The sequence below is a fragment of the Macrosteles quadrilineatus genome, unplaced genomic scaffold (genome assembly GCF_028750875.1).
Source record: "Macrosteles quadrilineatus isolate MER2022 unplaced genomic scaffold, UCM_ALF_1.0 Scaffold_6__1_contigs__length_79288215, whole genome shotgun sequence".
NCBI lineage: Eukaryota > Metazoa > Arthropoda > Insecta > Hemiptera > Cicadellidae > Macrosteles > Macrosteles quadrilineatus.
The window spans coordinates 76,850,216-76,922,304 of NW_026542599.1; the positions used below are offsets into that span (position 1 = coordinate 76,850,216).

Here is a 72,089-nt window from a genome sequence, read left to right on the forward strand (position 1 = left end):
AAATTTTAATTAGCAAACGACGCTCGCTAAGTTTGTTCTAATTTACAAAGCAAATTACATTCCTGTCTGAGAAAATGTGATATGATTTCTTCGTAGCACAGTAATTAACATAGTTTTTGTAAGTATTATAATATGGCGTGGTTGTGATTTTGCATAATTATATATTTGGATAACTTGTCTTTTTTAATATTTCGATAATAATGGCTATAAATAAATAAATAACATAGTTTAATGGGGGTTTAAACAATAATGAGACGATCGAAACTCTAAAAGCCTAAAAATTAGAACTTTAAATATTCGATATCTGCAAACCACTTAACTACTGTTTTCTAATAAACGAGAAGATTGAGTTTTTTTATCAACCCTGTAGTAAATTATGGTTAAGGGTTATAGAAATTATTTTCGTGTTATGAGTGTGCTCAGTATTTTTCTCATAATTTTATCTAGTTCAATTGTGTGAATGTCTTATATTCTAAGCGTCAGTTTAAGTAGTTTATTTATATATTAAAACGTTAGACCTACCAGGAGAGTGGAATTATGAAAGAATAGGACTTGTAATTTTAAAACAGTGTTAAATAAATATAAATAAAATTCGATTTATATTTCAGTCGAATCATTATTTTTTATCAGAACTCGGCCAATATACAGTAGGTCTATTGTTTTCCATATACAAACTGGCCATTATCAATTGACTTCCTTTATTACATAAATAATCCGGTAAAATGTTAACTAGCTTGACTGCTACATAACATTTTAATAGCTTACTAACTATTATATCTACTTAATATGCCATTTCAAAGGTTAAAAATTAGGTTACATCATAATATGCTGGAAAAGAGTCTAAAAGAAATTACGAAAATAAAGAAAATGAAATACTGTATATTTTATGATGAAGTGATAAGATAAAATTAAAGATGAAATAAATATAAGTTTGAATAATAAATATAAAATTAATCATTCCATTTTACACAAGTATTACAAATTATAATACAATTGGCTTTATTCACTCGAGATAAAAGTTATTTAATTTACTTTAGTAGCAGTTAAAAGTTTTGTTAAGAAAGTTAGTCAAGTTGTTTGACTTAAGAGAAACATTAACGGAAAAGAGGATTTGAGAACACGTTTTAAGATTTGTCGTTATTGTTAGATGCGTATAAAGGTTTCAACAGATAGTTCGAAAACTAATTAATAAAGTTAATGTCAGCTGCATAATCAGTCTCTCATACCTTTTAAATACCCCCGTCGCAGCAAACCTGCATACTAAGCGAATTTCCATTTACCCGGCTTGATTTCTACTAAAATATTCCCTATACTTTTTCAGATTTATTTCCTATTTAAATAACATTAATTTTAGTGAGTAGTTAGGTTTGCTGCTACGGGGCAGATGTTGAGGTGTGTTTTTTCAATTGAAATATTGATAGCTTAGTATGAAATAAGCCAAATTGCCAAATTTGATTAAAATATATCCATAAACAAGCAAACTAGAACAGTTTATTTATTCTCCATAAGAATAACATGGGAATTTTAAATTTACAATTTATTTAATTTTCTCCGTAGTCAATGAACATTCAAAAAAACTTCAATATACTAAATTATTTGTTTTTTTAAGCTCTTCAAAATGGTCTAGAGAGAAATTTAGAAATTTAAAGTTTTTAGGGTCAAAAATGAGAAAAACCCATTTTTACCCCATAAAACCCCCCATAAACCCCTGATCCCATGGTCCGATTATGCTGGTTCGCGAACTCGTTCGAATAAATGTAGGTTTACACGTTTGTACCAAATTTCATCAAAATCGGATCAATTTTGCTCGAGTTATCGCGCTAACGGACACATATATAAATATATATCTATATATATAAAAGGCAAAGCCCTCACTGACTGACTGACTGACTGACTGACTGACTGACTCACTCACTCACTCATCACTAATTCTCCCACTTCCCATTGACCTAGGAGGCTGAAATTTGGTACACTGATTCTTTAGGCATTAAATAGGAAAACTAAGTAGTTTTTATTCTGATCGGACTCTCGGGCTCCGCCCCAGTGGCTCTGGAGTTTCCCATGTTAACCTTATGAGTACTCGTATTTAAATGGAATTAATTAATCTTAACAGCTGTTTCAATTAAACAAGTTGGTTCTGTTCTATGATATGCAATAGCATTAAAGTTACAAGGATTACCAACAGGGTGCAGCACTATAATTCTTTTTTATTTATGACAACAGCTAATTTCCAACCAAAAGGTGAGTGAGCGTAGCGAATGAACTTCAACCTGGAGGCGAGTTAGCGTAGCGAACGAGCTAACCTGAAGGCAAGTGAGCGCAGCGAACGAGCTCCAACCTAAAAGTGAGTGAGAGTAGCGAACGAACTTCAACCAGGACGTGATTGAACCATGCGAACGAGCTTATCTTGAAAATTAAGAAGTTAAACGGGGCAAAGCCCGCGGGTACAGCTAGTATATATATATATATATATATATATATAAATATATATATATATAAATATATATATATATAAATATATATATATATATGAATTTGAACGGATGGTGTTTTTGGCCTCTGGGGACCTCAAAACGAAAAAGTAAATCGGTCCCGTGTCTAGGTCTTACCATGAGACCTACGGTAATAGCTTATTCCCTATATGGGAAATTCGCTAAAAGAACAAATATCTTTATCCCTGCAACCGCACTAAATGACATAGTGTATAGCTACTTTACTTACATTATATTTACTTGCTATAAAAAATAATAGCCATACACTAATCATTTTATGCCAAATAAGTCCAATCTGTTACGGCCCATTGGTAACAAGTAAGGTGTTGACGTGGTGTCAAATAGCAGGTGTTATACATAAGTAACAGTGACTTAACATGTCAGGTGTCACCATTCCCATACTATCTGATCTTGTCGCTCTAATATATGACACCTGCCATTCTCATCACCAGGTAGTAATATGAGATGTATTATATATAGTGTGTGTGCCTACACTATCAACCTCTTAAGATGGATTATAGTAGATAAAGCGTTAGTCACTAAAAAAATGAAAGAAAATTAGAAATGCTATGAAGATACAAGGGCATGAAAATTACTCTGGTATTATACTTTTCTACATTATTTGGTACGTAATGGAACAAGCCCTGACATTAAGTAAGAAAACCTCTATGATAAATATGGGCATGATTTTTTAACCATGTATATTATTTGTAAATTTTAAACTGAAACAGGATTCTCTACACTCTTTTTAAACAGTTGCATTTTTTTTTAAATTTAGTTTACCACCATAAAAAATAGTTTTGTAAATATATTTCGTTCAAAAAATTCATACATTCAAACAGCCAATACATACTATTAATAACCTTTAGAGTAGGTGTGCTTAACATAACATTACAGCTACATAACACTCTACAAAGGAATAACAAAATTGTAAAATCAGTGTTTTCCAATTTTTAGCCTTGAAATGAAACCAAATTTTTTTTGAAATATAAAGCTGTATCCTTCTACGATTAATATAAAACATATTTTGATGAAAGAGTGTAGTTTTTGAAATCATAGTGAATAAAATCAGCAGGAGTTGATATGACTTCATTCAAAATTGTAATGGAATGCATTCAATGCTAATATCCTATGAACCCTTTTCCAACAGAAATGCATCGAGGAATTGTAAGCCATTTGCTTCAGCATGACAAAAACTAGTGTCTAAACATAAAAACCAAAATTAATTTATTTTAGAAACAGATTTTATGTGCAAAAGATATGTTAACCACTTTTAAGAAACCTTAAATACGATAATTTATTGTGAAAATAATTTTAAGTATCGTATACAAGAATTTAATAATTGCCATCAATATTGAAGATAAATCTGTCTTTAACAACGAATATGACAAAATCCAATTTATATTTTGCCAAGAAAAATACATGGATAAAGAAGTATTTCTTGTTCAGCGGTTATACATCTTTACCAAGTTCATCAATAAATGTTCGTTCCAATATATTTTATAGAGCGAGTTTTGTGTACATTTCAAATCTTCTAATTGGTCTAATTCACTATGTCATAAAGGTTATTTTATATTTATTTCCACAGAATTATACCGAGAGATATAATGCATATTTGATCAGATATTTCAAATACATAGATCGCACAATTGTTCCAATGCTAAATACATTTTCTATATTTATCTTATACACATACACTACAAAGAAACATGACATATGTCGCTACAGCAAATAAACACGAAGTATTCATGCGCTCACTCTAGCGGAACTGTTCCAACTCATATTTGTCACAACATAAACAGCTGGGACAATACAATGTACCTTGCAGAAGGTGAATATTTTACATGCCGCATTGGTCCACACTGCATTGGTTTAGAACTGTTATATTTGGAAATTCAATCAACAATTACTTGTAATGTAATATATTATATTATGTTAAATAAATATATAACACTTAACATACATAATAAACACTATAATATAGATATGTACATATATATATTGTATATATACATTATACACAACATATAATATAGGGTGATTACCGAGAAACGCATGTTTTTCAAATAACGAGTATTCAGGCAATTAAGATAAAAAGTTGTATTTACGAGTGGAAAAACACTGTACACAATATGCAATTTTAGAATAAAATTACTTACAATTTAGTTTAAAAAAATTACATCTCTGAGATGGTCGCCTTCTGCTTTGGTATGGAATTCCTTCTTCGAACATCCCCTACAAGAGTTATCACACGTTTTGGTGATGTCACTTGGCCTTCTCGCTCACCGGATCTTGCAGTTCCCGATTTCTTTCAATGGTTTTTTTTATCTAGAATTTACATAAACAAACCACAAACGATACAGGAACTTAAAGAAGCTATTCACCAGGAAGTCAACACCATTCCTAGAGATATGTAAGCAAAATCAGTAGCAAGTTTTAAGGAACACCTTCAACACTGTATCAAAGCAGAAGACCTTAGATATGTAATTTTTAAACACTAAATTGTAAGTAATTTTATTCTGAAATTGCATATTGTGTACACTGTTTTTCCACTCATAAATATATTTTTTGCTTTGAATTGCCTGAATACTAGTTATTTGAAAAACATACGTTTCTCGGTAATCACCCTATATAATACTGGCATATGATATGCTAATTATTAACTGACAAAAATATTAAAGGTAATTTTGAGGCGCTTCTTAGGAGATTTTCTAATGTTCGGTAATCATATGTTCGGTGCATTGCATAAACGAAATAAGAGTGATACACTTGGGCTGTATATATATAAATAACACTCTAGTATTCAAGAATGAATGTCACAGTTATAGGTAAACTTCAATATATTGCATTAACTTTGTTTTAATTTAATTACCTAACTATGTTTTCTTGCAACATGTGTAGTAAATCGAATATATTTTTCCCTTACTATTATTTATTGTTAACGTATGTTTTACAAAACAAGTAAATAAATCAGTCTTTCTCTTGTAACCGTTATACAAGTGTGTCAACTTTTTTCTCTCTAGAAATATTTTAAATTACAAAATATCCAGTACTCAACTAACCCCGCTGGTCCTGAACTATTTCTCTTGATCTTTTCTAATTTTACTCTCTTTTATCTGAACCTTTACCTTTTTTATCTAAATAGTATTTTCATTCAAACAAATCATCAGATCTTCCACTAAAACATTTTTTAATTAGGTTTTATAACAAACTTCAAAACTTCCAGCCAACTAAACATTTCCAGAGCCTGTATTTTCCTTGATTTTAATAATCTAAGTAAAATGCGTATGATTCTGAATGTTATATTTTTTTACTACTGTTAAACCTAAAATAATATTCTAAATAGTTTGTCAAAATCTTTATAAAACGACTGTATGGGTTCTTTGAAATGAACAGAGGAACTAAGTGATTTCAAATGGCTGCCATTTGCAGAAGGCATTAGCAGCCTCTTAACTACAATATGTAGTATATTCTGTAGTTCTTGGTAAAAATAAGATAGATTATACATGTAAGTTAGTAACAAAGTTAAAATAAATGTCCAATTTAAGAATAATAGGTACCGGGTGTCCGAAAAATAACTCCCTAGTTTTGATAAACGATTGTTTATTGTAGAGAATACATATTCTTATATCTAATACATGAAATTAAAGAGGGTTTACTCAAGTTTATTTTGACATTAGTACACCTCGATATGTGACCCATTTGTAGCTCTACAGATATCTAACCGGTATTCGATCTCTCTCCAAGTGTTAGTTAACATATCAGGTGTCACTGATTCTACTGCAGCTACGATTCTTTGACGAAGATGGTCAATGTTACGTATCTTTTCTGAATAAACCAAGTTCTTAACGTAACCCCACAGGAAAAAATCCAGTGGTGTTATGTCTGGGCTACGCTCGTTTCCCGGCAAGATGGATGGGGAGAGCTGGCCCGATCGCGTGGCCTCCAAGAAGCCCAGACATAACACCACTGGATTTTTTCCTGTGGGGTTACGTTAGGAACTTGGTTTATTCAGAAAAGATACGTGACATTGACCATCTTCGTCAAAGAATCGTAGCTGCAGTAGAATCAGTGACACCAGATATGTTAACTAACACTTGGAGAGAGATCGAATACCGGTTAGATATCTGTAGAGCTACAAATGGGTCACATATTGAGGTGTACTAATGTCAAAATAAACTTGAGTAAACCCTCTTTAATTTCATGTATTAGATATAAGAATATGTATTCTCTACAATAAACAATCGTTTATCAAAACCAGGGAGTTATTTTTCGGACACCCGGTATTTCAAACTTGAAAATTAAAATTAATAATAATCGAGATACATAGTGATGTATACAGAATGATCTTCATATTTTTGTTAAAACTTTTTCTTTATTGCATTGCATATCTTTGATTGGACCCCTTTTAGAAATTCTAGTTATTTTCTCTCCAACATCTTTTACTTTCATCATTACACTTACTTTTGATTTTGAAAATTTTAAGAAATACAGAGAAAATAAATTTATGCATTCATATCTACTGGTTCTGAAAAATACTTAACTCATTCTTTTAACACTAATTGTAAACCTACTTTGGCCTTAAAATAAAAACAGCTGCTTCATTGTTATCATCATATTTTATAATATTATACAACTCAAATAATGTAATCACTATCATATTGAGGTATAAAAAAGCCCTAAATGAAGATGATATCGTGTATTATGACAGTAAGGAACAGAACACAATATTTTTAATTCAACATTAAAAGAATTTAGATTTTGTTAATGCTGGATAGTTTGTCAATGTCATGTTGAAAATAAATCGTTATAATAGGGAAAATAATTCCCATAGGTTTAAGTGTTTATTTAGGAGGAGGATTGTTTAAATATTATAAGGGAGCTTACGGCACACTGGAGGGATTGTATTAGCAATAATTGTTTATATATTTTTTTAAAGCTATGCAGTAAGGACTTTTAACAAAAGATTGAATCATAATCTACTTCCTTTACTAGGAGTTATTTTAAGTGTAACTTCATTTCCATGTTAATTCCTTTTATTGATATGTTAATGTTATAGATGTGCTGGCTCTATTCCAAGAGGAGTTGGTTTCAAGTTCATATGTCATTTGTTGAACTAGCAATTACGTTTTCTAACAATAAGTCCTTAGATATATATACCAGCTACTTATTGTAATATGTCCATTCACTTACAAAGAACATAACAATCAGGTAGAAAGGAGAACCAAGACACAAAAAAATAATCCTAACAATTTTATCGTACAAAATAACAGTAGTACGGTCCCTTGGGTCAGTGTACTTGATCCCTGTTTCGGAAAGGTAAGTGCAGGCTTAAAATTACCTAAGGGCAAGCCGCACGCCACAATAATAAGGGACGACATCGGCCACGGCACGTATTGTGGGGGGGGGGGGATCGGTGGTGGCGGAGGGTGGAGGGTGGGCCTGGGTGGACCTGCGCATTAACACTTTTACCCTTTGCAGTTTGTGTGGGGAATCATCCGGTCCTACATTGATCTTCTCCAATATGCGGCCAAATGTAAGTATAACTTGGTCAAGGTCATGTAGATAGTCTCCTCTCTAGTGTTAAGTAGGGATTGATAATATATTACAACATTGGTAAGTTATTAAGTAGATACTGGCTTTCAGGAGATAACGTATGTTATAGTGTATTGAAGGAACATAAATATACATTAGATCGATTCTTAATGCAGGAGTACGTTAAATGGATGCAATGCTCTATTCAAGAAATTATATAGATTTGTAAATTGTAATATTGATTTAGTTTCTAGTGTAAATGCATGAAAAAGATGTGTAGAGTAAATTGAAATATGCTCAAAAATAAGCACAAAAATTAACTTGAAATTCACAAAAAATAACATAGGCTATAAGGGTTGCCATGGTAACAAAATAAGAACGAAATATAATCAGAAAATAAAAACAAAACAGCACGTGAACACGTCATGAAGATTCACGTTACGATTTTTAATACATTATTAACATACTAAAACATATAAACTATTATTAAATTAAATATCTTCGATAAGTGTATAAAAAAATGAACAATAAAATATGCCTCAAAACCAGAATTTAAATGAAACATGAAATCATAGTTGTAATGTTTATGAGTTATATACATTTTAAGATCGTATAAGAATAATGTCAAGGAAATTTCTGTCAAACACACCATTAACATAAGACATTTTAACTGGACCATGTTCTACAATAATTTGGATTGTCCTAGTTAAACCTAGTTATAGACCATAACATTATTTATGCATTGAACAATCATATCCAAAACGGCCTATATACCAATATTGCACGCAGAGGAAAATAATATGAGCTACCTCAGTTTACTCCAATACCTCAAATGTTGAGCTAAAGCTGACTTCGTTACATATAAACAGTCCAGTCACAGCCTTTACGTCATTCACTACTATCAATCACACGTTACTAGTTGTTTTTACAAGTCCTGTTTACTACTATAAATGTCAGAAATAAATATAAAATTTAGTAATAAACAATTCAGTTTTAATACTTCTCTGAATTTTTAATTTCAATGTTGTCAATTCTTTTTCATGACCTTGAGTATTTAACTTTTTAAGTATGAAATAAGGTTTGATTTCAGAAATTTAATTTTCCATGTTTAGTTCAAGCTCTTAACTCCCATAAAATTGTGACGTTTTAAAATTAAAATGAAAAACTGTTTACCATTTTTACTTTGAAAATGGCTTTCATATTTCATCCATTTTTTGTACCAAAATATACTTATACTTAAATCATTTTGATACGTAACTTTTAAGATCACTGATTGTCCATTACTATAGGCAATCATTAAAAAACACAGAATGAATAAAAAATAGATTTTGAATAGTTTAGTCAAGCATGATTTCTTTTCGATGTGATATTTAAACTTTTAAAACTTTTAAAATCCATACTATAAACTCACATTTTGCTAACATTTAAAATTATATAACCAAATAAATAGGTAATGTTACCAACTTATAAGATTTTCTTTTCTTATGCAGTTTACCATGGATAAAAACAAATTATATTAAAGCTAATACAAAAAAGATATTTAATGTGGATTGGTTATCCATAACTTATTTAGTCCATAGTTATATAGTCCAAGGGTAAGACTTTATTTTGTAAAAAGTTGTTTTAACAGAGCTATTTTTCAAAAAGTAAAATTAAATTAATAAGCTACATAAAATACATAACTAATTGATAGTTAAGAAGTGTAGGTTAAATCTAAATGAATAGAATAATACGTCTCCTGGACTAGTAGGACTAGGTTTACCTAAACTATTGTTTACCACAAAACAAACCTAAAAATATAACATTGAAAAGATAGGTAACAAACTTACCTGAAAGGAATAAACACAGAATCCATACTAGCCTGCAGGGTCAACCTTATAGACGAATGATTCCAATCGCATTTCAATTTCGCAAACCCTTCATTTTTTTATAAGGAAAAAGTATAATGCTGCTTTGATCTGACTAGGTAGACTTTCCTTGTATTAACCCGCAACCTGTTCTTGGATTCAGCGGCTTATACCCAATTACAAGTAGCATTAACCCACAAAACAAAAGAATTATTTTACATGCATAATAAATAATAAACATATACAAAGTCCTAAAGTTACTTAAGAAAACAAAAAACAAAACTAAGTAAACAAAGTTCCTAAAGAAATGACGTCAAGTATTTATATTCACAGTAACAGAATGAATAATAATAACCAAATAAAGAACATTAAATAATGTAAACAAAATATCTACAAAATGTATATTAGGAATACTTTTAATATATAACTAGCAACAAAAACAAAATAAATAATATCATTGATTTTTGGAACAAGACATCAACGAAGTCTAAGCAATGTAATATAATGATAATTATTCTTGGAATCTTCAAATATTTCAAACCCAATCTCCGGAACACACTATGCCGGTTAAAAAGTATATCCATAGAATAAAACACCATTCAATGGTATATCTATGCAATCTCTTGACAGAATTAAAAAGTCTTATGATTGTGTTGAGTAAGTGCAACACATCCCTAGCTAGGTTCGTTTTAGAGAAGAGCAAACGCGAACGTAAATTGTTTCTGGGCAACGTGAACTACACTTTAGTAGTTAATATAGTTAATTGTGCAACTAGTGCACTTTTGCACTCGCGTTTTACATTATATGACTGCTAAAGTAACTATTAGCCATTATAAACAATCAGTATTTCAAACACTATACAACACGTTTTTATGTTAGGTTAAATCCAAGCGGTAAACGAAAGGAAAAACGCTGCACCAGCTGATCGTAGTCATAGTATCTTTAAGTGTTGCCAACTTATTTTCAAGCTTAAACGTATTACGCACTAATAAAAGCACACTGTTTTGTTTTGTTCTGTTCCAACCGTAACCGCATTCCAATACTGGAGTGCGGCAAAAAATGAGTGCGGAAAAGTAAGTAAATGAAACAATTAGCTTCTTGGCATACTATAATCGGTGCAAGGAAGGCCACTTTGTCAGGTAACTGCAGGAAAAGGTTATTTATTCATCTATCCTATAGACATTCCTTAATAATATTCTTCTTTACTGTACTACAACAAGTTACATCACGCCATGTTTATACTGAGTCGCAGCCATTATTGCATCATTAGTTTAGAGGTGACTCACCCAGCTCAGGTCCCGGCGAGGTTGTTGTTATAATTATTAATATTCCCACCGGACCGGGTTTTAACATCAATCACTCTTTACCAGTACAATTCCCTTAGCTGAAATTGTGACAGTTACATTCCAAAAACATAAATGTTCTCAACTTGGTATTAAATTAGTGAATAATTTAATTATTTTTATTTCAATATATTATGTAGTTAACCTATAAATTACGTAGCCACAATGTTTCACCGCATTTTCATCGAATTGTCAAATACATGATATAAAACGTAAATATTTGAGAATTAGTATATATAATTCTTGCAGCAGCTCATACACTGACGAGGTTGTTAAGAACGGATATTAAAGTAGCTCTAGATTTAATTAAGATAATGATGCTGTTGCAGTCACTGTGACTTGGATATATGGTTGTGTCATAAATAGTTCTTATCTAACATCTTTTAAATTTGCATTGTAACATTTTGACTATCATTTTAGTGTATCTCAATATGCTTTGCTAAATTAGGTAATTTTAAATTCTGTCCACTTATTTAATTAGATACCTTCCCCACTGTTTAGTTCTCTTCTTGGAAGTGATTAAATTTAATTTGATTGCAAGAGTTGAAAATAAACCTTTAGAATGTATTTCTTGAGGCCATTTTCCAACACAATTGTGGGATAATCGGGTTATTTTATATGGCTATCAGAAAGGCCTGGATTTAAATTCAGCAAATATAATAACCTTGACCGTTGTTTAGATGTCTGAACCCATATTTAATAATGTTAAATAAAATATACCACCGAACTTGGTAGAATAGTATTTTTTCCATATAAACACTAATCGTATCCAAACTGTGATGTTTTTAATATATTTTCATAAAATAAAAAAATTAAATTAAATTTTTCAGCAAACCAAATGATTAATGTACCACGCACAATTTTGTTTCACAAAATCTTCTGTAAAGAATATTTTAAAATATTAAAGGTTTCCAGAATTATTAAACAAATGTTGAAAACCCCCTTATTTAACAACCCATTGACAAGCGAGGCAGTTTATTACATTTACAGAAATATAAGTGGTGATACCTGAATTGACAGGATCTACGAATTCTAGTAGATTTCCAAAAAATAAAAAAAAACTTTGTTTAGTACACTATAGGGGTGATATACCTAATATTTCCCAAGTAGATTATAACTACTATATTAATCATAGATGATTAATCGAATTAATAGATATAGTTGAATCGATCAAATAATCAAATGATGCCAACCTTTATGGTGACATAACAAACATAGAATTTCTAGTCCATTTTTCACCACCAATAATACCGGTTTTATATTACTCATACTGACCCATTTTGTGCATATCGTTTTTGTGCTATGTTGGTGTATGTCAATGCATTTTGTTAACATGCTCATACCCAGCTAAATTATTAGGAAAATTTTAGCTTTCAGTTAAAATAAAATAAATAAATACCCCAGCATTGTAAAACACAGAGAATTCTGTATGAGCTCGTGTAAACCATGTTATGCCAGCATAACACATAACATCACTAGGGAAAAGTTGAAAGCTCGCTCTCACGTTAAGCTGACTGAAGAGTCTGATTTTATGGCAGATTTTGTAGGTATTTGAAATTCTATGTGAATGTTTCAATTCTTTAAATTTAAATATAAGTAGTAAATTATTCTTCTAATGGTTTATAAAAAAAACTTTCACAAACAAAATGTAAATAACAAGGGAATCAAATATAAATATATTTATAAATTAATTTCATACTACATCCACAGCCTCCTCTAAAATATAATTATGCCAGTAAATCAATTGGTTACATAATTGCTTATGAAAAACGTGATAAAAATAGCTAGGACTTAATTCAAAGTATTCAAAATAAATAAACAATTTTATGTAAGATAAACATGTTTAATTTCATATTCAATATAAAAACTAATAAGATAACTTAGCAAAGAATGACAAATTTCTTAAGACGAGAAGGAAATCAACACAATTTAGAAACACATTCTTTAAAATTGACAAGGATTTAACTAATGTCTATGATTACAAATACATTGCTCAAAATCAGGCTTAAATACCTGTGGTAGGTACTCCTATAGAAATATGCTTGAACTTTATTAGTAGTTTTATCTTTGGGATGTTTTCGTTGAATTGTAAGCAGAAATCAAATTCTTTATTATATTGTAGTTACATATGGGATGGATGGATAATTATTGAACACAGATTATTCTAGATAGGCCTAATATTCTACAGTTTAAACGGCTCAGCAAAACCTATAAATGTATCTTGTTGAACCTTTCTATGAACAACTTAGGTAGAGTTGTAGAGTTAATAATTTAACAACTTAGGCTGTTAAATTATTAACTCTACAATGAAAGCCCTGATTAAATTCAAATTAATCTTTGAAAACACGTTAGAAATTAAATAACAACTTTTCGTTGTTAAGAAATCTAAGTTGACTAAAGTGCAACAACTATTTTACTAGACAGAGTAACTATATTAGTATGAGCACCCATAGTATGAGTAGTTAACTTCCTACTATATTTATATATAAAAAAAATGGGAACATCGTCATTCGTGTTATAGAAACGTTATCATAAACAACTGTAATCAGAATAACAAGTTGAAATATGTCAAGTGAAAAGCTCCAGGCGTACAATCTTTTTCTCTTTCTCTTCAACTTGACAAACAAACAGTTGATTGAGTCTCCAAAACACAATCTTTTACAAACTTGTAAAATGTATTCAGAAATAATGTTTATTTAACTTTTTAATCGTTTAAACCTGAAGGTTACATGCAGGGGCCTTTACTTTGAGTTAACTTAGTTTAATTTGTAACATTAAAACAATGTTATTATTTTGTGTTTACTATATATATATATATTTCTATTTAGTTCCATGGATTTTAATGGAAACCGTCCTACACGGATGTAATCAAATACATACTTAAACACCAAGTTGATATATTCACACTTGCTATGTACAATTTACAATCCGGACCTCACCAGGCGCAAAGGATCTACATAAAATATTGTTTCAATCATAATGGTGACTGTAAGTTTTGTAATAATAAGTAAATAAATAAGACCTTTACTGTGTTGTAAAGTCTTCTGTGTTAGGTTAGAGTAAGGTGTCTTTGTATTAACATTTATCATTGAACAAAAAAAGAGTCACATTCATCAATATATTTCACTTAAATTATCAAGTTTATCACAAATTCATACTTACTATCTAATTAAACAAGGGATTTAATTACCTAGTGTAACTTACACTAGTAATATCTGTAAACAATCGTTATCTAACTTAAACTCATACTACTTCTCTTCCATTGGGTATGTTTAGAATTGTAGTATTTATAACTTACAATACATCAATTTCAACTGTAACAGCATTATCTTAATTTCATCTTTACATCATGAGACGGTAATATGACCTTTCAAAAGAACTAAAAAAAAATAACAAATAAGTAGCATATTATAACAATGGGTTTTCCCATATTATAAATATTATAAAACAAACATATTATTTTTATTAAGCACATAGTGGTAACATTAAAACGTAAATCATTATTAAATCTAAATAAAATAAATATATGTTTGGAAGTATTATTAATGAAACTGTCACAATTTCAGCTCAGGGAATTACGATGGAAAAGAATGATTAATGATATAAGCCCAGTCCAGCGGGAATATTAATAACATTATAACAACAACCTCACCGGGACCTGGGCTGGGTGCGTTACCTCGAAACTAATGATGCAATAACATGGAGTAATGGCTGCGACTTACCATAAACATGACGTCCGTAAACTGTTATTGGAAAACACAGTAACTATGTTTCAGTATTGTTACTAATCATATTATGCACTTAAAAGATTATTGAACATATTATTAGTCATGTTATGAACCTAAGACGTTATTGAACATATTATAGATCATGTTATACATCTAAGAGATTATTGAACATATTATTAGTCATGTTATGAACCTAAGACGTTATTGAACATGTTATAGATCATGTTATACATCTAAGAGTTTATTGAACATATTATTAGTCATGTTATGAACCTAAGAGATTATTGAACATATTTTAAATCATGTTATGCACCTAAGATGTTATTGAACATATTATAAATCATGTTATACACCTAAGAGGTTATTGAATATATTTATAATCATGTTATGCACCTAAGAGATTATTGAACATAATTTAAATCATGTTATACACCTAAGAGATTATTGAATATATTATAAATCATGTTATACACCTAAGAGATTATTGAACATATTTTAAATCATGTTATGCACCTAAGAGATTTTTGAACATATTTTAAATCATGTTATGCACCTAAGAGATTTTTGAATATATTATAAGTCATGTTATACACCTAAGAGATTATTGAACATATTATAAATCATGTTATACACCTAAGAGATTATTGAACATATTATAAATCATGTTATGCACCTAAGATGTTATTGAACATATTATAAATCATGTTATGCACCTAAGAGATTATTGAATATATTAAAGGTCTGATGGGAGAGAATATTACACTCAACATTTCTTTCAAGTGTACTCTTAAAGCTGTAGTAGTTTTTACAGTTATAAAATGTGCTTGAAATATTCCGTGGGTGTGTAACCCGTAAGTTTGATAATTATTCCCAACATGTACACGGATTTTTTAAAGACAAATCATAAAGAAATATTAACTAATATTTTTAAAAACATTTTTTGTACGTTCCAATGTTTTATTATAAAGCTATGAGAAATTTTTGAAAACTGCAAATTAAAGGTAAATATTTTAATTGAATGTGTTGTGTACAAATAAAAACAGTGAAAAGCATTAACTTTACTCAGCAGTTTTTTTATTAGTAAAGATTACAAGCTGTAACAAAACTAATGCATGAGCTTCTACAATATCGTGATTAGAGTTAGTATATTGTAAAAAAAATATTTTTAAATGTTTATTTAATATCTTTTTAACCAGAATAAAGCTTAAACAGACAACATATCTTCACATGAGTATGCAAAAAACAAAATCTCTCTGAACCTATTCTGGAAGAAAGATTGAAATCGCAGTTTAATTTTACAAATGTCCCATTGTTTGTATAAGGGAGAAATATAAATGCAGCTTCGACTTGGCAACTCGCCCTTGCCTTAACGCGATAAACCGGGCTCTGGTATGATTTAGGGGCTGCCATTCGTTACACAATTCTGTTTCGGAAAACAGCCAAATAAACACAAGACCTTCCTGTGATTTTTAGCCAATCACGTGATTCGCTGTGAATTTTATTTAAGGCTAAAATATAAATATTACCTGTTTACTGTTCAGAATAATGTTTTGCTTTATTCTCAGTATGTGAAGAATGTCTTGCCTCGGATGGCTTTTAGTTTGTGGTATGTGTGATGCTAGTAGTGCGCTTTCAAAGGGGGAGGGTCGGATTCGATCCTGACTTATGAAATAAGACTTGAAGGCTTTAGACTATTTTCGTTTCATCAAGTTATTTTTGTGTTTGAGCTTTTGATGGTTCGGTTAAGTGCTTCCAATGTGACAATGCGGTTTCCAAAGTGATAGCTGTGTTTTTGTATTTTTGATTAAATAAACTCATCTTTTGCACCCCAAATCCATTTAATTAATTTAATGGTTATGAGTTTAACTTGTAAAATAGAAAAAAAACTTAAATAATTCACTTACAACAATTAACCCGATCTAAACACTGTACAAATCACTGTGACTAAATCTAAAGATTATTATATGTATATAAATTACCTAATTACAACTTTGATTAATTTGGATTAACTGAAGCGTTTGGATTTTTCCTTACAAATATTTTTTGGGTAACCATTAGTAGCTTAACCATTTACAAAACTATGAACAGATTCAAATATTAATGTAAATACACAAATTTAAAACCAATATAATAAAAAACCGTTGGTCAAATACTAAAACGAAATATCTTAGGCTTTGGTAGGAACTGGAGCCTTGCTAAGGATGAAAACACACTTCAGTTGGATTTTCAGAGAGGAATGATTGAAGAGTTGAATCTGCTGAGGAGACGATGCGTAAACCATCCCTGCTGGGAGAATGTTGCAGACATTTGTCGAGAGTTTTATACAAAATATGTATTTCTAAAAAACAAATATACTTAATTCTTTATAACAAACAGCTATTAAGTGTTACAATATTATATTTCACTTTAATTAGAACCAAAACAGTAATTTTGGTTTAGGTCAAGAATTCAAGATTTAGGATAAGCAATAGTAGTTTTTATTGAACCCATAATATTAACGAACCAAATAAAAATTTAGGCGTTTTCTTGTATACAGGGTACCCCAATAAGGTGTCTCAAATTGATTATGGAAAACAGCTTTCGTACAAACAACGTACAAGGATGAAATAACATTATTTCCCGCTACATCGACGCCAAGAAATAACGTAAAAATATTTCAAATTTTTTTCCAATACAGGGTTTTTTTAAAAACTGAGCGTCACTAGTTCGAATCTCCGAATTTTCAAATGCAAAAATATGTCATGTTATAGATCATTTTAAAGGCATTAATAAACAAACATTTAAGCGGAAAAAGAAATTATATATATTTTTATAGCAATGCACTAAACCCTTCTCCGGTTGAATTTTCTTACTAGTTATAAAATTATGTTTACTGTGATATTCTACGAGTAACTGTTTTTTTTAATAATAAAAATTCCAAAAAATAAATTTTTTTAAAATTTGCAAAAGCCCATTGTACAAAGCTTTCAAATAGCAACATATATCAAGTGACACACAGTTTTATAGGTTTAGTTCCTAATAACTTCGTAACTATATAATGTTTGTGTAAACAAGAAAAAGCCTAATTTTCCAACATTAAATGCATGTTATTTGCATCCAACACTAAATGAAATGGCGCCATTAGTGTTAAAAATATAAAGGTGTTTTAGACTTTTGTTCGAATATATGGGCACAACGCTAATGTATAAATACATTAGCTAAGGCAGAATTTAGTTACAGACAGGTTCAACATACAAGTACACTGCATTATATTTATTTAAATATTCTCAGCCATGACGAAAGAAGTTGTCGTGGAAAGAAGTGATTAATCTAACCACGTCCGCCGGGAACACTAATAACACTATAACGGCGAGTCTAGCGTGTGGAGTAATGGTGTCATAACATCTAGTAATGACAGAGATTTACGTTGAAATGACACAATTTAAATGCTAACAAGTGTAAGTTGTGATAGCTTTATAATTAATTGAAACCGTGACTAACTAGCCTGGGCAAATAGATTGAAAAACAACTTGAACGATTTTCTGAAAGTTATTGCATTAGACACGAAGCATATTTTTTCAGGATTTGTTTATTTATACAATCAACGATGCTTTATTCGGAATGTATATGTATATGACACCGGGTAGAGAGCGTTAAGGGTTGCCATTCACTACAGAATAGTATGCATCGTCTGAGTTTCATGTTCCACTATAGCTAGAGAGTAATATTTAAAAAGTTCGATGGGGGAAAATGAGCTTTTGAAACACTGCACAGATTAATATGGGTTTTCTTACACGAGTAAATTAATATATTTTCAGACAAAATATCTTTAAAATTAGGTGGATCAAAGTATCTTAGTAGGAAGACACATAATTGAATTATATTAATCTTTTATAAGCAATTTTTTTCTTGAAGCTATTAAATACAGTATAAGTATTTGTACAGGTATAGGCTACTCATATACAAACTTTACTATCACATGTATTATGATGTGTCACTAATATGTTGGATAACTAGTTACAGTGTTATCTAGTGTTTGATTGCAACAGGGAATGTTTAACATATTTGCCTCATTTGGCCTTGAATGACGGTGATGTATCTTTACAAAATACTTTTGGTAGAGGTGTGACATAAATTACCCTACATTTTAGGGAAATAATAAAATTGTAGTAATAACACTAGGATTATATACACATTTATTATATATTATGTGAGAAAATGTTATAAGAAAATTGTATAAGGAAGTTTTATAAGGAAATTTATTGTATAAGAAAATGTAATATGTAATTTTGTATGAAATATTTTTCCTCTATAAATAAATTGCTTGTTAGAAGTGTTAACGAAGAAGAAAAAGAAACGATTCGCCTAAGGGTCTTGACTTGACATATTTCAACTTGTTATTTTGATTACATTTGTTTGATTCTCTTAGAAAAGATGTAAATTGTTTTTCAGTATAATTATTTTCTTAACATTTTATAAAATTAGTTAGTCATTTAACTATTAGTTAGTCATAAAACATAGACAATTTACAATTATCTTTCTTTCACACAATTTAATAGGTATTATGAGTACCGAAGTTTAAGATGTCTGTCAAATAATGTTTCTGCAAATGGGATTTAAAGGGTAATTTTCTTTAACATTCAACAATTTTAAGTGAAAAAGATAAAAAATTAGCGAATTTTAGTAAAATGAAGGGATCAGAAAACTCACAACACGATCAATTTAGCATTGGTTTTCCTTGACAGTGATGATTTTTCTTCACCATATTCGATATAAAATAAATAGCTGTAAGTCAAATTTTATTACTTTGGACATTGTGATTATTCAACTCATCATTTACCATTAGTCTGTTCGCTCGTACATTTTTCAAATTTTGACTGTACTTACAGTCAGTTGTCTTTGGGAAACAATAAAAAAATTCTTAAATCCTTATGCATTTCTGTGTCTATAAATAAAAAAACTTATGGTTATTACCTAAATTTAGCGAATTTAAATTGTCGTAAAATACGATTTTTATTGCTTATTGAACCCTGGATTTTGGTATAAAAGACGCTCAAGCTTATTTAGTTTCAACATTTATAGGATTCGCCTTTAATAGCTCGACAAATAAAGACTTCTTGATCAACATTGATTGTTTAATTAATACATTTACAAAAAGTGAATGAAAATAGGTACAAAAAACACTTGAAACATTTACTTACACTTACTATGCAAATGCTATATTTATCTATATAATAGTTCGTAACGAAGAATCCACAATCCTGTTATTAACTTGCACTTGGACTAGAATAAAATCAATCGATTTTGAAAGTCTTCTATCGGTTTTAATTATTTAATGAAAGAAACCCTCTTACAAGAGACACTAAGGCTAAGGAGAAGAACCCCACTCTTATTCTCTCTTGTTACTTTTAGTCCAGGCAAACTAAACAAACTTACATAGGGACCGTTAAAAAAATTGCAAGAAAACGTTTTATGGTTTTATTTTGTAGAGTTGGGTTTGCAGAATGACATACTAAAAGTTGCCAAAAATCGGTGCACGAGAAAACCACTAAAATCACAATTTAAAATGGCGGCTTTTTTCAACATTGGACAAATTAAAAAAAACATATTTCACATGCATTTGCTATGCACATTTTTCGAGATATTGACTTGGGACCACCGCCTGTATTTATTGAGTGGTTAGTACTTCATTTTGATAGGGAACATGTTTTTGGCCGCCATCTTGGATCCGCCATATTGGACATAGATAATTTGTTTTCAATGTAATGATAGTGTTGTGACACATCATTACCAACTACATTTTTACACTGATTTCAATGCCGAAATCCGTTTTTAAATATCTTTATTCATTTAGAAGATATATACAAAAGAAAACTCTGCACCATACATTTCTTATGGACGTTTCGTAGTTTGATATATTTTTTTAAATTATTTTTCTTATATCTCCAGTTCTTATTAACGCTTGTAGTTCGTTCTAGGCTTAAAATATTCAGTAATGTAAGGGCTTTCATTTGAGCTAATGGGATTCGACAGTGCTGAGGTTAAATTAGGAGATATTAAGAGTTTGTACATCCCCAAAGCCAATAGAAAAGATATTGAAGATATTATTGTAAAATTAAAGAAAAATAGCCCCGGTATAGATGGAATAAGAGAATGTGATTTAAAAAAGTGTAATTTAGAAGCCGCTGAAGTGCTGGTTAATATAATAAATGCATCACTTGATGATGGCAGAATGCCGACTCTGCTAAAAACTGCTATTATAAGACCTGTTTATAAATCAGGTTGCCACAATTCATACCAGAACTATCGCCCAATATCTATTCTTTCTTCAATAGATAAAATAATGGAAAGGTACATTGCACACCATTTAAATAAATACTTAGCAGAAAATGATGTTATAAATAAAAGTCAGTATGGTTTCCAGAAAAACAAAAGTACAGAGTTATTGCTGAAAGATTTTTCTAACAATATTAACAAAGAATTAGGGCAGGGCAATCAAGTAATAGTAACTTTTATAGACTTTACTAAAGCTTTTGATACACTGCAGTTTGATAAAATATTGACAGCACTCAAGGACATAGGAATTTCTGGCAGGTTTTTAGAATGGTTTAGAGACTATCTGAAAAACAGAAAAATTATTGTAAAAGTGCATAGTACATTTAGTGAAGAGGCAGAACTTTTTTCTGGGGTACCTCAAGGAAGTATTTTGGGCCCAATCTTATATATAATATATGCAAATACACTCCCAAAATATATAAAAGAAGACACGGTTTTTATGTACGCTGATGACACTGCAATTGTCGTATCAAACAAAAATATAATAGAGGCAGAAAAAATATGCAGAATGCTGTTAACAACCTTTTAGAATGGTGTCATGATTATGGATTGGTAATAAATGACAAAAAGTCCAAGGTCATGCATGTGCATTCACCTGCATTTAAATGTTCTAATGTAAGCATTACTTACCATAATTTTGATTGTTTACATAATCATACTTACTCACTTATCCCAAAAAGTTGTCAATGTAAGAGTTTAGAGAATGTGCATGATTTTAAATATTTAGGGGTTCATGTTGACCACAATTTTAAATGGGATATACATGTTAATTATGTTTGTAAAAAAATCAGATCATGTGTTTGCAAAATTTTTTATTTAAAAAGTGTCCTGCCATTTAATGTGCTATTGGTGATTTACCAGTCATTGTGTGAATCAATATTAAGATATGGTGTGAGAGCATGGGGCAATGCTTCAAAGACTTCTCTGAGGAAAATTGAGCATCTGCAGGAGCAAGCGCTCAAATGTATTGTTCCAGTGCACATTAAGCAGTTACCAATTATAAAGATTTTTCATTTTGTTATACTGCTACCTGTTAGTAAGTTATATATCTTTTTGATATCCACTGATCATTTATTTGATGACAGCTTGAAAATAGTCAATAATCACCCATATGATGTTAGAAGGAATTATTATTTTGTACCAAAGCACAGGAATAAGTATGGAAGTAGAACACTTGAAGTTTTTGTTCCCAAATGTTTTAATAACCTCACAAATCATATGGTTTTTGCAAATAGTTATAGCATGTTTAAACATTATTTAAAGGAACTTGTTTGGAATGATTTGTTACAATTTTAATTTATTACAATTATGCATTTAATTTATTTACATTTTAGTTGAAGTTAAAGTAATATATTATTGTTATTTATTCCAATAGTTTATTTGTTATTGTTACTGTTGAATTTTTACAGATATTTGTGTCTTTGTTGTCTTTTTTTTGTTATTAATTACTCAAGAGACAATTAAGAACTCATAAAACTGCATGCTACTGATTCAAACTGACAAAAACTGTATGGTAGATAAGAAACAATATTTTTAGTGCAGACAAACCATTTGTGGTTTTTGCACTTTTGTATCCTATGTATTGGCAATTATTGTGTAAATAAATTTCTTGATTGATTGATTGATTGATAAGCTCTTGATCATTAAAATCAGACGAGTTAAAGACCTGCTACGAACCTCAGAACAATATTAAATTTAACTTTTTAGAAATATATTTTTATTAAAATATTTATAACTCGGGTTGTTAATACGTCACCAAGTTCTTTCTTGTCTCAAATTACTCAGTGAATGTTTAGCTTTGATTTTATTAATCACTAAACAAAATCTGACAATTTTAGAATGAGCCATGGACCATAATTTAACATTAAAATGTATTTATTTTGAAATTTGTCTTTAGTTAAGGACATATATCGCAAACCCTAATAACTCCTGGAAAGTAATCCATAGCTAAAATAAAAGTCAATATTTTGGCGAATTATTTAAGACTATAAAGAGTTTTGGGAGTTATTTAGAATTAGGAATATACGTCTTTAACTAAAGACAAATTTCAATATAAATACATTCTAATGTTAAATTATGGTCCATGGCTCATTTTAAAATTGTCAGATTTTGTTTAATGATCAATAAAATTAAAGCCAAACATTTACTGAGTAATTTGAGACCAGAAAGAACTCGGTGACGTATTAACAACCCGAGTTATAAATCTTTTAATAAAAATATATTTCTAAAAAGTTAAATTTAATATTGTTCTGAGGTTCGTAGCAGGTCTTTAACTCGTCTGATTTTAATGATCAAGAGCTCAAATGAAAGCCCTTACATTACTGAATATTTTAAGCCTAGAACGAACTACAAGCGTTAATAAGAACTGGAGATATAAGAAAAATAATTTAAAAAAAAATATCAAACTACGAAACGTCCATAAGAAATGTATGGTGCAGAGTTTTCTTTTGTATATATCTTCTAAATGAATAAAGATATTTAAAAACGGATTTCGGCATTGAAATCAGTGTAAAAATGTAGTTGGTAATGATGTGTCACAACACTATCATTACATTGAAAAAAATTATCTATGTCCAATATGGCGGATCCAAGATGGCGGTCAAAAACATGTTCCCTATCAAAATGAAGTACTAACCACTCAATAAATACAGGCGGTGGTCCCAAGTCAATATCTTGGAAAATGTGCATAACAAATACATGTGAAATATGTTTTTTTAATTTGTCCAATGTTGAAAAAAGCCGCCATTTTAAATTGTGATTTTAGTGGTTTTCTCGTGCACCGATTTTTGGCAACTTTTAGTATGTCATTCTGCAAACCCAACTCTACAAAATAAAACCATAAAACGTTTTCTTGCAATTTTTTTAAGGTCATATCCTATATTTACCCGACTATTTGTCTTAATTCCTTTGAAACTTAAAATAACCTGAAGTGCTCTTTTTGGTTCCATTCACTTTCTATAAAAAAATAAAATAAAATAAATTAAATAAATAAAAAAAACTGGCTACATACTATGAAGTATAAAATAAGAATTGTTTAAGCATGAACAATTCTTATTTTGTACTTCATAGTATAAATGTTAAGGCTAAATTACCATGGGGGGCAGTTCCTGTTCAAAATTAAGGTTCAAGAGTTTGGATTTTATAGTTTTGTAGAACATGGCTGGCTGAGTACAAATACAAAGTTGAATTTCTGTTTCAAGATTTCTCACAGTATATATAAAGTTATAGATAAATCGTGCTAGTAAAACTGTAATGTATCTTTTTTATTATAAAACATCACTAGTATTTTTAAAACAATGCAACAGGTTTTTTACTTGTAATACAGGAACGTTCCTAAACGCATGCAGCTTCTCATTTATTTTTCATCACAAAAACTTCTCTCGTCCGTCAATTATTTACAATGCGTAACGTCGGTGCCGAGGGAAATGGAAAATGAATATTAATTTAAACTCAATTTTTATTTTGACATTACAAAACAGTTTGATTGCATATTTTACTTACTCAATTTATCGTCCTGTTGCATGACTAACGGTAATAGATATTGATTTATTGTCAACAAAGGTGCCTTCAATATCTTATTAATATTCGAAAAATAAGAAATATATCTTTCCAGAACAACTCATTGGAGCTACCAAATATTGTTTTTCATCGTCTAACGATTTATTAGCATATTTAATTTGTTATTGATCTAAGCAAAAACTATTTATTATGTTTATTCGTGTCCACAGAGAAGATATACACTTATAAAGTTATTTCTTCATTTTTTTAAAACCAAATTATATGATCCAAATTGTTAAAATACTCAAATACGCCAACTTAGACCCACATTATTATAGCCCAGGGTCGGTCTCAAGAGTTTGAAAACTACAAAATAAAAAGTCAAAAAGCAAAACTGTAAAATAACTATATTAAGTTTTGAAAAGCATGTTTTTATTCGGGATGGCATGGAAACTTTATTCAATTGAATAATTTGTAAAACAAATCATAAACGTTTTTAGTGCAAAAACAAGAGAACATTTATTGTACACATGTTTGATAGAAGCTGACAGTTTCTCTACAAAGTATAAAATTTTTTACCTGTAACCTGAGGTTACCATCGGAATTATATACCTTTGAGAATAACTACAAAATTTATAAATAAAGACTGAAACATGTAACATGTTTTAATCCTAGTTTCTTTGTAAAATTCCAACTCGACCTTTTTAGACGAGTTTCAGTTAGGATCTAACAAACCCGCCAGTAGAACAAAGGAGCTTGAAGTGAAGTCTTGATTGTAAATTGCTTACAAATTTCATGCCAAGCAAGTGGTCCCTAAGTGGTAGTCTCTGAGCAAACTGTAGAGTGAAAGGCAGCAGGAACTTCAAAGGAAAACTTATATCCCACTTAACGAAATACACAAAGATCTATACGTTGTGAATATCAACAAACGGGGTTTGACAGTTTTTAAGGTTATGACAACTGTTTGTTTGTATGAAAAAACTTCAAGCTAGGAAGCTTGATTATTTAAAAACTGTAGCTATTAGTAACAACACTTTTAGAGGATTCTTTTGCTAATGACATTTAACTGCATAAGAACAGTTGAAAATTAACTATCTAATCTTACGTGTGTTTTTGCCATCCATAGTTAAATCCTTAGAAGATTACATAATGAACATTAGCAGAAAAGTGAAAATTTTTTACATAATAAAAAAAGTTTATTGCCTATGTGGGAAATTTGCTAACAAAATAAACTGCCATTTTAATACAAAATTACAATGAATATCTATGGTAAGCCTATTTATTTAGTATAGTTTCTAATAATCATTAGACAATTGCCGGTGAGATCCTGTGAAAATTCTTATAAGCTTGTTTGCGGCTTTGAAACTGAACGCAGTTCTCATTGATCAAGCATGTTTTAATACATGAACAAGGCATAAACGTAAGCCAATGTGTTACTGGGCCAAAAGTAAACATGATTTAACTTTGCTAAAATTGAACTGTCTAATGTTAATGTTGTAGTATATGTTTTAGGGCAGTTACGTAATTTGTTTTTAAGGTCCATACTGGTTTCTGTTCTAATATTCGTGGTGCTGGTATAAGAATCAGCTTATTGACAGTAGTTAAATAAAAACAAGCCCATGGGGCGTAGCCCAAGGGAAATATGAAAATTAAATTATATAATAATGCATTGTCTTCCATTTGTGAGCTATGTTTTAAGTTTAAAGTCTCTAGCTTATCGGGAGGTTAGTATACAATTGATAACAAAATTTTTACCGGACAAGAAAGCTGGCTAATAAAAACGTTTAAAAAAGCAACAAAGGCCTTCTCGCTACATCCTACACTTTTTACGCATGTCGAGGTAAAAACACGCTGATCATTGATCCTATCGCAATAAAAAAAATAATTTTAAATATTTAAAACTCACACTAACGTTTTTTTCTAGGTGGAGAGGGTTCCGCATCCACAATGTGAAAACCTGTAAAACGATAACTTCACAACGTCACTGCACCTGTCTGGCCATGATGTCTCTTAGCCTCGCATTAGCCTCCCACGCCTACCAAAGATCCCAAGAGCCAGGCCCGAGCCAACCTGGTCATTGAGCCATGCGATACACACCCTTCTGGCTCATAGCCTCTACCCGGGTATTGGCGCTGGCTCAGGTCGTCTGGACCCCCATCTACTTCGAAGGCACAAGTGAGTGTTTCTATGTACACAGTAAGATTAAGAAAGAGTCTTAACCATACCATGGTGTTCAGCAATGCATAAACTCTGTTCTGTATGTTTGCTGTTCACGCCAGTGGCATTTTTACATAAGGAATCACAGGAGGAAAAGTGATATCAACATTCACCGCTTTTAGGCCAAGTTCATAAGTGTTGTAGAAAGAATAGATCCATTGATCCCGTCCCTCATACAACGAAGTCCACGAGACCAGAAACACACCTAGACAAACAGATGGTGTGAAAATACACGAGCAGTAGCTTGAGCATAAGTTTCAAATCATTTTCTCGACTAAAACAATACACCGGAACCACCGCAAGGAGAAAACGGACCGACAAAGAAGGACCAAGGGTCAAACAGGGGGAAGAAATAAAGAAGATGTGGTCAGTGATACGGATCAAATTTGCGTGTGAGGGACACGCAGTAATTGTGAACAATAAAACAATCTTCATTGACAAATCTCAAGTCATATATTTTTGTGTTGGGTGAAACCCTCACTCAATTTTTACTGGAATTTGCCATGTAAGGTATAAGCTATTAACTTAGGACCCATGGTAAGACCTGGACCTGTGACCGATTAACTTTTTGGTTTTGAGGTCCCCAGAGAACAAAAACACCCTTCTTTCAAATTCAAATATAAATATGCATACCAGACTAATGCATCAGAATATGTTGATAATATTTTGTTTTGATCAAATTTTTATCATCCTGATCAATTAAGTCGAGTGAGTAAGAAACGTTCACAGTAGTCTGGGGATTTGCAATTGATTTATAACTGACAAAAAGGTATAGAATATGAAATTGATGGAAAATCTCGCGGAATCGTCCAACCTTGTATTTGCCCGCCCACATAGCCCTTTGGCTTGTTCATAAAACATACTAAGCAAACCAGGAGTAATTTGTAATATTCTATAGTACTGGAACTAATACGTTGACCACACAATAAATACCACATATTTGTAATCGTCACAATACCAACCTCTGTTATCAACAAAAATATAGCTAAATATCATGCTGAAACCATACAAATGCAAAAAGTCTTAATACATTACAAACAGAGGACAATTTACATTTAATTTCTCTGCCAGACACACGGTATAATTGCTTCATTGAATATCAATTTCACCAAACAGATGCATAAACCTCCTAATGCTGAATTACAGCTTTAATTATTGCAAATATCCAATTAATTTTAATTAGAGTTGTGCAATTTTACCATATAGATCACGTTGTTTTGGTCGTGATTGAATCTGAGTATAAATCAGATCTGCATGATTAGTAATTTGTTCAATGGAAAATACAATTTAGTTCTACTGCAACTGTAAAGCAGATTTTCCGATAAAGTCCTTAATGAAAATGATTTAGTTGGTGCCTAGCTTTCAATACAAACAAATCGTTTCATCCCAAGACAACTAATAGTTTGATTATTTAACGGTTACATTTATTTTTAATGACTGGCCCCAGCGGAATTGAGCTTGAACAACCATTAAGTTGTAGAGAGGCACATGTTCTCCTAATATGAAAGTAAAGCCTTTGAAAATTTGATCTTAATAGTACAGTTGTAAATAAAAATACACTTAATGAGTCACAAAAATTCGATATCTTTAAATTTCCGTTAAATCAGCTAGTTATATTATATTATTAATGTGTCTAACGGGGTTTAAATGTCTGTGTAAATAATGTATTCTATTATGTATTTATATGTATGCCAGATAAGTGTAAGAAAGAACCATGTGGCCCTAATTTCGTCTATTGAAAGAAAGGTTTTTTAATTTCATCTCATTTTAACATTGGTTCAACTATTAAAATTTGTTGGGTTATACAGCTACAATAATTGACTTTTAATTACTAAACGATACAACTAATCTGTATGAGCCAGCTGTTAGTAAATCTTTAATTGAAATTGAACTTATTTTGTTTAAAATCGTCTTCATCAAGCCATTTGACCTGGGTGCCAAGCAAAAACATTCAAGTTGATAATTTCAGTTATTGGCTTGAACACGTATTTTTGGCGAGATGAAGTTTCCAACACGTTTCGTCTTAGCTGCTCTTGCTTTTAAACTTATTAATTCCAACTCTTGTTTATGCTGTCTTTCACTGACCAGAATTGCCAATAACAGATTGTTTAGATAAGCTAAAAAACAATTTTGTACAATGACTGGGTGAAAAAATTGGAGTAGATTCTCAGACAAATACTGTGCATACTTAATCATTTAAAATGCATTCCTTAATACGATTATGAAATAAATTTAATGTAATTCTAAACCTAAACATTATGATGGCTACTCAAATTTGTTATTCTTGAGGTTATATACCTTGTTGCCAACCTAACCATTCACCAGTACCTTTTTTTCCTACCAAGGATTATATTGGCGACAAGGTATTTAGCCTCTACAATAGTTGTTAAGTAATCCGGAGGGCAACACCTCAAAAAAAGAGTTGACAAAAAATAAAATTACATGCGTAAACCTTTTTTGTAATCAATCCCAATCGTTTTAACAGCAATCTCATTCACTGAATAGAATTTTGCTATAGAAGTGAAATTCCCTTGGTAACAAGAGTGAAACTAGAAAGCAGCCATTAAAGCTGGACTCAAATTTGCTTTGTAGATTAGCTCCGACTCAGCGAGCGTGTCGCAACCGGATAAAAACCTCCTTCTCTTTCGAAATCACTGAGCTGGTAATGATGGCTTCCAATATTTTACGAATAATCTGCAGTTGGTTCAAAGACAAAAACCAGCTTGTTTTTATTTCGTTGGCATTTTATAATGGAAGGCTACTTAATTTGTATTGGAAATTAGTTAGAGTGATGAATGGTATGCCAGTCTCGTAAAACAAGTTGATATTTAGCTGATAAAAAAAAAATATATATATTGATTAAATACTTATGTAGGAGAAAATATATACACTGTATACGTATTTAGTACGTGTTTGTTTACTTCTGATAAGTAATTGGTCCGATTGAGAGACGCCAATTGCACTGTACAAAAGAAACTGTTGAGACGAGTAAAATGGCATACATTTGGCATGACTGCTACAGTTCAGGAGCTAAAATATAGATTTCTTACGGTTCAGCACTAATCAATCACTTTCCAGCACGCTTCTTCGTCCTCTATTCAACATCTATATTATGAAACATCCAATAAAACTCAGTACCTGGGGACCAAGCTTTGCTGGAGGTATTTCATCAATCGTAGTTCAAAGAACGAAATTTACTCCCCTCAGGCTTTCCAACCCAATAAAGTCAACAGTTGTAAAGGTAGCATCGCACTGTCCTCCAGAGATAAATTTAAAACTTCTTTGGTTGAAGCTTTGTCTATTAAATACAACTTCAGTATCCAATAGTCAATGGTTTGAGGTTTGTTTTTAATCATCTATTATATTTGATTCGGCTAAAAATTCTTTTGTCGATGTTTAAGATTATCGTTGCCAAGGTAGTAACCCATAAGGCTGACTGCTGAACACTTTTGTCTTTAAATTTAATTTTTTAAGTAATTAGATTTTCGTTGATAGTGTGGGTTCAACTGCTGACTGCTGTGGGTTCAAGTGACATTTCCACCACTCCAGATTTACATTTAATTCTAACACTGTACTAATCTACCCATTAATTTCCACAAACAGGGCTGGGAAACATGAAGAACAAGCAACTATAAGGTTAAAATAGTAGTCTGAAAACTCCCGTTGATTGGACGAATTACATGTTTCAGATCAAGTAGACATGTGGACAGCGACGGCGGAGGGGTGCCACTGCAGCTACGACCTGTCCAGACATGATTGTGCATGTTGTGTCAAGGAGGGAGGGTGTCAGTGCGGGCTACAATCTCCCAACCGCTGCGGACAATGTGGAATACACCAGTACTGCAACAGTAGTAAGTGTTATTCTCTGTGGAATACACCAGTACTGCAACAGTAGTAAGTGTAATTCTCTGTGGAATCGATGAGAAGGAGGCGAAGAGTATGAAGTTCTTGAAGTAAAATGCAATGAGTTCAATTCCAAGGGTTGTTTTAATGTGATCCATACCATATTTCATAAAACTAGAAAAGAATATATTTTGATAGATCATTCTATTACTGAATCAATCAACTAGGGTCTATTAAATACAAACATTGTCTACAATTAGTCTAATACAATAGCTTAAAAAGTCTAATACAATAGTTTTGCAATCAATCAACAGTTTCAAAGAGAAACATTTAGCTGGATGGCTTTTATTTCCTAGTATGGTAAAAGGTGTATTTTTTTACTATAACCGTCCAAAGATTCAGCTATATGGTTGTCATTTTGAATGAACGCACAATTTTTCTCTAATCATTTATATCACTGAATGAAGTTTTATTATAATGTCGATCTATAGTTTTGATATAGTTATTTATTATAAAACACATTTGTTTCAATAACTGTAGGAGACAGAAAAGAATTACAATACATTTTCAAACTGAATAAAAAGTTAAAATAACCGAAACATACTTTGTTTTTCGTCAAACGAGTTTAATAGTTTAGTTCTCTACACGGTAATTTAACTTTTAAACAATGATCATTGGACTTTCAACCTAAAATGTGAATAGAATAAACCAAATTAATTTAGTTCACACTTTGTTTTCCCAAGGTCTTTGTGTTGGTTAGATAAAGAACACCAAGGAAAGTAAAACAATGGCGTGGTCGCCGCAACGCCCTACCTTCTACCCTGAAATATAACTCACTTTCTATTATTTTACTGCGGTGAAAACAGTCTTTTAGGTAATCAAGAGAAAGGTATTTAAAATACTTTAATTTTATAGTATTAAAATATTTACTTGGCTAACAACAGTCGACATATGCTATCAAGTTTAAGAATCTAACGATACCCTTTTAAAAAATATATAATTTTAATTTAAATTTGAAAGTTTAATTTTAATTTGATAAGTTTAATTTGAACTCAAAAGAAATTAAGCCACAATGTTTATGTTAAATACATATTTCCAATGAAAAGCCAGGCTTTTAAGATGTATCTTTTAGTTAGGCTAACACATTTCCTATTACATATTTGGAATAGGCTTGGCAATATTTCTTTTTTAATTATAATGAATCTTTATCCCAAGACATATCTGTAAATATATTATAGAATCCTCTTTGTAAACGAGGTGTGGTACTTCATTTTACAATCAGAATTTTGTTGTATAATAACTACTTACATTATTTAGCATAGTGTTTTTATTTGTATTGTATATATTTACAGTGTGTAACATCACTATGAGCTCTCGCAACCTGTACGAGAAGTCTGGCAAGACGTACGGTCAGATAAAGTCGCCCAGTGTGGAAGGTCCGGCCTTCTGTTGGTACAGACTGTTACCGGACTCTGGCCAGAGAGTTGAGATACAGATATACAGACTCGTCAACACTGGCAGGTTCAACGGAACTGGGTACATGCATATTTGTGTTCTTAATTCTCAACAATATTAACTATGTATACAAGCATTTCTTTTGGGGTCAAAAATCGTATAATAAGTTTTTTTGAGAGAAATTCAATAATAATGTTGACATGTGCTAATCAAGGTTTAATTATTACTCGTGGTTAAAATCAGAACTCTAAGCTTCCAGATACGAGTATTAATCAACTGGGCTTTGGTTTATTGACAAAATAGTTTTAACTCTCATACATTAACCCTGTGATTCCCTGTGATTATAATTCCGTAAGATTAGGCCTACATGCACTTATAATCAGTTATTCCTGTCACAATTGATTTATTTTAATTCTTACATTCATTCAAGGCGTCTTCTCTAAATGAGGTAACGAGCAACGGGTTATTTTCATTGTTTAGCCTTTGGATGAATCTTTTACAAATCAAAAGGTCAAATACATGTTTGTATATGACCTTATGTTAATAATCTTATGTTAATATAAGATTTTTGTAAATACATTGTTTTCTTACCCTTAAGCAGTTTTGATCATTTTGTAGGATAAATAATGTTATCAGTACGCTCGATGTTGGCTATTATTTGGCAGGGAATGATTGAGGGGAAATTTTTAAATTTAAGTTAATTAATTAAAAACAAAAATCATTTTAACTATATACATGCATATTTTGTTATGCATATCAAGTGTCATTGGTATTTTTTGTGCAACAAAATCAAGTCGTTGGCTCTTTGATTTTCTGTCAATTTTAAGTTCATTAGAAAGGTGCTTGGTAACTACTGTAAATAACAAGAACAAGAATATGTTTAAAGAGGTACTAACAAAAATTGTGCAAGTCCTCGACCATTGCATTTCTATTTAGTTTGTAGTCTGCTCATATAAAGTCATGATCTAAAAATTTGTCATTTCTAATCTTGCCAATCTAGTGCTCATGAAAAAATGTGTAAATTGAAGCACATTATCTTTTCCACATTGTGTAAAAACATAAACACTGTAGTTGGTATTAGTAATATCACTAATGTGAAGTCATATGCTAGGATAATAAAACCGTTCATACTTGTCATGTTGTACTGTTAGTTTCGAACCCGAAGACACTACGCGAAATGTATTTGACGACTCTTTACCCAGGGATGAAAAGGATTTTATCAACTTGGTAAACAGCTTGAAAATGAACCTTTAGCTTCGAAACCTTGGGGGCATATTATAACTAGAACATTGTCAGTAAAACGAGTGTTAAATCTTTTTATTGGTTATTTTCAAGTTGGCAGGCACCAATTAAGAAATGTCATGATTACTTTCAGAATACGTCCTTAGACCTAAACTCAGTTCATGTAGTTATTCACCGTATGTTCATAACAATAAACATTATGACCACCTCTTAATTTCCTTGAATAAATAGATGAATGAACATGATAAATGAATTATAATTGTAAAACTATTTCACGTCAATACACAATTATATGAGTACATTATTTTAAGATTTAGATTTAATTTAATTTGCACAAAAAAATCATTCATTTACCATAAATATTGTTTACTTTTCTAAAACTAAACACACATTTTTGGTTACAGCTGTGTTGGTGGGTTCGTACAGTTGGTGTCTGGCCTAGACTCTATACCCAGAGCTAGAGACGCGCAGATCTGCGGTACCAACGAGCGATACGCTCCTCCCATTGTTGTGTTTGAAGATAGAGGTGCCGCAACTCTGATATTTCAGTAAGTCTTGATTTATCAACATAAGCTATACATTTATATAACCCTCTGGTTACATCATGTAATGAAAAACAAGATTGCGTTATGTAACAAGTGCTAAAGTCACGTTTTCCAACATCTCTCTTTTTGAAAATTTTAGGATAAATATGCTGGCTTCAACTTATTTTTTTTAATAACTTATTAATTATGAATATACAAATAATTGCGGGGAAGCAGTAGTCAAAGTGAGAAACCAATGTCAATGTTTAAACATAGAGTATTTTAGGGTAATACCATTGAGACAGATGGTTGTATTTCGGACCTAGACTTAGGTTATATAATATAATTTACTACAGTAATACGTTTCTTAAAAAAGGTATCTTTCTCTTGAAATGTAGCTTATGAAACACTTTGTAAAGATTCTCACTGCGTTTGAACTATATTTACTACATTAAATATGTATATTAAAGAAATAAACGTTTTCTCAAAGAGTACTTGATCAATTTCATAGTATTTTTACTATTGACACAGATAAAAATAGATTTTTATTATACTCCCCAATAACGAGAAAATAATCTTTCGATCTAGTATATTCTGATATAACTACTCAATTTCCCCCCAATGTAACCAATAAGGCCATCGACTGTAACTGCTGAAGCATGTTCTCAAGTTACCTGAGCACAATATGTTACTCGAACTCGACTTTAGACAAAGGAATCTCCTGTAGATAAGCGGCTGAGGAGAGCACTTGATTTATGTGTCAAGTTTGTAGAGTTGGGCGTTATCTCTTGTTCACCTCCGTTCTTTGGATCTACAGTTAAACTCTTCTATCTTGGACTTTTCAAGTGCCTTCAAGGCACATTTGTAATTGAGTTATGGTTTTAATTTTTCAACGAATTATTTTGTCTTCCATACACACAGAAGACACTGTTATCTTTCCAATTTAAATAGTTTAAATTGACTTTGTATATCAAATGTCAGTCTTATATTTCGTAGAGTTCTTGAATGCATATTAGATTGAATTAATTGGTAATGACATTACATTTAATTATGTATTTAGTATTTACTGGTTATTTCATTATTTTAAACAATGACTCATCGCAGCAGAATTATTACCAAACTTCTAACACGGTTTTATTTGTCTTTTAATAAAAATAAAAAAAATTCTAGAATTAGGTATTTTAAAAGTAAGGAATAGCCTACATAATTTGCAATGTGAACCTAGGTATCCAGTAATATGGTAATTGTTGCTATCATTTGATCAAACTTTAAAAAGATTTCCTCGAAGCTAACTTGATTATTAACTTTAAATTGATGACGCGTAAAATGCTATATACGTATAAGTTAACTGTCATTACTAGTTATAAAATTCATAAGTTTGATTTTATAATTGTATATTTCATCCATGAGGCCAACGGAAGCCGTAGAAGTATTAGAAAACCACACCTCGCCTAGCCTAAACTAAATAGTGATTATTAAAATGGTATAATATTACCTGTTTCCGTCTGTGATCCTATATTTGTTGTATATAGCTCTATACAACAAATATAGGATCACAGACGGAAACAGGTAATATTATACCATTTTAATATTCAAGAAGTGATCCTGGACCAAATAACATCGATATAAATAGTGATTAATTCACTTATAACAAATGAATTAAATGCATGGAAAATTAATGCTTCAACTTAGTAAAATGCCCATAAAATTATACATACATTTTTATAATGACCATTCTTAACACACGTATGGGTTTTATTTAATGTCTAAATGGGTGTCATGTTTCTTATCATTCCATAACAATAATTCACCAAATACATTGAACTGATGACGAATTTCGTAAAAAGTGGTTTGTTCACTTTAGTAAAAAAAAGATCCTACGTATAAAGGGAAATCACACCATTACGTGTTAGAGGGTAGACAGTTATTGAGGTGACTGAATAATCATCGAACGTTGCTTGCGTGTTGTACAATGACTCATGTTTATTGATCCAACAAAATTAGTACGAAACAGCACTCATGGGTAATACTGAGCACGCAGATGTGTAGGACAGTTAAATTGCTAATAAATCTGCTCTTAACACATGTGATTCTATTCATTTTCCAGGCATAGCCTAAAACTGTATGACAAAATTCAGACAAATTCAAACCCCTTGGCAACAAGTTAACCCATGTTTCCGAGCACTTATCCACCACCAATGGTATATCAGTATTTCCCGGGAGTATGAATGCATTGTTAATATCTATCTATAAAATTACGAACCTTGACACAGCGTATGTAGTCCAACCTGGTCCTACGTATAAGAATATAAGGCAATAAATACATATTAATGTACAAGGCTTTACCAGTAACTGTTGTTCGCAGCATTGTGGAGCGCACAGAAAGGTCTCAGTTCCTAGCCTACTTCAGTTTCACTCCTCGCAACGGTACACAGACCCAGCCTGCTCTAGGGTTCCAGCCCAAGGGAGGCCGACGTATTGAACATACCGGTCAGTCATAGTGAGTACAGTTTAGTAGAGTGTAGAGGGAGTATGTTACATTGAAGGGGAGGGCAAGGTGAGGAGCTAGGGGTGGTCAAAAACACAATTTATAAGGAATGACGAGAACTTAGTCCTAGTATGAGAAAGTTACGTTTAAATAAATTAGATGTAAAATAAAAATAAATTACAGAGTACAACCTTAGCAATGTATGAGTGCCCAAAAACGCCAGGTTAAACATTTATATTCAGGAGCGCTCCCATATTGCTAGTTGTGTAGTTTAAGTGATAAACCTTAAATCTATAAATAATCTTATAAGTATATCATTATTTGACTGTTTAACTTTTCCGTTTTTACCTCAGGCCAAGGTATTTAAAAAGGATACAATGTAATACTTTACGAATAATTAGGTGGTATTTGATTTCTTCTAAACGCCCTTAACGATTTAATCAAGATCCAATCTATATTATGATCTCCAACTGATTTACTTTATATTATATACAACTCGTGTCTAATCCTCTTGAGGGTGGTAGTGAATTTTAGTTTAATAACTAGGGGACAGGTAATTGTTTACAACTAGATCGTTTTATTTGGCTAGTGAAGGCTTTAAATTACTAAAAAAACAAAAAACAAATTGTAAACAAAACATCACCTGTACAGTTCACCGGACAGAACTAACAATAAAATTTCCTTCAGCTATGCAATAAGGATGATAAATCTATTAATGGAGTATGTTTTATATATGATTTTATTGTGTGACGGTAGGGATATATCTATTGTTTTTGACACATAGTAGTAGACACATTGTTCTTGAACCATATATCCACATGAAGCATAAAAGGAGGGATTTCTTCCGTTATCAATTTTTATAATAAATGTTTACGTATCGCCATCAAACGTAGTTTCATCTTGCAGAGTGTGACTGGATGTACCAAGACACTTGGTGCAGGGATGTGCCTGGAGGAGTATGCAGGCTTGCTTCCCCGGGGTACCCTGGCATCTACGGTCCCAACAAACGATGCAAATACTTGATAACCACAAGCAACGCTCATGCCAGAGTCAGGCTGAGGTTCCTGTCACTCTCCTTGCCTACTGGGTAAGAAAACGCTTTAAAACCTATTGATTAGCAGAACAACAATGTTTTGTTGCTTTTTTTTACTGACAAACTTAGTGTTGACCTATTTATGTTCATGATGTTATGTTATTACTATCTATTTACTATATATCTAGAAGTAAGCTATATATTTAGAGGTGTAGGAAAGATCCATAAGGCCAAATACTTCCCTCAATAAAGAATGAATCAATGTAATTTATTTTTTTACCTAGAATTTCAAAGCAATTGATGTGGTTTATTCAATTCTTAGCAGTATCTAAAAAGCCTAAAATATCCTGTTTATTTGCTTTTGAAAAGCAAAATCAATAATTTTCATGATTAAGGTCAGGGGTTTGATATTGCCAAGTCTATAGCTGTCTGCTTTAACGAAGACCTTTGTAACTTGAGATGTTAATTTAACAAAAATGGACATTATAGAAAAACGCCCCAATGATTTCTTGAGTTTTAGTTTTAAATCCTAACATATAAATCAATCAAATATGGGTTTCAATTTGTATTTAAATAGGTAATTAAAATTAATATTATTAAAAATATTTTCAATCTCACTGGAGTTAAAAGAACGCAGTTATTCTATGTAGGCTACCTCCTGAAATAAAGCAGTTGAAATTACCATACGAAGTTATGTTCTCTCTGAGTATAAAAATTATAGAAAATGTCGGTCTTGATGGATAAATGCAAATATAAATCACACGAAACAAATTTGATAGGCACTTGTCTTAATTTATTATTGAAATAAACTCAATTTACATCACGAATTTAAAATTGAATCTCAAAGAATATCGCATAACTTAACATTCATTCTTTGTCAGTTAAAGTTACTGACGGATTATTCAATCTGCATCACTTTTTATTTCAGGTTTTCATTTATATGTTTTAGTCCTATGAGAATCTAACTTTGAATTATTGAAGCTTATTTAATAATATTGACATTTCAGCTGAAATGTCTGCTTTACTCGTTTAATACAACAAATGTTTCCCCAAGTGTTTTATAAACAGTGAAATGGATTATTAATGTGAGTCTATCAGATTAGTCAAAAACATAATTCGTTAAAACTGTCTTAAATTTTTTTATGAGTTTTCTTTACAATTATTTGATAGTCCAATAAAATGTATCTAGGTTTATAATATAGAATGGAATTTTGAATTATTGAATTGCACTTTAAATTATATTACGAACACTTTTTGAATAATTTGTTCAGAGACCACTGTAAAACAGACAACGTTAAAGTATTCCATGGGTCTTCGTCGACTAGTCCTCTACTATCCACTCTGTGTGGCAACAAGAAGCAAGAGGTTGTTCATGGCGGACCTAACCTTCTAGTGCAGTTCAGGTAATTATAGATAAAAAATAAAGTGAGGAATCAACTCATCACATTTCTTCATAATGATCACTTTTCAAAATAAATACCTATACTTACACATAATAAAATCACTACTCAACAAATTAACAGTGTAAATCAATGTGATTTTATAAAAAAATAAATATTGTAAAACTATTGGTTTTCAACTATTCATTAACAGATATGTAAAACAGTAAAATTCGGAATCATTTCATTTCATTTCCGTAATTATGTTTTACGAAATTGTATTAAACGAGAGTTAATCTGTACTTGATTAGGAAAGTTAATATCACCGATATTGGAAAATGCCGATGCAGTTTATGGAAGGACAATTGATAGGTCTGGTATCGGAAAACACTTTGGCAGAGAGATGTCCCTGAAAGGTAATAATTATTGCACCAGTGTTGTCCTGTTTAAGGCTGGTTGAATTCCAAAAGGAGGGTAGTTTTATGGTAATTTAAAAGTCAATTTATTGTAAATTTTATGGTGGAGCACTAAACTTTGGCTCTTAATATGTATTATTATTTTTAATATAAATAATGCAACATTGTAGGTATATTCATTACTTCAGTGAAAAATGGTTTTAACATGTCTCGATTATTGAAGTTTTCAATTAAGATATTTTATATGTCTAATAAATATTTGATTTAGCTTAATTTATGGATTATATTTTTAAACTCTTGGCGTTGCTCAAATCATCGAGTTAATTTCATACCAAAAATTCGTATGAAAAAAATATAACTGAACGATGCAACACTATGAACTAATGAATGTATAAGTATGAATGTATTAATGTATAAGCACTTCCAACAACCACTTAACAATTATTATAACTCTTGAACAACTGTAAAACACCTGAAAGATCGTGATAACCTGTGCAGGATTAAATAACATAAATAATATGACTGTTCCACATACTGTCTATAAATCACTAACCTCAACTAAACGTGTTACAGCTCAGGGCCTCTGGTCAGTCCCTTCCATTACAACGGGTTCGTGGCGACCTTGGAGTTTCTAGAGAAGACGACGACAACAACCAAAGCGCCGAACAGAGCAACGTCAAAGACAACGGAGACAGCACTGTCCGGTCTGTTGAAATATATTGTTTTTTTTAATTATGTTATTCATAAGGAGTACATTTAGTAATGACTTAGACATTCATAATGTTGCAGATATGTTCACAAGAAATTGTCTTTGTTTTCGTGTATGCACGATGTGTATACTGGTTGCTCCCTTTACGACGGTAACACACACAAGGGGTGCGACCGTAATGGATTAGAGACTTTTGAGTCTCAGTTTAACTGATATCACCTTTACTTCTTTGCTTTGCGACACAGTGGTCTAAAGCACACCACAAGCAATAGGTGTACCTTACCTGGAAAAAGCTTCTCAAGGGGAGGGGAGCTGAGTTTCTACCACAAAGGGCAATCTAAATATTTGTAATACTAAACATCTGTGGAAAGGATCATTATACAGTTTCTAACCATAAAACCACAAATTGACTCAAATTGCCTCCTGAGTTAAGAATAATTTTATTATTTTTTGTTTTAGCCTTTTAAGATGTTGGCATGCAACAATATCATGACATCATGCCAACATCTTACAACATCATATTTACATGTATCATATTTACATATTATCATATATCATATTTACATCTTGCAAGATGCAAATTATTTATATACAAATCTTTCTGTCACTAAAGATTGAAATGTACAATTGATAAATAACCCAAAGACGATTGAGTTTCAATCAGATCATTTAAAGAAAAAAAAAAACAATAGCCTCTGGTTTTGAGTAGTTATAATCGGCATTATCAAATATGTTAACTAAAAACGTTAAATTAAAATATGTGTTCATGTTTATTTTACAACTGGTAACAACGAAGTGTGGTAATAACAAGTACATGTTGATTTGCGTAAAGAAAAATGTTCTTAGAGTTCAATTTGTTAATAACTTTATATACAGTAAAAGCATTAAGTGTTCACGACATGCAATCTATCAATGTCTTCTGAGATTATTTGGTCTTTATTACATATTTACGATGAATATAAATAGTATAAATAGTGCTAAAGCTGCCAAAAAGCTACATATGCGCACGTATGTCCTCAATAAAATAATGATAAAGTAATAATGCTCCCAATAAAATCTTGATGTCAAAATACTTGCATCCGACACCATTATATTTTTGTGAAGCGGTATATAATGTATTCACCAATTCCTGGTGTATTAATTAGGGTTTGTGTCAGATACGGAGAAACTAATTAGTTCACATTCAATGGTATTTATTGTCAGAATAGTTGTGTTAATCGAGTTGACAAAATTTTTACGTTACTATACGAAACATTCATTAAAGAACGAGTAGTTGAAAGGGGGAAACATATTACTCCATAAACAGTATTTACGCCTCTTTTGAAGAAGCTGTGTGTCTATAGTACATAACATGTATCTTTTCCGACATCATCCTTAGTAGCTTTAAGAACACAATATTCATTTTCAGTGGGAGGAGACACAAACGCTACCTCAGCGCCACCATGCGAGTTGTTGTATTACAGCAATCAGACTCGTAACGGGCTGTTTGACTCCCGAGGACTCTTGCAGGGCTCACAACATAACTGCACCTTGGTGTTCATAGGAGGAGACACCGACCTGGTGTTTATATCACTAGCCAACTATAATCTTAGGTAACGTACGTTTGTTTGCATGAATAATACGTGTTTGGAATGTTTGATAATCAACTGCAGCAAAAGAGATGGCCTATGCTATTTGATTTCAAAACTTAGACTAAAAGACTTCTACACTTTTTCTGTTTTTAAATCAAATGCCAAAGATCTTTGAGACTTGGTCAAATAACGGGAGTACTAGTTCGGGCTGACTTGTTTGTTTAGGTTCGATCACATAACATAAGGTATAAATTGTTTGACCGATTTAGATCAGCGAACTACTAGAAATTGCGTTTTTGGTACTGTACCGAAAGGCCTTAAAATGGCTGTGAGGTGTCATTTTTCCATTTTGTCTGTGAAATTATTATCAATTCTTTTAAATATTTTAAACTGAATTAAGAATCAGCCTCGATTGGTATTGGATGGTTTACATAAACATATTTTTTACTTAGGTATCGTGGAAAATATACGTGATTCACATTACATTTATAAATATTTTAATCATTTTTTAGGATTTATAATTACGTTTAAACACAATTACCTAGATCTAACTAGAAATAACTACCTAATTTTACTTATTTTGCGTAACAATACAATATAAAAAAAAAAAAATCTCATATCTTTCTTGGCAAACCTGTTTACTGTTTGTAGTTTGTTTCAGATCAACTGGTTGTCGTTCCTACGTTGAACTATTTGAAGGATACAACAAAGTCACCCAGACTAAACTTATCAAGAGGATATGCAGCCCAGTATCGAAAAGGATTACAGACAACAGTGGCAGGTAATTTTAGTTTTTGTCGAATTTAATATTTTGCAAATTCGTAATTAATCGGTTCTTCCTTTATTATAATTACTTCATTTTTAAACTGGCATAGTTAATCATGCGGTGCATTTTCCAAAACCCTCATCGTAACTTGATAATAAACTAAGCTCAACGCTACTGAATGTTTTAGTTTCCCTACCTGGGTTAATCTTCTCGCTAGTTTATGATTTCAATTTAAGCTTTCCTGTGCACTACCGCTAAATCTTCTTAAGGGATTTATTAGCATAATCTTAAGTAAAATTTAAAAAATCTATTTTAAGTTGTGAATTTTGGTTTTATATTTTTCAGTTAAATATAAATTCGTATGTATTGTTATTTTAAAATAATTACGTTGTATTTTGCTAATATTGTTTTTTATTAACATTATTTTTAAACAACAGACATAAAAAATAGGACAGAGCTTAAACATCTGCTCCTTTTACACATTCCCTAATGATGTGATGGTCACATTATGTCATTTTACAACACATCGTTCAGCTCAAGTGTGCATAGTTGATGAAAGTAGTTTAAATATTCCATGCAGTTGGTCCAGACTCGCCAAAGTTGATGGGTTATTGATTGGTCTTTATGTTGGCTACTCTTCCCGGCTTTCTGCATACGACAGCAAACGCTCTATCTAGAATCGTTTGTGTCTGACTTTTGCTTCATTACTTGGCAACTGTAGACGATAAAATACATTTACAGTTTACGGCGTATATTTTATATCTCTATTCGATAAGTTTAAAACTGCTAACTTTCAAATTAGGGAAGTTAAGTTGGTTCTTAGATATATTTAATGTCATTGTAGTTAGTTTTGAATAGAACATTTAAGCCATTTACATATATAACATGTTTATCAGCATATGTACTGGGTCATTGTTTAGTTTTGCAGCCTGTTTTCAATGTTCACAGATACCAAGATCGAGAAAACTACATATCCAAAAGCAATATTGTGCAGCTGAATTTCAAAAGATTCATTCCTTCCGGAACAATGGAGAATATGGAATATGTCCAAGGAGCTTTCCTCTTTCACGATGGTTTGTACCTTAAAACATGTTTTAATAACTGTAGTACTGTAGTTCATTATCAATGTTTTTGTTAATGGTTTTTAGAAAATGCATGTAATGAAAATTTTACAATGCATGTACAACAATTTCTTTTAAAATACACTAAGGAAACCTTTGATGAAAAAATCGTTATGATGTCGAACATTGCTAGATATTAAAGAAAAATATCCTTAGGCATTGATAACCGGATCCCTGTCGATATCATAAAACATACTCCCTTATGATGAAATAAACAATTACATTAATATAGGTTTAACTTCTGCAGGGTTCTTATAAATAACTGCTGGGGTCTTTTTCAGAAGAGGGAACTGTGGAAAAAACACAGTTTAGATTAGGTCAGATTACACATTTATTTTATTTACTGAACAAAAATAATCACAAAATCCACTACGCCTTTTTAAATTTTGATTGGTCAAAACAAAGCGGATGATTTTCATTCATCTATGCCTGCCCCTCTCAATACCAGGTACTCATTTGAAAACAATTTAATCGTGTAGAGAAACTTTAGGTCCTCTTTTGAGAAAGACCCATAAAATCGTTTCTTACTCGTACTATTGCAAAACACTCGTTTGTCGACAGAGATGGTGCAAGGTACCCCAACGCCCAGCTCGCTATGTGACGTTGTCTACCGAGGCCCCACGAGCCGAGGTCGAGGTCAGCTGACCAACCCTGGCGAGACCGAGGTCTATTGGACTGTGGACGGCAGCCTTGAGTGTACCCAGAGACTTGTGCCTTCCCCTAACTCTAGTATCTCATTGAATGTAAGCAAACATTATCACTCCATTAGCTTTAAACAGTATAAGTTTATTGGATTAGATGGATGAGAATTAATTAAATAATATTATTTGTTCCACACTATATACTTCACAAATAAGTACAATACAATTGTTAAGCATCATTGTTATATACTTTACACACACAAAATGAAAAACAAACCTAAACGAAACAATTTGTATCACTCAATCTGATTAACTTTATGGTGTGCAAACAAAGGCAAGGGATGTCTGTGCGTTTGCCGGGTGGCTATTAAACATTCTTAATTAATCAAATCTTAAAGTTATAAGTTAATTAAATAAACTATTGCTTAAAAAATACTAGTTTCGGAATATTATTGAGATATTGAATACACCTGAAACATAATAATCAAAGTTATATAAAGTAAGGTTGAAATGTGGCCAAATTCGGGTGTTCTTGTGTTTAACGACCTCACCAGATTTTCCCACTACCATATTCACCATACCAGGTTAGGTTAAGTTAGGTTATTTTTTATATTGAAAATATACTTCATTTTGGTTACTTAACCTAACTTGGTGTGGTAGGTATAACAAAATAGCACCTAAATACACAAGCTGAGTTCTTATTTCATATAGAGTTAGTTATGTCAGTAATTACATCATAGAAAAAATTGACTATTTCATCCAACAGTTTTTTAAAATGACAGTATGACGTAATTATTATTGCAAATATATTTCACAACGTTGTAAACTATAGTGAACGTTTTGGGTGGTTCCAGTAAGCAATAACGTATCCCAACGAGGTGTAACAAGTGCGCTTGAGAAAGTAGCACTTAGCCTGCACGGTAAGAGGTAGAAATGTCGGGAATGTGGAATGGAAAGAATGTAACCAGACTGGCAAAATATCGTCAGACCTCTTGGCTTTTAAAACACGACTGTTTGATACCTTTCCTTTGCCTTTCCTTCTTTTGCCCTTGTTATGGGTGATTCAATAAGCTTGTAGACTTGGGAGTACACATTCGAAATCTCGTAGTTTCTTTATTAGTTTGCAATGATATTTTTGAAATTTTAATGGTTGCCCATCTGACTGATACCAATTACTATGTGGGTACATTAAACCTATACATATGGTATCAAAGATTTAAAATTCACTTTGGATCGAGGTGCTGCACAACTATATAACGTGGTAAAAATGTTAAATCTATATTTCGATTCAAAGGTCAAGTCTAAGGTCAGAATAATTCTAACTTACCTCCATTTTCCATACGTAGGTACTTTGTAAGCAATGACATTGTCCACAGCTTCTGTGTTCATTTACATAAAATAATCACGTACTTAGAGTGCCTAATTAGTTCAAAACTCTGATTGACCTATACATATTGTATGTTGGATTATGATAGATTTATTAGGCGCCTAACAGAATCTTAATGGTGTGATATCTTATCATAGCTCACTCATACTATGTTGAAGAAGGGTATTTAATAGAATTGATTATAACTCTTTAACTTTCTTAGATTAGTTATTTCCTTAGCTATGATTATTCATGAAAATCTCCATAATTGAGGGAGTAGTTTCTATCAGAAATATCTGCTGACTTCTCTCAGGTTCGAACCATCGACCTTCAAACCAGACCAATACCAATGCGACCTTTATCTATTGATAATTGTACATCCTATGTCTAGATAATGACCCTACACCGTCTAGCGGCCGACACACACTGCCACACAGAATGTGGTGCTGGCGGGTGTCACTGTGTCACCAACCTGCTGCCTCTTAGCCATATGGACCATCTGCAGATAGTCACTGACACTGGGCTAGTGTTGTGCTGCATCTGCGGGCCATTTCAGGTCAGTCGAACAAGAATATATAAAATATTAAAATTCTCCTTTATGGATGATATACTAAAATGTTATACTGCCTAATCTTTTCGTAATGAAATTACCAAATTGTTTAACAATTTTTAAATTATCTGATGCTGTACATGTGCTGTAACAAGACATCTTTGTTTCAAATACTATTTTGCCATGTGAAGCATATACGTTCAACTGAATCTAGTTTTTGAATTTTATTTTGTCTATTTCAGGAGGAGTGGCTGCCTGTAGGAGTACGAAGCTGGTCTCCTCTCAGGCTTGTCTACTATGTAGCCAGGTACAACTGGGCGACCAGAGGGTTTGAATATGAAACAGACTATCGCTTTCATCGCGACCATGTATGCGGACATCGCATGATGACGCAACATTCGGGTGAGAACCTACTTTAACATTTGTAGATACATTTGAGTTCTTGATTTACCTAATAGATTGGTATAGGAAACAATGTGCCTATAAGGTATTAGATTACATAACAAATATATATTGGATCAAGTGTTGATGCTTAGAATATAGTGAGAGAGTCGGGGAGAAGCTGGTTTGAAGACTTCAGAACAACAAATGTCTTGGAGGCATGCACTTCAATCTCGCCAACGCCATCCGCACTATGACCTCACTATGACTATCTACAGTACTATCATGATAATTAGATAAATTCGTTAATTACAAGGCAAAATGTGTTCGGATTCCACTATACACTGTAGGTCACTTAGTTGCCATTGGCTATCTGTGTCTAAGGAACATGTCAGCCTTAGCCACTATGACTACAAGATCGCGTTACTCATCCTACACTCATCTCTATTCATACTTGGCCAAAAAAATCTACATTCTAATGGTCACCATTTCATAAAAAAGTATTGAAGTATTAAAAACCTTAAGCCTGTTGGTGGTAAAGTTGTGTAATATTTTAATAAAACGAACGAAGTTAAATTAAAAGGTAAACAAATAAGATACGTAGGAACAAAATATCAATGTACACACGGTCACCAGAGAAAATTTAGAGAAAAGAAAAAAAATTATTGACCCCTTACATGAGATAACTGATTCTCCCCACTAATAACCAACGATAATTTCGTTCAGTCCAGAATCACATCCGAAAGTTTCTATTGAAAGCAAACCACTTGAACACGTAGGCAGACAATGTGGTAAATTCGGTCACCAAACAGTAAAGTGGTCAGTAATCATGTCCCTTGTTTTGGTAAAACAATGAGGTGTTGGTAAACTTTCCTGTTATCTACTGAGTTTCTATGGTTTAAGCTTTTCATTATGGTTTTTATGAAAAGCTCCAAAAAAGATTATCAACTTATGGCCACATAAATGTAGAGTGTTTGCTATTTATTTATGTTATAATATTAATGAGCAATTTATGTTGATGGTCAAACAGGGTGTAAAATAAAAAAAAACATTCTTGTCACAAACCATTGTTGTGTATTGCGAGAAAATATTTACAATGTTAGTAACACAACGTAGTAAACATAAAACCTATCGACTGAGCTGTAAAATATAATAATATAAACTCGCATTAGAGTAATAAAAATAAAAAATGAAAAGAACTTGGATCGTAAATAGAAATATAAAACCTACCAACAAAAGGTTTCTCTGGTCTTCTTCAAGTTTTGTACAAGAAGTTTTTATAAACCATAAGGAATGGAACTTAATACATTTTTCTTCTGGTTACAGGTCTGATTGAGTCAGTAAACTTCACAACACCAAATCAACTAAACTTCTTTCACCACCAAAGCTGCACGTGGAAACTTGATTCCAACGTGGAGAGACAACTAACTATTTCGATGTCGAGTGACCAAAATAGTAAGTAGGCCACTTCACGACCACACTTTTGCCAAGCAGTTCCACGAGGAAATGCAATTGTAGAATTTCTTATTGGTTTAGACAATATTGCTATATTATTTAATAACTACGTGTGGAAACATTATAACATTGTGTTTCATTTTAATTTTTGTTATTCAACTACCTATATCAAAGTATTATTTAGATATTGCTACTACTCAAGTTGCACTTTGAGACCAGTAAATTAAGAGCAATAATACAGTGTGTTCATAAAAGATAAGTTTTTAAGTCATACTGTTGTTATATAACGTGAGATGTTCTACCTGTATTAGCTGTATCAACTACATGCTACGGTAGTTTGTCTCACGACTATTGTCGAGTCTGAGTTGAGAGTGTGTCCTGAAAATTAAATGTTTGACTAGCATGCACGATGCATTATGATGATGCAGTACAATTGATATTTTGCGTTTCTAGCCTTCACTTCCTCTAAATATTCTCTAATTACATTTCTATCTTCCTTATCCGGTTTGTCTTGACATTATTATCATCATGTCCCTGGTGGATCAGGGACAGGTCATAATCCTGACTACAACCTTTTTTTTCATCGTCATCCGTTTTTTCCCTTGGGTTAAAACCTAGCAAATGCTATTCACTCTATTTATTTACAATTCCTTAGACTCTTCGCTGATGTATTATTATTAAAGTACCTTGTCTGAGACGATCTTTTCGTACTTACATCTAAGAATACTTCTCCGAGCTAAGTCAGCCCTTAATTACCTTGTGCTTTTAGGGTCTTGTTTTTTCACCTTGTGTTTACTATCATCTTTTACCATAGGGCCTTGCTCAACGTGGAACTTAACAATCCACGAGTACTATGAGCCCGCTGAAGAACACGCTGGCAACACCCTTCATACATTCTGCTCTAGAGATGGTGCCAGGAACTATACACTGCCTTTCAAAGTCAATATTGTGATCATCAGGTATGCTACGCAGTTATGAAATATTACTGATCTGTTTTAGCGTATAGAAAACAATAGTTTTAGAAAACAATAGTTTGAGGAGAGCTTTACATAGATAGCTATACATTTTACTTACCATCTTCCCACATGTGATTTTTGCAAATTGAAATGGCTTTTAAATTATTTATCGGAACTCATTTTAATCTTATTCATTACTAGAGTATGTCTTGTGGAAGAGCTTTAATTTTTTTCATTCATTTTATAAATATATTCATTTATCAATATACGGTTCGACATGACAAAATAAATTTAACTGGGTTTAAATCAATTAGAAATTATGAAGTGTTTACAGTTGTCAAATGGTTTTAACAGGTCCTTTTTTAAATGAATATTTCGATCTATTTCAGATTAATTTACTTTAGGGTTTTACCAGTTTCAAATTATTAGTTTTAAAATAATCACGTTGGACGACATTTTCACAGGTTGCGAGCGATGACAAACATTCCCCCGCAGTTCAGGGTGAGGTGGCGGTCTCAAGTGGTGCGTGCCAACACACGTACATCGGTGTTTCTCCCTCCCGACGTGTCTATCGCCCCCCACCATCACCCCCACCCACCGAGGTGTGCTGTTGCCATGGTGATGCTGGTACTACTCGCTACCACCGTTGGCAGCGCTAGTTGAGCTGAAGGCACAATATTAGGAAAGACTGAATGTCTTATAATGATACAGAGGGTGTTATATACAAGTAAAAGGGAACCTTCCGATCTTACATTTTAATTTTGAAAACTGAAGATGGTTTATGTGTATAAATATGTTATAAGAAGTTTTTCCTGTAAGGATGGCAAATAGAGAATGGTAGGTATAAATATTTTTTATATAATTATGAAAATAAAGTTGTATTTTTAGACATATAGCCTTAAAAGCTTTAAATTTCAGTATGGAATTATGTAAAATGTTATGTTTTAAGCAATAATTAATAAATTTAAAGTATTTGATTATTATTAAGCTTAAACATTAAGCATTAAGCTTGAAACTAAGTAAAAGAGTATTTTAATAATAAAAGATTGTATTAATAATTTAAAACCTAATATAAAAGCCTTAAAAGTACTAATAAAACAATTTGGCAAACATTTTTCTAAGTTATTGAATACTGTTTAAAGTTCAGCCTTCGCTCAAAATAGTTCATACTTTTACTTTTTGTTTGGTCCTTCGAGACAAAATATTGTAATACAAAACTTGGTTAGCAAAATAAATTAACATATGCACCCAAAAGTCAAAGAAACTAATGAAGATTTTGATTAAATAAATCCCTCTTTCACAAGAAAAACAAATTAAGCCGGTTTAAAACGATAGTTATTTCTAAAATTCCATCAATCCATCTAATACCAGCTAACACATAGCTTACTTATATTTTTTAATGAGTTTCCTAAACTACTGTGTCAAAAGTTAGTTATCGTATACGGTGTTCAATTAAACATTCTGTTAAAATTCATTAGCTGATACTACTTTGTAAAGATGTACACATTGAGAACAGATGACTATAGCAAGTTTTTGTTCTCATGCTCGATAAATTACTGTAGTTTGAGATGAATAAAATATTGAAACACTTGAAGTTAGCCCAGCCTGGTTGCCATGGAGACCACGTAATAAGTTAGGCGTTTGCGATCTTCAGCTCAAAAATTCCGGCTTAGATTACTATACAGTTCCTGTGATACCCGATTGATTGTTATACGAAATAAAAATGTACATACGCTATTGGTTGTTGTTATTATCCTATAACCGTTTTGTGGTTAATAGTTTAAATATAGGTTTGCGTGTGATTTTGTGTCAAGATACAGATGGATGTATCATTATGACTAAAAGGCAAATATGATGGATCCAGTTGTTCGTAAATTTGTAAGATCTATTTAGGAGAAAATTACTACAGTATTTATATTACATTATTAAATTACAGTATTAATTTTGACATTTGGGCGTTGTATCATGATGTTGCGGCATTAAAGGTCTAAATAAACCCATAAATATTTATCAAAATTTGCACCTACCGTAAAAAAGTAAGACCTTCAGTTGTTTTAAACAACATAGTTTTTGGACTTAGTAGTAATAAAAATATGGGAAATGTCTTAATTAATTTTGATCTCTAACAAAGGTATCCAAATATTAGATTACTTGATCTTGGGAGAAAAACATAATGGTAAAAAAGTATCAACATTTGTGATCGGATTAAGTGTTAAAAATAAAGACAATTGCAGGCTTAAACTAAAACTAAACAACATTGAAATGTTCAATATTAAAATAAAATGAATAAAACATTTTATTTCTACGACTACTTAAAAAACGTATAAAGGAGAAAAAACGTAATACACTATTTTTGGTTTCCCTTAGGTTTTTACTTTGAGCAAGTGTCATTTGTACAATATATTTCATGCGTTAAGAAGTTTTTTTTCATTTTCCATTTAAAATTTGGCTTGTAACCTATTTCATAGTAATAAAAGGTCGTCCTATGGTTCTGGACACAGAGGAGAATTTGGGAAACAAAGCTTTAAAAACAATCTATTGTGTATTGTGGCCAGGTCTGTTCTAAAGATTAAAAACGTGTTTGACTGAACATATTCAGAAATTTTTAAAACTGTAATAAATCTTGTACAAAAATTATAAAATTGTAATTGGATATAAGTGAACTTTCTCTGCTCAAATAAAAAAAGCTTTTAAAAAGGACACTAAATAAAAAGTATTGAAAATAAGCATTACACTACGAGTGTGTATTTTGGACTGTATCAACTTTCTAGGTGAGTACGACACTATATTTCTGTGTATTAAAAGAAGAATCCTGTTCATAACCGTATTTTCCTTAAAATAAATTAAAATCTTATACGAATAAGTATAGACGGCTTTAGCTATAAGCTAGTAATGAGCGTTTGTCAAGTTCCTTTCAGGGCTGGGGGTCTTTTTGCATGACGCAAAAGTCTCTTTGTTTGATAAATTAGTGGCTAAACGAATTTGGGAGGCAACAACTATACCTCAAAAAAGGTTTATGTCTAAGTTGGAACAAGGGAGTGGATATGCACATGGCTGCATTGCAAGTAACGGATGAGACAACAATGTTAGTGATGACTTAGAAGTCTGACAGACGCATGGTAGCGCCATCGGAATCACAAGAATTTACTTTTTTTTTTTTTTAAAGAGGTTGGCGGCCTCTTTTACCTTGCATTTGCCCGTCCACATAGACTAAGCGCCCGTGCGTGGATCGTTTACAGCAAAGCAAGGAGTGAGCCGGTACAGTACAAAGGTGATCTGTACAGTACTGATAAAATGTTATCGGCAGTGACCAGGATCCGAACCCACGACATCGCTGCCTTGGGCCCGAAGTCCGCGACGCTACCGACTGAGCCACCGACTCACTATGAACTTACAGTTATACAATTTACCTAAAAGTTCACGTTATACCTAAATATGTCTTTGTGTTAGCTACATAATATTTGTAGCTTTCTCTTATGTTATAAGCAATATCTTATCCTTTAACAAACCTATAAAATCTTTTTTAGAGTTAAAGTATGAGGTTAGTCGATTATGACTTATGTGTTCACAATACAAAATCAAGCTTACATGTTGTTTCAAACCACATTAACCAGATCTTAAGAAACTTAACACTCATTTTACTACAAATATTTTTAATAAATTGCCTATCAACAAAATAGCTCCCTTTATTCTAAAATAAACTCCTTATAAATGAACTACGGTAGCAACGAAGCCGAGGTTAGCGCATTGTAATAATACTCGTATTTTTTCCATTTAAAAATTGTCACCGGTGAATCAAAATGATAGGCCTAAATGTTTCGTCAACTATAATATTTAAAGAGATGAACCCCACTAGTTGGTGTGGGTTTAATACAAATATTAAGGACATTAGTATTTTGGACATAATAAGTGTTAAACACATAAACACATGGGTTGTTTTCCAGATGTACAAATAACACTTTTTTCAACTAAGCACCAAGGAAAAGCTTAAGTTCCCACCAGGTTATATATGGCGGGGGTTGTTTTCAATGAAGCACGCTGTTTTTGTTTACGCCGACAAACTAAGGAAAATAGCTACTCACTCTCAAGCCTAGGGGAGAACTTTGTCCTTTACTTGTGTTTTTCAAACAATAACATTGATCTCTTACGGTATTCCAGATGTTGCCACCAGTATTTCTTATGAATAAACTAACAATTTCAATAGTAGGTTAATAATAACCATCAATGGTTTTAAATAACTATGTCAATCAAAATTAAATAAAAATATTATTTTTTGTTGTTGCATATGTTATGTAGATACTAAATTTGAAAGTACAAAAGATCAAACCACACTTGTAATAATATATTTACACTTAAAGTACAAGAAAGTAAATATATATTGGATGTAGTTAGTTGAGCTATTATTTTGGTCTGACGATGATTGGAGTGTCCAATTAAAATCCAAACTTAGCATCTTTCATATGTATTTACCGTCTTGTGAGTCAACAGTTTTAGTGGAGGATAGGACTACCATATTGCTCTGTAAAATAATAACAAATATGGAAGTCATATTAAATTGCGTAACCGAATGTAGAAGAAAACTGATAACTCGGTTGTTTGTCATCCGATTCTAATATACAAGGTCTCATTTGATTTGGATTTAAATTCTCTATCCTTTTTATCCGTAAACAACTTTCTTAATATTTACGGTTTTCATTAAATTTTGCATTAAAGATTTTAAATGGCCGCCATATTGAAACGGCTTGAGATTTTGGAAGGAAAACTTGTAAGCTCTTTTTACCTACCAAAATACAAATTTATACCAATTTGAAAATTTATATCTTAAAAATGCCCAAGATATAAAATAATTCTAAAAAATCACAAACGGACCGACAAACAGAAATCTAGGCATTTTAGACCTATACTAATGTGGCATTTTATGTTTGTCTTAGCCCAAGGAACAAGTTCACAAAATATGTCCAGAAAATTTGGAAACACTCTGTATATTGTACAATGTAAATCTGTAATTTAGGTGCATTATATGTAACTTAGTATTTAGATAATCCATTTTTCTGACAACCCAGGATCAAATATACATCTCTGATCACATATTTAATCATAACTAGTCTATGATTGTAGATTCATTGACAGATGAAAGTAAGGGAAACAGACACATTTTTTTAAATACCTTATTCAACTCAAATTTGGTCAATAGTAATAATTAATTAATATCAGACTTAACCTCAAAATCCGAATAGTTTTGAATCCATAATTGAAGGCTATGTTATGGTGAATCGAAACGGAATGCGATTTGCAGCACAAGTGAATTACAGAATGCAGAATTGTGGAAGGGGCGTCTCATCCCCCTTGTCTTGGGTGTCTCTTGAGCTAAACAATTGTTTTTGAAGGGTTCACTCTCGCAGCCTCTTTACGCACACGATCTCAGACATTTCCCTTTTGACGAAACAAACTTTGTGGCAGTTCAACTTTTCGCTGTTGTTAGCAAAATCGTGGTTTCTTTAGGATTTGTTAATCTTTTTTGAGAAGTATTTATCTATTTAAATAATTGAAAAAAGGAATAGCTTAAAATTGTATACAAAACACCATCACCAGTATGTTTTGTCCATGTTCTATGTCAATATCCAATTGATCCTGTACAAAACATTGTAACAAAGCGGGGTAAGGATTTAAAGGTTAGTGCATGTTTGGATAATTTTGAATTAAATTATACAGTTATAATCCCTTATGTCAACTACACAATCTAAAAGGAAACTGTCCTAAAGCAAACCAAGATCCTTTTTGGTACTAGCTTTACATTATCATTTGTATAGGTTATTTTACTGAACCTTTACGTACAAATAGCAAGGGAATTATACTAAGGTAAAACAGTGAACTTGAAAAATTTCCATGATTTTATCTTTTGTGAAATAATAATAGTAATTTTTTTATAAGGCAAAGATTCATTTCATTTACCCGACTTATATGATTGGGTTTTCGTTAAGTGAATTACAGTTGTCAGGATACTGTTTTAATGACTAATAAATTGACAAATCTTTCCAAATTAGTCTGAAAAATATTGGCTGGTCTTATAAAACCTCTTAATATAAATAAATCGTAAATTATATTGTTTGTCTACAGAAAGCATAAGAAAGGTAATAGTAGACACATGGGCTATTATCCTTTTAATTTTAAAACATAGTCCAATCCTGCAGTACAATTATTCAAATAAAACAGATCAAAAGACCTTTAAGAAGTAAACAAATCTTATTCCATGAAGAGTATTTCTATTGTCAGCATATTCCTTTTGTCTTTGTGAAGATCTGATCTTCAATGCTGATTTTATTTGTTTTCCTTCCTTTATCTCATCAGCCTTTGTAAAGTTATACAATATTGATACATTTACCTTTGTCTTTACGTTTGAGTGGTTAACTAATGATAAAAATAAATAGAATTACAACGAATCTCTTGGCTTACAGACGATAAAACAAGTAAATCAATTAACTCCTTTGGTATGTTAATAATTTGAGATAATTGTAATATTTTAACCGTGTCCTAACACACTAAAGACTAATAATCTTTGGTTTTTAAATTATCAGTTTAGTATTTACATAAATCCTTTACCTCCTATGTAGGCCTACATTAAGCAAACTCCCCACAGTTGTTAAAGCATGTTGATGCAGCCAGGCCAACCGTGTAAGCAGATAACGTTAAATATCGTTAATCCTTAATTTTACACGTGTGTGACACAACATGTGATATTTTAACATGTGACACAGTGTGACGCTTGTCGTAAAACACCTGTTTGGATGTTTACTATCTAATTAATTGTTATTTCATTTGTTGTGTTAATCTCTTTTACAGTGCGAATACAAAATTATTCTTTATTAAATAGCGTTTCCAGGATTAAGCTGGAAAACATATATTACGTAAGTATGATATCCTAGCCTATTTACACCAGCTTCTAACAATTTGGTAAAGTTGTTTCGTGTAAGTGATTGTTGTTAAGATGATGTAACTCACTTATGGTAGATGAACTAATTAGCTTCACATGTTTACCCTCACATGTTGAAACCCTTCAACAATATCTAGGGGAAAAATTGTATAATAAACTGCCTGAAAATATTAAATCACTAGAATCATTTGAAAAATACAAGAAAGAAGTTGCCAAATTGCTGGTTGACAGAGCGTATTATAAAGTAAATGATTTTTTATGTGATGTATTTATTTGATTTTGTAATTATTATAGTTTTATGTATTTTATGTATATGACCATTTCACCTGTTTCCCAGCTATGCTGGATTTGTAAACGGTATGTGAAATAAATGATTGAATTGAATTGAATTTACATCAAACTTGGGCTTACGCTTACGTGTGCGCTTTTGTGAATGTACGGGCATTTCTTTTGTAACAAAACGTAATACAAACATCGTAGGTACCGAATCGTATAATATTTTTCACTTATTAAAAAATGTTTAATAATTTTATAAAATTTACAGGTAAAGAATAAAATACGAATACCTATTCAATATTATTAGGACTGTTCAGTGCTTTTTTTCTGGCCTGCTAAAGAGGACGATGTAAGCCTTAAACAATTACAATGGCATAACAAAGTTTTAGTAATTGTGGTTTTGAAAAGAATGCACCTACTCTGATTCCATATTGTTAAAGACAGAGGTAACGTGGTAAGTAATTATCTACCGACATTACCACTATGAGTTCTATTAACGTGAACACATTCTGTCGGAGCTTCTTGTGCCATTTGTGGTTCGAACAGGATAATTACTTCATAGGTAGAAGTAATTAAGTTGGCACGTGTGGCTTTACAACACATCCAATAAAGTAATATAGAGGAACACAATCTAACAAATTACTTTTAGAATGTTTGCCATTACATCTCATATTCTTTGCATATGTAATATGTCTGATGTAAGCAAAAGGATTGCAGCATTAAATATATAGTTTATATATACACAAAGATGGTATGAGTATAATAAAATTTTTTTATAGTTTGCTTACTGGTTGTTGCAGTGCTAATGACCTTTAAATTAAATATCGTTTGCAAATAAGGATATTTTCTCATTCATACCCTTTGGATTTTAGAATGATTAAAATATGGTTTGAACATTAATTGTACCTAAAGACTTTTTTGGCACATTTCACGTATAAATAGTTATAAATGTTACTATGAGAATATTTTGAAAATCTGGTTTACTTTGGATAATTATTTGACGTTAAGCATTATTGTTATTGCGGTTTTATTGTGGCGTCAATCATATAATTCCAATAAATCAATTGACAAATGTTAATTAAAGTAATAAAACTTCAAAGAAATTCATTGAAATTCGCATGTTAATAAACACATTATATACTCTGATATGTGTAAATGAGCTAATCACTATATCGTAAATTTAATTTAAACATAAAAAAAATCCAAAAATCTACCAATTAAGGTATGTGACACACATAAGACTTTGAATGGCATCACGTAAAGGTAGTATTTCCAAGCTCTTCTGGCTTATTCCGTGGTTATGTTTTGTCTCGGTGGGAAGGGAAGGAGAGTGAACGGAGGGATGTATCTGGGGCATAACAATTGTTTTTGAAGACTCTCACAACCCCAACTGTGCTCTTTGGCGTTGTGTCTCTTAGCATGAGACAGACTTTTGAGACATTGTCAATTTACGAAGTCATGTAGTAGCTTTGAAGTGACAATGCAAATTTTAGGAAAACATTCAAAGCATGCTTTAACGATGAAAATTGTAATACATATACGCCTTAATTCCTTGTTGTGTTTGTTATGCTTTAGAAAGTGTTTATATTAAAACACATACGTAGATTTAAGAGTTGAAGAAGTTTTTTATTTGAATTCTGTAATGGGCTTAATGCATATAAATTCTGAGAAAGCTGCTATGTAAGGGTTAATTTTATAGATGCACAGAAGGGAAAGTTTACGAAATAAATTACAAGTTTTAAAGTTACAATATTATATTTTTAAATAGCGAAATTCAAGTGCAATGGTCATACCGGGAACTAACATACAATACTTTGTTTGGATTTGTATAAGATGGTAACTTTATAGAGATTCTTTAACATTTCAATAACCTAGTTTTTTATATCTATTTTTCTAATAAAAACATAAATTATACTGAATTGTGATAAAATATGTTGCTAAAACATATTTTTCTTTCTTTAGGACCACGTAAATACCGATTTAAATTATTACCGCTATTTAGTGTACTATGTTTTGTATTGTATCCATGTTTAATAAAGCTGCAAATCAAAATCTAAGGAGAACGCATCCTAGCCCATTTTCGATCATCTGCTAAATGAAGTTCTCTTGTTATCCTGCAGTTATATCGTGTAGAAGTGAGTGTGGTTAAGATGAGGGAGCTTTAGTCTTTTAAATGAACTAATTAGTTCCACATGCTTACATCAAACTTAGGTTTAAGTGGTTTGAAAATGAAGGCACGGGCTTTATGTAATTAGCAATAACTTTTGTGACACAAGGTCAAGCAACCTTTTGTACCGATACTGGGAATTTGATTTATGAAAAATTTAAGCAATGTAAGCTCAATTCAATAGGACAAATTATCAACTAGTAGTTTCGAATTCTCTTCATGTCAATACGTGTGCTGGGAATAAACATTGGCAATGTAACAACTAAGCCTACAGATTTGGATTATAAAGAGAAGTGAGTTTAAAGTCATAAAGTCGAGGAAATATTTTCAAGTTTTACAGCAAAGTAGTGGTGGGGGAGGGGGGGAGGGGGTGTCTAGAGTAAAACAATTGTTTTGAAGACTCTCACAACCCCAACTGCGCTCTTTGGCGTTGTTTCACTTAGAAGGAGAGAAACTTTTGAGACATTGTCAATTTTTACTGCCACAATTTTACTTTTAAATACAAGTGCTAATGTTATCGTACACTGTTGAATTAAAAACGTTTTAGAATGGAACTAACAAGCTACGCGGACGCGTCCATATTACCCAGTATCAGGTTTACGCGTTGGATTATTAGATTTAGTATTTAATTATATCATTAACTTGTTAAATTTTATTAAAGGTTTACCTATAGGGCAGTTTAAATTTCACTGCTCTAAGTAAAAAAATTACCAACTTTACTGTACTGGAATTATATATGTTCAGCTTGCTTTGTATGTTTCATAATTATTTTATAAGTTACGAAAAATCTTTTTAATTTAAAACCTACAATTTTACTGTCCACTATACAATTGTTACACTATTTGTCATAAATAACTATGTTTTTGTAATAATTAGCTATACTACATACTGTACTATGTAGGGGTAATCGATGATGACTACATGAGTTTATGACAATTTTGGTAAAACGCATAATACAATATGTTTTACTACGTCGAAGAAGATCTTTAACACTGTTCATTTTGGCAAATAAACTAAAATGTACAAGCGTATAATTTATTTTATAAATACGATAATGTACGTAACGGTGATATGTCAGTTAAATAAAAAAATTTCAAAATTGTTTTACTTTTTGTTTTTATTATAACTAAGCTTCGAAGGCGGTTTCACATCTCCAACCACCATTACTAGAATGAGGCTTAAAAGTAGGGACGACAGACTGTCGTTTGCAGACATCAAGCTGGAACAAGTCCGAGATCCCGAGCCAAGTCTTGACCAACAGTTAAAAACTTAGTGGCAAATTGACTTACCTATAAAGTTTCAATGTACATTTAGGTCATATAGCTGGTCATGTAGTTATGTCCATACCTAGCTGAAAAAAGTTCAGATGTGTAAATATTACGCGTAAAATAACGTTTGTTTTTGTAGCTCTATTACAATTGCAAAATTACATCCAGAACACCCAAGTCAAGTCCTGATATCCAATTCCGAAAAACTATAGATACAGTTGGTGTTTGGAATTTTTTTTATTTGAATACAAATTGATTGTGACCTCTGGTTTTTTGTTTAAAATATTTTACTGTGGGAATCACTTTAGTTCATTGTATATGAAATTGGTTTCCACTTTAAATGCATTTCACCTTAAATCATTAAGCTACGAAGGTAAAAAGTAATTTCAAAGCCACAATATGTGCACAGGTCTCATTGTAAACATAATCTGCCGGAGTCTTGTACCATTTGTGGTTTAATTAAGATCCCCAAAGTAGTAATGATGTAGAAGTAATCATATGCACTCGTGCATGTCGCTATACGGCACTTGCTATGAGGTACCATGTAAATATTTCAATTTATACTTATATTTTGTAAATGTCTAGTTTCTTTAGTTTTATTTTTTTACAAAAACTACCATAAAATACTGTCTAAAATACCTGGCAAACCAAATCGAAACACTACTTACGACAACCATTTATTAAAAATTGGAAGCTTTAGTGGTCTTAATAAACGAATTAAACTTCCTGTTGAATAGTGTGAAGTAAAACCATCCATCATTTAATTTTAAGAAAACGAGTTAAGTCTGGAAATAAATTTTAAGATATAAAGTCCTCACACATGGTTAAAATGTCTGGATTTTTGTCACGTCCAAAATCAAGTGCGAAGAAGCGACCAAGGCTTAACAATACAAGACATGATTGTGTGTTTTACTTAGACAACTGTGTTGAGGCACCTCAATACTTGCTTACACACTGGTCTTGCTTACATATATGTTAAGTTTAAAGTATTAATCATTAAAAATACAGTTATTGTTAGGTGCTCTGTCAGTAATATGCATTCATATAATCCTACTAAAATATTGTTTTAGGCAATATTCTGAATATTTTAAACACAATTAAGAATTCTTAAAATATTGTAATAACATAACATTGAATAACTGTTTTAAAGACAGGTATTCAACCTCACATCGGTTGAAAGGAACAACAAAGACTTGGGGTTTAATTTGCCTAAGCCTCTCATTTGTATGGAAAACAACAGCAATATGCTATGAATTTTACTGAAAAGTCTTCGCTTTATTTTGCAATTTCATTTTATCGTTCTGTTTTTATTTTTCCATTATTTTAACTGTATTTAACCAAAAATCTTTTTCTTGGTGCAAGTCCCTAAAACAGGGATGATAACAGCTTTAGTAAACACAGTTTAACTGAATTATATAAATCAACCCGAAATGATGGACTTTTTGCGAGTAACATTCATTGCATAGGAATATGCGTTTGTAGATACAAATAATAACTATTTCTATTAAAGGATTTACACATTTGTAACATTTGAAAAAATATGCCCCTCATTTTATTTTTTGACCATTTTAGGACATTTTACCGTGTCTCAACGTCCTTTTTGCAACGCAAGTAAACTCATTGCAACCAAGACCTTACATTTTGTTCTCATAAAAATATAGGGAACTATAGTGATTTGTAATACACATAACAAAAGTCACTACACAAATATACTCAACATTGGTTGAACACTGAAACTAAAAACAAAATTAGGATGCTCTTTATTTTATTATTCCAAAAAGATCTAACTTTCATTCAACCATGTCTCAATAGCAAAACCACAAAAATAGATGGGTAATGATCGTCTCAGAAGTGACGTCACTTTTACCCAGAGCTTGTTAGTATTCAGCCGCGCCAAAGTAAACTTGAGACTCTAACGAGATTGATGAATAACACTCAGCACAAGCCGGTCTCTATGTTAATTGTTTCCATCCTTTAACTTTCTTCAGTATGAACGAAGTGTCTTTAGATAAAAAGCTGTGTAAATAATGGCTACTTGCTAAAATAAAAACCAGTCCGGTCTATATATTTAGTTATTTACCTTTGCAATTTTATACTGTACATTTACCTTCAAGTTTTTTAAACTGCCTTTATTTTTCGCAATAAAAAGTTATTTCAATAGTTTAAATGGATATTGCTGGTTTGTACTTTTCCAAATTAGTGCAAACTTCAACTTTGATTATTTATTGAAAACTCAATTATAGCTAATTTAAATTTCTATTAAGTAACAAGAAACGACAATGACAATTAATCAAGCTCAACATTTATTGGGGACATAACAAATACTTAACATTTTCATCTCATTAACTGTGCAATAGATTGTTCGTTTTAACTTAATTGTAAAAACACACTTATTCTAGATAATAAATTTGGCCTTAGACTATTTATAGTAAAACATTCAATAATTTATAATAAAGATGGCTGTATATTATTACGGTTAACACTTCATGTAAATTATTTACACGCTGGAGTTAGGGCCTAAGTAAGTTAGGGTAAACGTTTTAGCTGTACCAATGACTTAGTAATTCCAATGAAAAACCGCTGTGTCTAGTTTCGTCCGATAACATAGCTGTTGTAATTTTAAAATGTAGAATCCGTGATCAATACATCAACAAAATTCCTTCGTGCTTTATACAACAAGATCTTAAAACCTCAAAATAATTTACTAAAAATATTTGCGGCTTGTATTGTAAACCTTTTGAAATGATATGTATCAGAGGAACGCTGGCTAGTAAGGACATTTATGATTTATTATTTATAAGCCACCTCTGCATCGGTTAAAAACCATTTAGTAGCTTAATTAGCCTAAGCCTCTGATTTGCATGGAAAATGGACACCATACGCTGTGAATTTTAATGAATGGACATAATCGTACAACTTTGAATTCATTCCTATGTTTATTTAGCTTATTGAACTTTAGAAAATAATACTAAAAAGAAGAACAAGAAAACGAAATTCAATCAATTATGGCCGAGAAATGTGTAGCCACTACACTTTATAGGTGTTTAAATTTTTTTTTTATCTACCGTGGTGTATCATGTCTAGGTCTAACTACTACTTTTTGTAGAAAAAGTTGTATATAATGTTACACCTGCTATGAAACCAGTAGAATGCTTGGGTTTATATGATCCAGGGGTCTCTCAAATTATAGCTCGTATAAATAGTGCTTGGATAAAGAAATGTTTTGTTATAAGCAAACTTATTTTTGATAGTGACCATAGATCGTCCGTCCAAAACCTTTCTTATTTTTAGACAGGCACTCATAATGGTCATTTTAGGGTGATATTTATTACTATGTTTTTTTTAATTCATATTTTTAAAACATACATTTATTTTTATTTGCAGGTAACAACTGCAGATAACAAACAAATGCTAAATTAGGTTGATGGTTCGTATGTTCAAATATAATAAACATAATTACACAGAAAATAAAAGTAAGTTGGGACAAAGTGCAATGAAATTACACCGAATTTATTTATCTTCAGTTTAACTAAATGTTGTTGCTAAAAGAAAGACTTCTTTTGCCACATTGTTTTATAGTGACTTTTTATAGAAGACTTTTTAAGATGTCTGCAGTGAGCATACCAATGATCTTAAGTTTTTAGATGTTATTGATAAGAACAGGTTTTTATTTTAGTTTATGAGAAATTTTTCTGACACTATTATGCAGTGTGAGCTGTCAAAAATGAAGAGATTTGAGTTTGAGTTTGAATAAAACGCCATATAAGTATCTAGTTTAACTAGGTTTCACAAACAAAATAATATACATCTATAACATTAAAACTTCCTTACCTAAAAAAATTGATACTTGATGCTTGAAAATTAAAAATTGATTGAATTGATACTTGTACCTAAAAAAAAAATAATTTTACTTATGTTTTAAATCCATTGCAAATATTAATCCTGAAATCGGCTCTGATATTTTAGTGTTTTCCTTGCTATGGTTTAATATGTGTATTAAAGAAGAAAAAAACAGTATTAATGACAATGCCCTAGGAAGCTTCTGCAGCAAGTATTTTAAATTCTAATGCAAAGTCTCCCACGAGGGAAACGTTGTTTTCAGCCCTGTATCATTAAACTGGTGACTATCCTGCTTGTAGTTTTTTTTTTCAAAATTAATTGCAGCCCTACAATATGTATAACAAAAAATATCTCATTTATAATACGGCTTCCTTACATAGTAAGATTTAATATTTATGGAAATTCTTACAGTAAACCTAGTCAATTTAACCACCAACACATTTTATTTCAATACATTTTCTCTAGTTTTATAAGAGCAAAAGATTATCCTACTATGGATTGTAAATTAGTTCAAAACCTTTGGAAGCCTGTTGAAAATATTTAAAGGAAACTATCTTTGGCCATTAAATGTAGGTTTAATTTTTATCGTGCTTTAAAACAGCTAAATATTTTAACAGGTAGCATATGCATAGAACTGTATTTATATTCATTGGTTTATAAAATAATTTCAGAGATATACTGATTCAATAACCCTGTTTAAATAATAAATAATAATGTTTAAATAATAATTATTTTGCTATTGTTATATTATTTGTTATTTATTGTATTTCTTTTGTTAGAGTTACTGATGCTTGGAATTTTTTTGGCCTATTAGAAACATGATGTTAACATATCATGTATTTGATGTAAAATATAAAAACCGTTGAGAGGAAATAAATAAATAAATACATAATGGTTACTATAAACATTTTTAATTTATGTTAACCTATTGCAAACAGAACCTAACATCTGTTCTTGTAGCAGAGAGAGCGACAAGCAGAAATTGATCATATCATTAACGTAAACTGTTGTACATATCATCTAATGTTATAGTCCCAGTAACAATTACTCGATGTACTTATGACTACTTGGAATGTACTCATTACGGATGGGTTCACTTCACATCTAACCTTGGTAAGCTTAAACACGTAATACTTAAACATCGTGGCAGTGGTAGGCTTCGAACCCACACCTCCGAAGATGTGCCTCAAACAAGTGTTGTGCAGTTTCAGCAAACTGGAAAGAACCTTGTATTTATTGAAAAAACTACGAATTTATCTTTGAAAACGATATTCTTGGACATTGGTTCATATTAGTATCACCTTTTTTACCTACAATATCGACACTACCAGTCGATATTGAATTTACGCCTGCACAACAACATGGGTCGAATGTTGTAGTTGTTTCAGTCGCATTCATGCATAGATGTGTGATTCATCTTCGACTTTATTTTATCTATAGCAAAAGGACCTGAAGATGTGGTGGTCACAATAAAAATACATGAGCATTTTAAATTAAGTACAATACAACGAATAAATTATTTTGTAAGGTAAAACGCATTTTATATTAATTTATTTTTATTTAACTCTGTGCTATCAAGCAAAGTATTAATGCCAACACCACAAACATAGATGGGTAATGATCTTCTCAGAAGTGAAGTCACTTCTACCAAGAGCTTGTTAGTATTCAGCCGCGCCAAAGCAAACTTGAGACTCTAACGAGATTGATGAATAACATTCAGCACAAGCCGGTCTCTATGTTAATTGTTTTCCTTCTTTGTCATTTGTAAATTTAAACAATACAAAATTTGGTGAATGGCCTAGTATACACATTGTCATATATTTTATAACCTTTTATTACTTAACATTTAATACCCGTTTTAAAACCCACTTTTTCATGAGTAGAAGTGGGGGAACAACAAAGACTTGGGCTTGATTTGCCTAAGCCTCTCATTTGTATGGAAAACAGCAGCAATGAGCTGCAAGTTTCACCGAATGGTCTTCGCTTTATCGTTCAGTTTCGGTTTGATTACGACGATTATTCCGCATGTTAATTAAAAAATAAGAAGGGAAGTAAGATAAGTAATAAAGTAAGCAACACGTTTTACTTTGAAAGTATGGAAATAAACCTTTCTCTTCTTTTTATCCGGTGTAGTTTCGTTTATTATTCTTGTATTAAATATTGATAAATAAGTAATTAACTACTGTTGGATAAAAAAGTAAAATTGTTACTTTCTTTTAGGGGCTTATAATATATTATTCTAGGGGTGGGGGTTTGTGCTGACTATGAATTAAAATATATCTTTCACATAATCAATGATTTAAGGGTTGAAAGAGCATTTTGATTTGGTTGTACTTAATTGTCCATTGAATCTATATTTTACTTTGATGTATTCCAAAATTGTTACGGAAGTAATTTTAGCAAGGCTTAATTGAAGTCAGGAAGGTTATGAGCAAGGTTCTGTTTAATAATTTATTTCTTTTATGATTTGCTTGTATAACATGTTATTTCGATAACTAAATTTACATTGGTTATCTAAAAAAAAAATTCTAACTAATATCACAGTTTTACATATGCCAAACAAGACTACATGATATTCCAATTATTTTTAACATACATCATTTAAATGTGACTTTGAAATTAAATCAGATGGTGTTTGTAATTAATTTAGTTTTCCTTGATATCCTAAACACACTTTACCCTAACGTCTAAACGTCTAATTAATTGTCTATACGTCTGCTCCAAATAGAATGCAAAAATAAATTAACATTTTGACCGTTTTCACATTATCCTTAAACAAACCAAACATGTAAAAAACGATACACTCATACACGTCAAACCATACTCCCCCATTCCATGTTCTGGGAATGTTCACCTAGTCAAATCGTCGTGTGGAAGTGATTGTGGTTACGATGAGAGAACTCTTGTCTCGTCAAACAAGCTAATTAGCTTCAGTTGTTGACATGAAGCCTCTCGTCAAACTTGGCTGGAGCAAACACGTTGCAAGTGATACACTCATACACGTTAGCTACACAATACTCCCCCATTCCATGTTTTGGGAATGTTCACCTAGTCAAGTCGTCGTGTGGAAGTGATTGTGGTTACGATGAGAGAACTCTTGTCTCGTCAAACAAGCTAATTAGCTTCAGTTGTTGACATGAAGCCTCTCGTCAAACTTGGCTGGAGCAAACACGTTGCAAGTGATACACTCATACACGTTAGCCACACAATACTCCCCCATTCCATGTTTTGGGAATGTTCGCAGAGTCAAATCGTCGTGTGGAAGTGATTGTGGTTACGATGAGAGAACTCTTGTCTCGTCAAACAAGCTAATTAGCTTCAGTTGTTGACATGAAGCCTCTCGTCAAACTTGGCTGGAGCAAACACGTTGCAAGTGATACACTCATACACGTTAGCCACACAATACTCCCCCATTCCATGTTCTGGGAATGTTCACCTAGTCAAGTCGTCGTGTGGAAGTGATTGTGGTTACGATGAGAGAACTCTTGTTTCGTCAAACTAGCTAATTAGCTTCAGTTGTTGACATGAAGCCTCTCGTCAAACTTGGCTGGAGCAAACACGTTGCAAGTGATACACTCATACACGTTAGCCACACAATACTCCCCCATTCCATGTTTTGGGAATGTTCGCAGAGTCAAGTCGTCGTGTGGAAGTGATTGTGGTTACGATGAGAGAACTCTTGTCTCGTCAAACAAGCTAATTAGCTTCAGTTGTTGACATGAAGCCTCTCGTCAAACTTGGCTGGAGATACACTCATACACGTTAGCCACACAATACTCCCCCATTCCATGTTCTGGGAATGTTCGCCTAGTCAAGTCGTCGTGTGGAAGTGATTGTGGTTACGATGAGAGAACTATTGTCTCGTCAAACAAGCTAATTAGCTTCAGTTGTTGACATGAAGCCTCTCGTCAAACTTGGCTGGAGCAAACACGTTGCAAGTGATACACTCATACACATTAGCCACACAATACTCCCCCATTCCATGTTCTGGGAATGTTCGCCTAGTCAAGTCGTCGCGTGGAAGTGATTGTGGTTACGATGAGAGAACTCTTGTTTCGTCAAACTAGCTAATTAGCTTCAGTTTTTGACATGAAGCCTCTCGTCACACTTGGCTGTAACAAACACGTTGCAAGTGAAAGAACGCGCCTTGTTAAGCTAGCTCACTTTTTGTATCTGCATTTTGTGCAAACATTCTAAACCGCTGTTCACACTCCACTGTTCAAAATAAGTGAAAATTAGTAACGATTTTGAAAACTGCATTTTACACCAACACAACTTAAGGTGGAACTTGAAAGAATTTTCAAGAATTAAGCTATTCATAATTTTTTTCCTGGTTCTTTGGAAATGAATATCTGTTTCAACTGGTGGAAATATTGAATGTTAGGCGTGCGTTTCAGTAACCCGGTCTCCAATTTAACTGAATAGGGTGTGCATGACATAACCAGCTGTGGTTTTGATTGAAACACATGGATCCGCGGAAGGAACTGGCTGGGTAGCTGAGTGGTTATAGTGCTCGCCTACTAATCAAAAGGTCGCCGGTTCGATCCTGAGAAAAGTCAGTAGCTTTTTGATGGTTCGAAACTGGACCCAGCTGTTCCTGATCATTGGGCTTTAAATAAATGATCCTGGCTAATGAAACAGCTGATCTTAGTCAGTAACAAAGCTACACAGATCATCTCACACCATTCTACACTCATCCTTCGCTCATATTTGGGTTAAAATACGCACCTAAGTGTCGTCCCCATCTTAATGATTGATAATTGATGATTGATTGATAATTGATAATTGATAATTGGTGCTTAACTTTTCTAACATTGTAAACCACATGTCAACACACACCCTCAGTCACCGGGTATTTTATACGCCCATGAGCTCATTAAATAAAACAATTATTATTCAGGAGCTAGAAGACTGGTGGAAGAGGGTTAGACGAAATTTCAACTGTACCTCACAGTGTTAATAGAGGTAAAAATATATGCAAACTCAGTTTTATTTAAATCTGTTATTCTTTTTCACTGTTATCAAGCCAAATGTTGCTTATACATTAAGATTGTTGTATTAGAACGCTTACATTACAGAATACGACAGTATAAGTCTTCAATACAACGTCTTACAAAGTACCATTTTAACAACAACAAACAATAAATGAAATTCGTTAAACTCATTGTTTTTCAAAATGTTCATATATTTACTACAATATCAGTTGTTTTGGAAGGACTAAAATTAAATGTTTCAATGATTCTGTAATACTAATGATTAAAGCGCTTGAAATACAAGAGGGTCATTTATTGTTGATTATGAAACTATCCATATTATTCGATTTATTTAACATGTTGCTATTATTTAACATGTATAATTTGTACTGTAATAGGAAAATAGAGCTATAATTTATGATTTAAAATATTTTCTATCCGAATAAATTAATTACTTTAAGTGTTTATGGAAATGAACAATCCGGTTAGTTTTACAGAGAGAGTTTTACTGAGGATAAATTAACTTGTTCATTAAAATTAGCTTATTTATATTTTTATATTTTCCTTTTTAAATATACAAACCTTTCCAAGCATTCATAACATTCCCTTTCTTACGATTCTTTTATATACATGGATAATCTTCCATGGTCTCCAATGAGTGGCCATTTTGGAACAAGTGCTGTGCAAATGATGATCAAATGTCGCACAAGACATGAATAAACGTTGTTTAAACATTTTTTTATTTACACTATAGAACCAACTTCCATAGTCACAATCTTTCTTTGTTTATACATTATTTTCAGTATTCATTGGGCTTAAATATTCTTCCTAGAAAAGCAAGTCTAAGATAGTTTGGGTGTATCCAGTAATCGATTCTTAATTTAAGTCTAAACACTGATATAACTTTCGATAATGTGTTACATAGTTACTAGGGAGTATACTTATGCTGGTTAAATAAATAGTAAAGTTATTGAACAAAACATAAAGAAATAAGTTATTAAGTAAGTAGTTATTTTTATTAAAGGAGTTGAATTTCCTTAATTTTTCAATTTGATAAATCCGTATTCGCGTAATATATTAAAAGGAACATTTTCATTACATGATATGAAACCAGTAACAATAGGAGTTTTTAATCTAGATAATGCTCTTGTGGAACACCACTCTTTCCAAGGACAAAAACTTACAGAATTAAAACTTTGGGGAGTTATTTATAGTCATTAAAACTATTACATGCCTAACATTGTAATTTCTTTAATAGAATCGTACCCCTAATTGATGGATATAAGAGCTCTTAATCATACCACAACGTTAAATCACTAATTAAAAACTTATTCGGATAGAAACATATTGTGTGAAATAAGCACCTTAAGTCAACTCAACAAATTGATAGTTTTAAAAGGGGTCTGTTCAAACTGTAAATGTTAAGTTGTCATACTATTTTTTACTAACCTGCTTCAAACATGCTGAAATAAACAAACATATTATCGAATGTATAATTTTTTCAAGAGATTCATTTTGTACTAGTGGCTTGTAGGGGCAATAGCCCCTATATACAGTATATGTAATATATTCTAATAATTATTTTGTACAAATTATTTGTCTCATGGCTTACCGTACCCTACCTTGAATTATCGTTTAAATTTTTTGTATATTATAATAATGTATAACAGTTATCACATACCTGCATAATTCATTTTTATGTCTGCTCTGTTTAGGATAAAAATTCAGAAGGACTCTTCATGTGGTGGGTTTGTAACATAAATTTTCTAATCATAATACAGCAAAAGAACATTTTCAATAATCTTCACTATTAATTAAATATATATACATTTTTTTTAATATAGACAAATTCACTTAGAAAAACACAACACATAGAGATAATGTCATCTTCCAAATTGTAAAATACTAATTCTGTAACAAAATCTCTCTGAAAACAACATTTGTTGTGTAGTATCCATTTTGGTCCATTCCTTGGTCTTTATTTGTTTCTATTTCTATTCTAACGTCATCTGGCCGCTTTACCCGGCTAAAAGCGACATAAAGTTGACCATGGGTAAACACTGTTTTTTTTTTTTTCTAATAAATTCCAACTTTTGGGAAGGTTTGGCCTTGCGCTTTATTTATAGTAATGGTGAAAGATAATCGCAATGGGAATTGAATCCTTTGTAAATTTAAAGGGCATATTAGGATCTGTAGATATTAGTTTTATTTTTGGCATGAAAAATATGTTCCCTTTCCCTACTCCAGTAATTACTACTAACTTTACACTTTTTTCAGACATACCCAACACAACCAATCGTACTCCATTAACTAATCCAGACCCTATTTCTTATGAGCATCACTATTGAACCAACTTTTAAAACTAATTTGTGTAGTGGCATTCCAGATGGTGTAATTGAATTTATAAACTCAATTGGTATGTTCAACCTCTCTGTAGGGTCTTCTGAAACTACTTCATAATTACTGTAGTAGATTTTCAATACTTCTTCATTTAAATTATCACAATGTTCATTTAAAGGGCATACAATTATTTGATTGGAGTAGTTTTGAATATTTTCTGGATTTATTGAGTTGCCATAAACTATTGCACAATCAGAGAGAACAAAGTTATCTGGAATGTCAATTGCCGGTGTTGCCCTATTGCTCTCTAAGATTCCATTACCTAATATAAGCGTAGAAGCCAATCACAAAATGCTGTTTCATTTTCATTTGCACGCATGTTTACTTTCAAATGCACTATAGTTACATACAATACATATATTACATACTACCTTTAACACTATTAATACAACTTTTGTAGCCAATAGTCAATGATATTACCATATGCTTTAAATAAATCTAAACCACATGTTTTAAAGTAAACAAATCGGACATGACCTGGATTCCCATGCTATTTAAATGTGATTTATTTTATCCTGTAATAACCTTTTGGTGCATAAGTAAGAAAAATGAGTATTTTTCCCCAAAACTTCATGCCCAGACCTTTAAAATGAGACCCCTTCCAGCTTTCTACGGCCTCCCGTTCACTCACAATTTCATTGTAAAATTTTGGTCTTACGGAATTAGATATATAGATTAGGTAAATATAGTACTGGGTAAGAATATAGGTTTTTTTATTGTTTTCGTCTTAAAACAGGAGAACAGAACATTACTTTTGTACTTTTCTTAACTCAGTATGTTCCAGTCGATATATCACTATAACCGATATTTTAAATATTTAAATTTAATATATTATCAATTGATTTCTTTACAAAAATTTTGTCTAACTAGCATAAATAACTTAATAAGAACTTAAACATACAAAGAATAAATACAAAATAAAAAAAAAACCATTATGATTAAGACATGTTGTAGATATGTTGAAAAGAAACCCTGTTCGTATTAGATATACAAGTTTCTTTCGTAACAGTGAAGAATTTCCATAAAGTTATCTTCGTATCAGACACAATCAGGTCTTGTATTGTTGGGTGTTATATTTTTGTCCTTTCTTACACTCGAGGTAGCACGTGATAGGAATCTTCCTTACTTTTCTCCAACACGTCTCGAATATTATAAATAAAAATATATATATATTTTGTTCAACTCAATTATTGAGACTTCATTGATATAATGTATTTTGTATATGATTTTAATAACTTTGATCAAAGTACTTATATAATTATGCATTAACTGATAAAACTCATGTTCTACTTTAATCGTCATAATTTTACGAAATATAATATTTTACCAACGATATTATGTTTGATTAAATTGTTTTTCCTAC

General features: G+C 31.6%; 1 protein-coding gene across 1 annotated transcript; it reads left to right on the top strand.

The window, feature by feature from the left end:
• The first annotated feature begins 7,980 nt into the window (after nt 1-7,980).
• Nucleotides 7,981-50,600, top strand: LOC128996517 (uncharacterized). Its single transcript, XM_054421896.1, has 18 exons — nt 7,981-8,028; nt 26,683-26,933; nt 30,665-30,826; nt 32,171-32,354; nt 33,920-34,063; nt 36,405-36,529; nt 37,434-37,614; nt 38,832-38,963; nt 39,929-40,059; nt 41,473-41,656; nt 42,297-42,416; nt 43,350-43,474; nt 44,084-44,265; nt 45,921-46,085; nt 46,322-46,481; nt 47,787-47,915; nt 48,730-48,874; nt 49,336-50,600. The coding sequence occupies exons 2-18, from the start codon at nt 26,843-26,845 to the stop codon at nt 49,532-49,534; spliced, it is 2,559 nt and encodes an 852-aa protein (XP_054277871.1). The 5' UTR covers nt 7,981-8,028; nt 26,683-26,842; the 3' UTR covers nt 49,535-50,600.
• Nucleotides 50,601-72,089: the final 21,489 nt, after the last annotated feature.

Excerpts from the sequence above, each read along its gene's own strand:
- LOC128996517 (XM_054421896.1), top strand. The coding sequence starts at position 26,843 with ATGCGATACACACCCTTCTGGCTCATAGCCTCTACCCGGGTATTGGCG. Across the intron at positions 30,827-32,170 it reads ACACCAGTACTGCAACAGTA|TGTGTAACATCACTATGAGC; the intron begins GTAAGTGTTATT and ends ATATATTTACAG. Across the intron at positions 40,060-41,472 it reads AACGGAGACAGCACTGTCCG|TGGGAGGAGACACAAACGCT; the intron begins GTCTGTTGAAAT and ends ATTCATTTTCAG.